Genomic DNA, 72089 nt, shown 5'->3' with positions numbered 1-72089 from the left:
TCAGAATCAAAGCCTGACTCTAGTGTTTGTGTGCTAAAGGCCTTAACCATTATGCCATCCCCACTTTCTAAGAGAGCACATACTAATGACTGAACATATTTAAGTCCATTCCTCCTTTAGAGTCCATTTACATTGTTGCTTAGTTGCCACACAAAAAATACTGTTTTGTAAATTGTTACTTAATTTACTGGAGCTGTGGAGTGATACCTTTAAACAGAAACATTTTAAATGAATTGCATATATACTCCAGGTAGCCATTGCAAAACTCATGATATAAAGTATCTGTTTATGGGATCCATAGACAGGTTGTACTGCTCAAGACACTCCACAGTAGTAGCAGTGGCCTAGCAGGGGATGTGGATAAACCAAAGAAATAGTTTGTGTGAAAATAAATTGTGTAAAATTCAGCCATATGTGCCATATGTAAATCAGAGAATAATGACATGTAAATAAGAAACCCTATGCAAATGAGCTACAAACTATACGCACATACAGGAAGCCAACATGGCAGTGCAATTCAAAGATGTACAAAATGGTGACTCTGCACATCAGTGCTCAGCTAGACTGAATGGTGTAATCTATGAAGTTGAATGCAGCAGCATAATTAGCCACAGCAAAGCACCAGTAACAACAGACCTCTGCCTCATAAATACTTAACGAATTCCACCACATCATACTAAAACATGTGGAGAAGTATATCTGGTCCCCCAAGATACTGCAGGACAAAACCAGTACAATGCAGACATTTAGTGAATTTGCCTGCTTCTCTGATGCCCTGGGCAGCATAGATTAAAGATGTTGTTATTAAGGCCCCACCTGGACAAAGAGACAGAGATACATAAACAGAAAAGGTTACTACTGTCTGAATTTCTAAGTTGTCTGCAATATCTGGGTTATTGTGCATAATATGCCAAGTTCCAGATGGCAGCTCATGATTTACACATACTGCATACATCTGACCTATGCCACCAGTGTGTGCAATGGGATTTCTCAAAGGGTCACCTTCTTGATAGGTCCACACACATAGTAGACAGCATGGCCTAAGCATATGACTAGCATGTATGCTGGGTACATACTACAGATAATACTCTCTCTGGTGTGGACAGATAATACTGGGTATACCCCTTAGTCATGGATGATGACCCCATTTGCAGTCCATGGACAATGGCAGAAAGGTTATATGATATGGCTGATACCAAAAAGGAATATTGTAAAATGAGTCTTTGCACTACTGAATGGTGGATTGCAGTAAACAGACACCTCAGCTGGGGCACCATAATATACGCTGGTCATATACAGCAAAATATTTATAGTGTGTGCCATGCTAAACAATATGGTCCTGTGCAAACAGGAAGATCAGACTGACATCATCATGTCAGACAGTCTGAGGCAACAATAGTATTGGGACAGAGAGGCGATATAGGGGAGGACAATGACAAAGTCGTGCCTGTTTCGCAGCTACGGTCCATGATACAGATAACAAAGAATAACATACAAATCATTGCATGTGCCTGTCCCGCAGCTATGGTCCATGATACAGATAACAAAGAATAACATGCAAATCATTGCATGTGCCTGTTCCGCAGCTACAGTCCCTGATCCCAAGTAATATAAACTTCTTTATTTTCTGTAATGCTTTGTGGTTCATATTTCCAGTGCTTCTAATCTACTTCAATATCATAATGTTTGCACGATCCCCAGTACAACAGTCTTGCCATATTATTATTACGCCTTTCAGTATACAGTCTTTCTGCCATTAGTACATCACAACCAGAAACAAGATGTGCGGCGGTTTCCAATTCTGTTTTACAAAACCTACATTTGTCTCTTTCTCCCACATGTTCAATAGACTGTAAATCTATGTGTATGTAGTCCACTATCTTGGGCCGCCAATATTAGCCTTTCATCTTTTGGTTTAAATTCACATTTCCTTAACCACTCCTGTGTTCAGTCTTGATTAACATGAGGTTGTCCCAAGAGTTTGGTATACTTGCAACTGTACTTCTGCATTTTCCACATTTCTTGCCTACTCATTTTATTCTTCTCCTTATATTCTTTCTTTTGTTGTTTTTTTTTTGCAATATTCAGTTGCTACCTGATTTTTATTTATTTCTGGTTTGATCTCCATTCCTGCTTACTGATATGTGCTAAACTAAGCAGGCAAGTCATCTAAGACTCATGTTTCAAAACTTTCACTACATTTGGGTCTTGTGAGGTCAGCAGAAATGTACGCAGTCCTACAATTGCAGATCTATACATGTAATCAATTTTAAGGAGGCCCATACCTTCTTCAGAATGGGGAATATAGAGTTTTGGTATATACTTATTCTTATAAATCACTTGATAAGCATGAAGCATCCTTCTTGTTTTCCTGTCCAACCGATCCAACACCTTTTGGGGACAGTCAATCACTCCAAAAGTGTAAGTTAGGACAGGAAGAGCAAATTGGTTTATAGCTTGAATTTTGTTCCTAGATGTCAACATTGTTTTCAGTATTAATTTTAGTCTTCTAAAATATTCCTTACTAGATTTTATTTGCATTTGTTCATATTTTATTGTTGCTCTTTCATCAGTTTTGAAATATTTATACACTCCCTCTTGCTCAAGTTTTTTTATATCACATTCCTGTCTCAGGCTGATGTTGTTTGGTCTTGCAGCTTTCCTGCTTTAAAAGTTGCTTTTTCACATTTATCAAAACACATGACATACTTATATCATCTGAAAAAGTTTTGACCACTTGCAGTTGTGCTTTGAGTTCCTCACCTGATGAACTATGCAGTTTTCAATTATCCACAAAAAGAAGGTGAGAGGGGGGTGAAGTTTACACTGAATCGATCTGCCAGGATATTGGCAATATCCTTGGGATCAGTATATTTAATGCCATTCTGTTGTAGCTCAGAGCAGATCTGAGCATCTGATGGTGATACAGGAGGAGCCAATGTGGGACCCTCACCTAATGCCAGCAGAACAGATTCTGCTGAGGCCATGAGCTCAATACTAATTTGCATCGGTACCTCTGTAACTATGTCTGTGGGTGTTCTCTCTCCCGGATTGCCACAGACAGTGCCACTGTATCATTATACTGTGTTTCCAGCATGGTGCCATAATCCACAGCTGCAATAGACCTACTGATGTTAGGCTTGGGTTACTCCACTGTGCTGGACCCTCCACCCATGAAACCTGCAAAAGCATGAAACGTGACGCCAGTGTCAGACCACATCCTTATAATTGTGGTATCCCTTTAGTGACATGCATATAGGGACACATGTAAAAGACAGCTGCTCTGTGACACATTTACACATATCTTGCTGGGATATTGTGCTTGCATCAATCACCTTTTCATGTGAATTCAATTGGAAATGCATTTGGGACCCTAACTGGACCAAACTAAGTGGATAGCCCCTACCCTGGTGATGATGTCAGCGGATTAGAATCCTGAGGCAGAAGCAAGCATGGCTGAGCAAACTGAAGCTGCACCAGTAACTGAAAATGCCAGAATCAACTGGAACTGCTTAGTTTGGTCCACTCAGGGTCCCATATTGTGCTTGCATACCAGAGGTTCTTACAGGATAGAGTTGCAGGTTACCAACAGTCATAGCCATTCCACTGTATACATATGTATGTGGGACACTATAGCAGTATGGCCAATACTAACCCTACTGCATCACCTACAGGGACATAGCTGATAGCTGCCAGGCCTGCACCAACATGTAATCCACCACCTGGCATGAGAGAAGATATGTTTGGCCTGTGAATGACTCCAAAAACTCCTCAACCTCCATGTTCTATCCCCTGTGGTGGTCCTGTCTTCCTCAATTCCCCCCAGCCTTCTGCTTTTCATGAAAGGGCATATCGGTACCCCTCCTTTATACCTGTTGCAGGCACTTATTCTGGTCTCCCACAATTTTCACATCTCTGGCAAGCCTTATCAGATCTGGTCCCTGACATGCTGGTCGCCACCACCTTTGGTAAGTAGGCACATGTTGTGCATGTGGAAAGTCTGCAGTGCAAGATCATTCTCCTGACTTGTCAACTTTTCCAGGTGTCGCATTCCTGGGTGGCCATGCTCATACCTGTATTCCTGAAGGTGAAACATGTCATTTAGTGTATATGTATGTGCTCAGCTACACCATGCATGTGTTGTTGTCTACACTCTTCTTCCACTGTATCCACCTAGGTATTGCTTACAGTTACAAGACTTAGTCTTACAATACTGTACTCTGCAAGTATGTAGGGCCATGACAGTCTTCTACACTACATGTGTCACAGTATCCAATGCAGTATTCTATGGCCACTGCATTTGCCACCATAGGCATACACAACTGTGCTGGGTGGCTATATGGTAGATGCGTATATGTGGATGTCTATGTACGTCAGCACCTCTATTCTTTCACATGACTGTGTGTTGTATTGGCACACCTGTGTGTGACATCTCTGTGGTAGAATGCTCATGTGTATCCCACCCTTGTATATGTCTCAGTTACATAACCTAAACACTGGATCTCCCTCCACATGGCAGGTATTGTAGAGGTGCAACTGGTACATTACCAACCCAGTTCTCCTTCATTTTCTCTGGAATGTTCCACTTGCATAGTACTTCCATGGCTATTCCAGTACATTCTGTTCCTTTGTATTACAGTGGGCTTGAACAAGATGGTAATGGTGCTTTATGTTCTGATAACACAGGATCCTTAACACAGCAACGCTATAACAGTGCTTTATATTGTGACAACACACTATCCTTAACACAGCAGTGATGTTAATAAGGCCAGCTAGCACCACTGCCTATACATTGCTTAATCTTCACACTGCATTTCCCATAGTTGGTAGAATAAGCCACACATGCACTGCCTAGCATGGTGCATGTGATGTCTATGTGCATCTACCTGCCCAGTGAGCACGTATAGTACCATACCATGGCTCAGTGTTATTCATTAATTTGCACTGTAGGCATGGATCTACCATATTGCTCCACTAGTAGAGCTACTGAGTGGCCATGACTGCTTCCACAACTGACAAATAGAGGGATACTGCATGGTGTATCTTAGAGAGCAGAATTTTCATGTTCTTGCTGTAAAGGGACTTTAAAAAGCACCTGCCGGGGTGGTATGATGGCCCCATTAAAAAAAGTTGATAACTGGTTCCATCAGGCATGGGTGTTGTTTCATGTCACTTTCATTATCAGTAATGCGGACTAATGCAATTATTGCTGTAATGGGTTGAGGCAGTGCCACTTTAACCTGCTTTACCAGTAGGAAGAACAGACTCAAGAAATTCAGCCAGTTCAGCCAGTTATGCTCTGTGTGTTTTAATAACTATGCAAACCATGAACCTAGTATTGTATTAACAACTTGGCAGGAGGCACCCCTTGTTATTCCAGTGGCAGTAGCAATAGTATAAAATGTAGGCGGGTCCCCCATTTAATCCACATACTGAAGTGAGAGTTTTCTTCTCTTTTATTAACAGTTATACTCTACTGTTATGTACTGACCATCCCTGATGTAGGTGATTCTTTTACTTTTCACCTGCTGAACAGTATCAGCTGAATATGGTTGGTTGACACAGAAGGCAGGAGCACCTTTCCAGGTGGGGTGTATGGATGTTGTAGAGCCTGTGTGCAATTGTAATGTTGTTCACATTCTTTGTGTGTCTTGTCCAGTTATTTCCATTTTATCTTCCATATGCAGGTCCAGTTGTTGCAGGGAAGGTGCTTGGGATGCCCTCACCTTGGCCTTTGACAGTGGCTGCTAGCCACAAATGTGAGCTGAGATACCAGATGACTAGAGGCTTCTGCGCTTCCAAATAATCATAAGTTGCCTGGTTTTTTTTTGCTTATTTATACTAGTTACTGCACTTTTTCATTGCCTGCCGCCTACTTTTATACTGTATTTATTTACTTACTGTGTACTAAACTACACTGTTACACTGCAACTGCCTGCTACACTGTGCCTGTAAATTTGAATTTTATTGCTGTTTTCACTGTTTAGCAAACGTTTTTGCTGTTTCTACTGTTAGCTAAGTATTTATTGTCATTTTTTCACTGTTTTAAAACTATCTGCTTTGTCTGCTCTGGTTTTCCTGCCAAGCAGTACTTAATTAACTGACCTGTTAAATGTTTAATCATTCTTTAGAGCCTCCTGGCTGATTTTCTGCTGTTTAAAACATTTTTTCTGTCTCTCACTGCTATTTTTCTACTGTGTTAAACTTTCTCTAGTGTTTTCCATTGAAACTAGGGTAGCTAGTAGCTGTAGCATAGTTCAGATCCAGGCCTACTGCTTCTGGAACTTTCTGTAGTGATTTGTTCTGAGCACATTTTCCAGGACATCTTGGATTGGAAGGGGCATAGCTGCACTTTTGTGAGAGAATTGTGTTAATTTGGAACTGACTAGTAAAGGGAGGCCAGTCTAGGGCTTGGAATAAACATCTTCATTGGTCAGTTAAATTCAACAAATTTTCCCTTAAAACCCAGGCAGAAATATACATTCGCTGAGCTCCTCTGTAATTGTTTCTTATAAAGCCACTCCTAGTGACAACAGTATTTAACCTAGCATTATAGACAATTGGACTACCCTTATTTCTCCTGCCAACCTTGCTGACTTGGGTCTCTTGAGGCAGTGTAGCAATTCCCTCATGTACACAGGCAACCATCTACTAATAACACAGTATTGTACACAGTGCAAGAGATGTATTTACACCAAGAATCTAGAATCCATGCTTTATCTCACTCAAAACAGTAACATGGAGAAGGTTTTCAACTCACCTTTACTACATATTCACATAGTACCACTATTCATTCACATACCACTGTTCAAACACATAGTACGCATCAAACATGTAAATCCACATACGTGGAGGATCTCTAGAAAAACTTACCAAGACACCAGACACCTTCAAAACACAAGTCTTCCACAGCTAACACAGTCTCCACATCACCCACGACACAGACCAACACCAGTGTCTCACCCACCAAGTCCGTAAGGCGTAACACTCAAAAAACAAGTTTTTTGTCATTGGAGACTCAGTAGTGAGGCACATGGATGTCCCACTCACCAGGTTGTACAAGGAGAAAGTCACAGTCAACTGCCTGTCCAGTGCCAGGATTTGCCAAATCATGCATGCACTCAGGTCTCTCAGCAACAAGTACCGTTATGACTGTCATAGTTCATGTTAGTGTGAATGACCTGAGATGTACCTTGCTGGACTATATGAATAGAAACATGGTTGAGCTCTCTGAGTATGTGTTCCAGGCAGGTATATCCCTAGCCTTGAGTAACATACTACCCTCACCTAGAATGATGCCACATTATAAACAAAAAATTATTTCAATAATTGGCTTAGTTTTTGGTGTCATTTCAAGGGGATCCAGTTCCTGTCTGCCTGGGAAGTTATAGTCAACAAACCTTGCTGCTTTGCACCTGCACCCCTAGGCTTTCAGCTGCTGGCAAAGGGTCTTGCTTCCCCCATAGTGCCTTTTTTAGGCAAGGTCTCAAAAACAACATTACCAATGTGAAATTAACAAATCATAACAAAATAAAGGTCATGCTGCTAAATGGTAGGAGCTTAAAACAAAAACTGCACTCCTGAAGCACTTCTATCACTAGAATATGTAGATATATATGTAGTCACAGAAACCTTGTTTAAGGCCTCAGAGAGTACCCTAGCCCTACATTGTTACAATGCCTTCCACACCTTTAGACCACAAAATGAATGTGTGAAAACCAAAGGTGATGGTGTTTCAATCTATATTAAAGATAAATTCACCTCCCATCTATTTAGACTAGAAAACTCCATGGAGTTAAACCAGGTCCAGGTTATGGTGGGTTAGACACCCATTCAAGTCCCAGCCAGTTATAGATCCTCCTCCATGGGTCATGACACCAACGAGTCTTACTTAACCAAACTGAAGACAATCCAAATTTTGCCAAAACACTGGTTATGGGGGATTTCACTTATCCCACCATCGACTGGGAAACAGACAATAGCACAAACTTGCTAGCACAAAAGTTCATTGACTTTGTGAATTCAAATGCCCTGGAGCAAATGCTCCTTACCCTGACAAACATTCTAGATCAGGTCCTCACCAACATGTCAAACTGCTGCAACTGTTGGACACTTATTAATAAAAACTGACCACAAATCAGTCACCTTCAAATTGACGCTAACACCAGAACTCACAAAGTATGAATTCAGACTAAAAAACTTCACCAAGGCAAACTACACCCTCCTAGGTGAAGGTATAAATGCATCCCAAGCCCCACCCTAAGTTGAAAGTGGTAACTATGCCGAAGCTTACACTAATGCCACATACAATCACTTGCATAAGTGTATAAACTCTGCTGTACCAGATAGAATCAAAGACAGAGTCCCAAATAAAATCAAACTGCCATGTGGACTTCCAGCATCAATAAGCTCTACAATAAATGCAAAAAGTTGCTGTCCAAGAAAACAAAGATAAGGACTCAAGAATGGAAAAGTACCCTCCTCAGCCTTAACAAGCACATAAGACAGCTTGTCAAATCCTCCAATAGCTCCTTTGAGAGAAACCTAGTAAGTACTGCCAAGGATAACCATAAGGCCTTTTGCAGCTACATACATAACCTAAAAGGTAGAACCCAAGCATGTGCAAAACTGATGGCCAACAGTATCACATACACACTGACCCTACAGAGATACTGAACCTGCTAGCAGATAGGTGTGGAGAAAATTTCACTCCCTTATCCCCTCCCAACTTACAACAAACTCTCCCCCAAACACCCCCCACCTTACATATCTGAAGAACAGGTCCTTAAAGCCCTGTCCAAGGCAAAGAACATGGCCTGTATGGGACCAGATGACACCCCAGGCTGTCTTCTAAACAAGCTAAAACATGAACTAACATCACCACTAAGTACCCTTTTCAATCACAGTCTAACCACAAATCAGTCACCTTCAAACTGACACTAACACCAGAACTCACAAAGGGCGAATTCAGACTAAAAACCTTCACCAAGTTGGTGAAGCCTGGAGAACAGCTACAGTTATTCCCCTCCACAAAGGTGGCCTAGCAACAGACCCAGGGAATTACAGAGCCATAAGTCTGACCAGCCTCATCTGTAAGGTCACAGAATGTATTATTATGGACCTCATAAATAAAGACATAGGTGATCTCCAAACCCTGGATCTCACCCAATTCGGTTTCATGAAGGGCAGATCCTGCTTGTTAAATCTGGTGAATTTCTTTGAAAGTGTGACCAGGGCCATTAATGAGGGCAACTCTGTGCACACAGCATACCTCAACTTGCAATGGCTCTCAACACAATCCCACATTCGGGCATTACCAATAAAGTTAACAAACTGAATGTAAACCACTTCATTGTAAGATGGGTTGCCTACTGGCTTACAAACTGGACATGCACTATCAAAGTGGGTGACTCGACATCAACCAGCAGACCTGTTACCAGCAGGGTTTCACAGGGGTCAGTGCTGGGCCTCCTACTGTTTGGTATATACTTCTCAGAAGTTCAGGTCAAAATTAAAGGGTTGTGGCTGACCAAGTTTGCAGACAACTGTAAACTAGGTGTAATCTTTGAATCCCCAAACAATGTCAGTATACTCCAGGAGGGTCTCACACAGACCAATGACTGGTGTATTAGTCAGAGTCTCAAACTTAATGCAAAGAAATGCATCATCATTCCCTTCAGCACAAACAATATCCCTTCACACTATCAAATAATCAACAGTACTCTAAGTACCTATGAAGTGGTAAGGGACCTGGGATCACAGGTTGCCTGTAACCTTAACTTTGACCACCACGTGTCTACAGTTGTATGGAAAGCTTTCCCATAGCTGACTTGATTAGTAAAGGTATTGTCTAGAGAGCAAAAGAAATTATAACCCCCCATATACTTGGCTCTTATCTGGCTCATAACTGAGTATAATGCTCAGTTTGGTATGTACCATACTAAGCACCTACAGCAATTAGAGAAACCTCAGAGGTTTTTAACAAAGGACATCAAGGGCCTCCAGGATGTGCCTTACATGGATCAACTAAAGTCCCTGTTGCTGTACTTCGTATCGTATAGACTTCTTAGGGGAGACTTATGCCTGCCCTACAGAGCAACCCAAGATCCAAACCTAATGAACTTACTGCATATCCATAAATCTAATGGGTATAGGGCTACATATTCTAAGGACTTAAACATGGTCTGCAACTTAAATAGGACATGCTGGAGGGACAGATTTATCTGACAGCGACTGCCATGTCTTTGGAACAGGCTAACAATTCATGTGAAACAGAGCACCTCTATGACACTGTTCAAGAGGAACCTGGACGAGTGGATGGGGCACCATAAATTCTTACCAGGGATAGGGTCTGCAACCCTCCTGGACATGGGCAGTCATCACTAAATGCAATCTTGGATATTGACTAGTACTTCTATGGTATTACATTGTGTTGAAACAACTAGGCTAAAAACCTCCGAGTTGATAGTCTAGTAATCTCCTATGATTCTATGATCCTATGTTGCTGCTTGGTCATCACGACCCTCTGTATTTGCCTATCATGAGAGGATAAAGGCTTTTTCTGGTGGACATAACACGAAGAATTCTGTGATGCCATCTGTTTTGGTTTCTCAGGAATGGAGTGAAGACTCCTCTGAAACCAGACAGATGATGGTTGTGTGGTGAATCACTGGCAGCTAAGGAAGTACCCATGCATGTAGCAAGTTCTGGAGCAGATTGATGAGTCACTTGGCCAGTGGACCCTGACCATCTGGCCATCAGAGGAACAACCAATCTAGGACATCAGTCACTAGGTGTATGATGCCTAGGGTCACTGCACTTTAAGCCAATCTGGCAGAAACCATATCAACAATTATACTAGCACTAGCCTGGTGTTAAAGCTCCCTTTTATGTTGTTGTTCATCGTCCAGTGCTCTGCATCACCAGTTGTCAAACCTCTGTCTCTCCGTGTCCATCCACTGCCTGTCCTACTTATTGTATATTCACCATCACTGCCAGTCTGTGCATACATTCTGTACAGGTCTTTCCCCTCTGTCCCAGCCTCATTACTTTTCAATTCTGCCCTTCTCTATTTATTATAAAAATGGGGTCTATCACAAAAACAGAGACAAATGACTGTCCCCCACATCTTTTCCTTACTCTTCACCATTGTGTGGTTTCCTTCTGCTTGCTGTACCTCTCTTTTCTATTTTCCTATATACCAATGTTCTCCAAATTTTTATTTTGAGCACTCTGGTCATGTTAATGAAAAAAATACCCACATTGTTATTCATCTACAGCACTGGGCTGTGTTCTGATGCCCCATATATGGTTCTGTCATGCTGTCTAGTTCTGGCAGCCATAGCATTGGGTGTTGCCCTCAGTACTAAAATGAGTACAGTGGGATAACTGATTTTTGAAAGCAGAGTCAGTCAAAGGATTAACAAAAAGCATAACAAACTCCAGAACCAAGATAGTTATGCTTATAATCTGAACTAAACAGACCAGCATAATGCCTTATCCAGAATTTATTAAAAATTGTAATAAATTCTGGACACATTATCCAGCTGGTTTGGTTATTTGAGATTGGAAGCATAACCTTGTTGGTTTTGGAGCTCAGCAGGTATCACACTTGCAGTTGGCGCTAGAAGATCAGAAGGCTTTGGGTTCTGTTCCCGCAGCAGGTACTTGGATTAGCATTTAAATACTGTCACTATAGTGCAGTATGAGAAGGTGCTGCACTTGTGAGTGTATCATCCTTTGGGTGAGACCTTAAACTGAAGTCCAATATGCCTGAGATGGAGGTAACTCAGGTGGATGTAAACAATCTCTTGGCACTTATCAAAAAAATATGAATAAGGGAAGTTCCTCTGTGCCTTGGACAAATTTCCCCAAGTCAGTATGAATACCATCTTGGGACTCTCCTGAAAAGAGTTCATCATCCTAATGGGACTAGCCTGGGCAACAAAGACTAAATAAATAAATAAATGATTAAATGGGGGTTACCAAGGCCCTAAACATAGGGACAGATTTGAATTATTGCTCTTATAAATTTAAAAAAAAGTTGCTAGAATAAAATGATTTGTATTGGCATGTATTTTCTGAAGTATATGAAGCCTGAACTACAAATGTATGTAATTATTTACCAACTGCAGTCCTCAGCAATTTGCCACAAGACCACAAATTTTATTGGAAACAGACCAAAAATATGAGGAAAAAACTGGACATTCTGTGAACATCTGGACAATTGAGAGGTATGGTCATGCATGTCGTGCCAGTGCTGGTCACCAAGTATTCTACTGTAGCACTGTAATGACTTATTATATGACCTTACACTTGACATGCTGGCTCTGTCCTTTCTTGCTATATCAGTAATTACTTTCTGGCCACTTGACCACTTCACACAGTGGGATTACATGGCTTTAGTGCAGTGGAGGCAGTCTGTGTCTCTGAATCCCAACCCATAGCAGTACAAAACCAAGTAAATGTTTTAAAACTGTGATTGCATATAATAAAAGGAGTAATTAAACAAAAATACTTGGCTACAGGTAATGCAAGGCATCCCATTCATAACCTAGTTTGCCTATGAGGATAAAAGTACAGGGAGGTAAATGTCATAGTTGTTGGGTCAATCATTTATTAATCAAATGCATTTGAACAACATCCAGTGGCTGACTTCACTTTATTGTAAGTGGGGTTAAAAATGGCTTTGCTCATAACTGTTCTCAGGGGCTTAGCATAAAGTGAATGTGTTCAGTCCTGTTACTAGCTGATTCTTGGGTTTGGTAAATCATGCATTACTTAGAGCTAAGGCATTATTTACTACAATGATGTCATGAATTGCTGGATGTGGAGAGGAACATGGCTTTCTAATAGGTTTTAAAACTTTTTTGCACTCTAGAAGGAATGCCATTTAAGGAGGTTTTGCATATTTTCATATGCAACATGAATGTGCTTAGTGTCATTTACAGGACTGTTTCTGTCAGTCTTGAAATGCAATCGAATAAACGGTGCCATCAGATTTACGATATGCAGGTGCGATGCAAACTGCAAGATGATGATAATGATGAGGCCTGTTTGGGATGCAGGAAAAGAGACAGTTTATAATAAATGTTTTAAATGTGTTTTATGCCATTGCACTGTGAAAAGGAGAAGGAAGTTTTCTTATGTTAGAGCTCGCTCTCTCTCTTTCTCTCTCTCTCTCAATAATTCCATTTCCACCCTTTTAAAATATTCAACTGAACTGGTCTTCATTTGGCAAGAAAAAAAAAACTTTTCTCAACTGCACCAGGGGACATTCAACAATTTCTGCTAGGGAATCTGCAAGCAAAAGTAATTTCTGACAAGGTATTAAAAAAGGATATATGACCACGTGACTTCCAAGGTTAGGGTTATAGTTGTGGACAGATCCAAAATGATTGCAATCCTTGCTAAATATGAAGTGGCCCCTGCGATTAAGGTTAATCCACAACTTTGTAGTCCTACATTAATGGACAATACAGCCATCTGACCGGAAACATAATGCTGAGCAGCACCTGAGGAGGATAAGGGTTAAGCAACTTTACTAGCCATTACAGACCCCGCAATTTTAACCAGCAATAGACCCAAACCTTTGGCTGACACCAGTGGTTAGGAAGAAATGGACAACATAAAGGAGAGAGATATGGTCCCCACAGATAATGCAACTACTGTATGTGGGAAGGAAGACTCAATATCAGTAATACAATGGAAAAATGTCCATGGGAGAGGGGACGGAATAATACTTTGGCCCAGTCAAGAATAAAAAGTGTCCAAAATATGCAAAAGAAGGGAAAATACATACCAATACAACATAAGGCTGTAAACCCTGGGCCAGCCTGAGGGTCTACAAATGTGAGAGTGCTGCTGGGGCAGGATACTTAGAAATGCTAGTGTGTTGTAGTTCTGACTTGTATTAACACTATTATTTCCGGGCTATAGCCACATAGGTAGCTGAGTGATACAGACATAATAATTGCACTGCTTGTTAAACAAGTTTTGTATTAAATGGTTAAGTGTATATCAGAGCCAGGAAAGTGCTATAACAGCAAACCAACTTGGTATTAATCAATTGCTTTCAGATTTTTAAAAGGATCTATAAAAAAGATTCTATACCTTTTGAGGACTTCTGGTCATCAAGACTAGACCAGTTATAAAAGAAGGTTTATCTTGTCCCATCCTCACTATGAAGCCCTGGCTATCCCAGTTTTAGAAAAGGAAGTGAAAACAGTTATTAAGGACTTACCAAGCCCTATATGGTTTGAATGTAGCACACTGCCCCAGACATTAGCTAACTGTTGATTTTACATCTGACCTTGTTTTCTAGAAACATCTCAAACATAGTGAATAAGGATCTCTTGTTAGGAGCAAACAATATACCCATTTTCCTTATTAATTTTTGGTGCTAAATTTTAAGTAGAATTTTAGAAAACAGGTTGAAGGGTGTTCTTCTTTAAGTTATATTACTAGTTAAAATTGTTTTTGTTATTGGGGGGGGGGTTCTGACCAGTTATAGATTCTATGTATCTGTCTCTGTGTGTATATATGCATATGTATTTATATATATATGTGTGTGTGTGTGTGAGTGTGTTTGTGTAGTTATATGTATATATAAATGCACAGGCTGAAAAGGGTGCCTGAGGAATTTGGAAAAGCCTTTGACTCCATCAGACATTGTCTTCTTTTACCAGTGTTGTTACCAGTGGCTGCTTGTTCCTGTCTTTTAAGTTGGCATGTTCTACCCAACAGGGATGTCCCCTGTACCTGGACTTTTTTTCAACTGGTCATAGAGCATCTTAGTAGGATTATTTAGTGAATCATATCTAGTTACATTGGGTTGTTGGGTACAGGTTTAACAATAGCAGATTTCCATATGGATGGCATGATATTATATGTGATACATGAAATAACCACCAAGACTGTATACTTTTGTGGATGACTGCCTTGTGTTGTCACAAAATCTCAAAAATGATGCTCCTGCTGGTGAATTTGGAACTGTCTCCAGTCCTCAAGTGAATATCTCTACAGCAAAGATGTTTCCAACAAACCAGGTGGCAAGGAAGCTATAAGTCAGCAAGATGATTTTCTCCTTTATTTGGAATGTGAAAATTCCCAAGTACCTAGGGATTCTGCTCCATCCTTACCTTTTAGTGATGACCTATAAAAATTTTCATTCATGGCATTTAAGTACTGCATTATAGGAAGGGTAGCAGCAGATCCCTCCCCTTCCACGAGTGTCTGTCAACGTCTCCACCATACATACTCCTGCCATATATCCTACTCTCATATTTCTGTACAGTAAAAGACAGCTAACCTCTGTATATTAATTCGTAACTAATGATGTTCTATTCTGTTCGTATCTACTTATACATCTCTGAAGACAGTTAAACATATTCCTACATTCAAGTGGTATGCTTCTAGAATACAATAATTGTATCTATACATATATCTGTGAAGAAATGTAAAATATGTTCTTGTATAATATTGTATGCATTTAGGAGAAAGTGTTGTAATTCATAAAATGTTATTTGTTAGATTGTTTTTTAAGTGGAGCTTTTCTCCCCGGGCCTCCACTGAAAATGGACCTGTGTCCAGTCGGACTTTCCCGGTCAACAAATGTAAAATAAATAAAATAAAATAAAATAAATAAATAAATAAATAAATAAATAGAATCTCTCCTTGACTAAATCCCACCAGACAACCCATTTGGTTTAGACAATCTTTTCTCCTTAGTTTACACATCACTGCAAGGAATTCCTTACTATCTTATTCCAATGAATTTAGGACCTCTGTATCATGTGATATCATGTCAGCCATTTGGAAATCTGCCATTGTTAAACTTATACCCAAGCAACCCAATCTAACTAAACCATTCCACTTCCCAACCTATCTCTGTGTTGGCCACCCTTGGAAAAACTAAAAAGAAAAGAACCTCCAAATGTCTCACTGTATGTCCAATACAATCCAATACAATCTCCTGTCCTCCAAATGATTTGCCATATGGGAAAGATGTAGCAGCAGGAGCTGCTTTAGGTCAACTGGTGCCCTAGGCAAAAGGATTCCATGGTGCCCCCCAACACTTTCCGGTGCCCCAATCCTGGTCTACCTACACCAAATAAATACTGGAAAAACACCCCTGCTAGAGCGGTGCCCTAGGCGGCCGCCTAGTTGGCCTATGCCTAAGGCTGGCTATGTGTAGCAGTACGACTACCCCTCTAACATTTACCATCATTCCCAACAACCTTTCTCCCTCCCATACTGCTTTGCACTATATCATTTCTACTCAGGTATCAAACTCATATCACACTGCACGAAAGATCTGGTGAGGGTGAATGATAAATGAATACACAGAATAGTAGAATGTAAGATGGGAGATTATCAGTTCGGATTCAGATCAGGATGCAGCACAATTGACCCGATGTTTGCAGTGAAACAGATACATGAGAAAAAGCTAGAAATGAGGAAGGAATCCAACTGGGCATTCCTTGATGTGGAGAAAGCATATGACAAGGTCCCAAGAAAGCTGATTTAGGCAGTCCTGCAGGGGTTTGAAGTCCCAGAAACATTAGTAGAACTAGTGCAAGCTCTGTACAAGGACCCGATGGCTCAAGTCTGAACAGTGTTTGGTCTTGCAGAGGGTATTCCAGTGGGAGTGGATGTGCATCAGAGTTCACCTCTGAGCCCACTTCTGTTCATACTAGTGATGGTCTACCTTAGCAAACAGGTCAGAGGGGACACATCAACAAAGCTGCTGTATGCAGACAATGTGGCATTACAGGCAGACTCTGAGCAAGAACTTCAGCAAATGGTAGAGGAATGGAATGCAAGACCAAAGGCACTTGGAATGCAACTAAGTGCAGATAAGACAGTTATAATGGCAGAAAATGAGGGAAATCAGAAGAAGCTGAGAATTGAGATAGAAGGGAAAGTAGTGGAATAAGTTAATAGCTTCAAGTATCTGAGAGGGGAGGTTGAGGAGAAGGGAAGTCTGAATGAGGAGGTTAAAGTTAGAATCAGAGGGACTTAGGCAGTTGGCACAGAGTGTCAGGATAAGTGTGTGACAGAAGAATGCCAAAGAATCTTAAAAGTAAGGTGTACATAACAGTGGTGCAAGCAGTACTACTGTATGGGAGAGAAATCTGGGCAGTAAAGGCAGATCAGTTGAGGAAGCTAGAGGTGATGGAGGTGAATTGTCTGAAATGGGTGGTAGGATGCACACTGTGGAACAGATGGAGACATGACGACATAAGAGCAGAAGCCAATGTAGCTCCAATTGCAGAAAAGGTCAAAGGGAACAGATTATGGTGGTTCACACACATGTGCAGGAAAGCAGAAGGTAATCTGGTGAAGAGGCTTTGGGACAGACAGGAAGAAGGCAAGAGGAACCTAGAGCATCCAGCAAAGAGATGTGTGACAGAAGACCTGAGACAGTCAGCCATGGCTTAAGAAGGTAGGAGAGTGGCACTGAATCAAGAAAGACAGTGACAGTTGACATGATACCCCGACCCTGTGTAGAAAATGGGACAAAGGGGGCTGATGATGACGATAATGCCTACTCAGTCCCCTCCTCAACAGCACTTCTAAGTCATTCATGAACAAAACTCCCTCTTCAGTTTATTCCTGCAGTCTTGTCTCTTGTACTACAATCCCAATAGCATTTATCTCATATCTCTTCCTCTACAATATCTCTGGCATCCTTTTCTCTCTCTGTAGTACTTACACCCCTCTCCCCACAATCCGTCTACATCCATACACAATTAAATCAGTACTTTTTACTTTAATACCCCTCCTCACCATAGGTTCATAGGTTGGTAATAGGCTATTGGCCCTAGGGCCTATACAAGCCTAGCCATAACAATTCCCTGGATATTTCTTCCCACAATATTTACTTCTCTGGTCCCCTGTCTAGCAGGGTGACTGATGTGATCACCAGGGTGAATTTCCTATCTCCCATCCAGTCATCAAGGTTCCTTTTGAAGAGGGCCAATGAGGTGCTCTGCTTGACATGTATGGGCAGTTTGTTCCAGAGAATGGGGAGTCTCTGGGTCAGGAACCTATCCCTCCAGCATGTTTTGTTTATTGTGATGACAAGGTTTAGATCCCTGGAGTGTGTGGCTCTGAGGGATTGGGATTTCTTTAAGTGGAGCATGTCCAACAGCTCAGGGTTTGACATGGCCTTGTATGTTAAGCAGAGATCGCCTCTGAGTAGACGATATGCCACAGAGTATAGCTGGAGTTTTTTTAGACGGTCAGCATAGGGCATCTGCTTTAGGCCTGTGATTCTTTTAGTGAGGTATTTCTGTGGCCTTTTCAGCTGTTGCAGATGTCTTGTGAGGTACATACCAAACGGGGTCTTATACTCTATAATGGGTCTAATGACGGATGAGTACAGTGGGACAATTACCTTGTTTTTTCTGGATGAAAATCCCTTATTGATGAGGTGTGCCACATAGAAGGATTTCCTGACTGTTGTGGCAATGTGGTTATCGAAAGTGAGACCACTGTCCACCTGTGTCCCTAAGTCTCTCATCACATTTTCAATGTTTAGTGTCCTGCCACCTATGTGGTAATTCATGGGTACATGTTTTTTTCCAAAGGGGATAACTGTATATTTCTTGGCATTAAGCTTGAGCCCATGGCTCTGGCACCAGGCATCTGTTTCTCTAAGGCCCTTTTGTAGAATATCCACATCATTTGGGGATCAATAATGGCTCCCATTTTGCAGTCATCTGCAAACTTTGTTAGCCAGAGTCTCTTAGTGTTGGCCTGTACTTCAGAAAAGTAGATGCCAAACAAGAGTGGTCCCAGGACTGAACCCTGAGGTACTCCACTTGTCACTTGTCTGGAGCTGGATTTGGAGTCAGCTACTTTTACAGTCTGGGTTCTGTCAGTAAGCCAGTTGGCAACCCATCGAGTGATAGGGATTTATGCCCAGCTTAGTAAGTTTATCTATGATTCCAGAGTGGGGGATGGTGTCAAAGGCCTTGGCAAGGTCCAGATAGGCTGTGTGGACCGCCTTACCCTCGTCCACAGCTCTGGAGACTGATTCGAAGAAGTCAATTAGATTCAGGAGAGAAGATCAGCCCTTCACAAACCCAAACTGGGTGGGATTCAGTGTTTGAAGGTTGTCAGTGTCTTTGTTTATTAGTTCCATGATAATGCGTTTCATGCCCTTGCAGATCAGGCTTGTCAGACTGATGGGACGGTAGTTCCCTGGATCCAAGGTGGATCCTCCCTTGTGGAGCAGGATAACTGTAGCTGTGTGCCACTCAGTTGGCATGAAGCCTGAGGTGAGGCTATGATTAAACATGACACTTAGGTGAGGTGCCAGTTCATTTTGTAGTTCTTGTAGTACACAGCCTGGGATGTCATCTGGTCCCATGGATGCTGTATTCTTAGCTTTGGAGAGTGTGGTTTCTACCTGTGTGGCCGTGATTATCGGAATTTGGCAATCTTTTGGTATTGAGATGGGCCCTTCAGGCGGTGAGAGGGAGTGAATCGATCTACCAGGATATTGGCAATATCCTTGGGATCAGTATATTTAATGCCATTCTGTTGTAGCTCAGAGCAGATCTGAGTATTGCCATTTAGATTCTTGACATAACTATAGAATGCCTTGTGGTTGTCTTTGGAATCTTTGGCAATTTTATTTTCGTAACTAGCTTTTGAGGATTTTATGAGGGATCTCAGCTTCTTACTGAGGCTGGTGAGGGAGTTTTTTGCATCTTGGGATTTTCCTCTTTTCTGCAACAGTTTCTTCCTTCTGTTGTATAGTTTGTTTATAGCAGGGGACCACCAGATTGGCTTCCTTTTTTGGAGAAGAGCATCTTGGTTCTATTTGGGATGGCACGATTCATGCATGAGTGGATGTGCTCGTACAGTGCCTTAGTGTAGGATTCTGCAGTCGAACTTCCAGATCCCATCTGCGTGGGTGTTGTGAAGTTTGTCACTTCTGACTTCAGTAGCATGAAGTTGGCTTTGGAGAAGTTTTTTAAGGAGGTTTTCTTACTGGGGGGTGGGGGTGGGGGTGGGGGTGGGGATGTGGATGTCAAGGGTGATTTGCTTATGGTCAGACCTGACCAATGAGGGGGTGACCACTGGTGTGGAGCATCTATCTCCCATGTTGGTAATGACCAGGTCTAGGATATTGGAGTCCCTGGTGGGACAATGGATTAGTTGATCCAGGACGTTGGAATTTATGAATTCCAAGAACCATTGGGAAAACGAGTTGGTACCCGAGTAGTTTTCCCAATTAATGGCAGGGTAGTTGAAATCACCCAGTATTAGGGTGTTTGGTTGTATCTTAATATTTTCCAGTATGTTTAGAAAGGTGTAGTGAGACTCTTGGGGCATGGTGGGGCATCTGTAGCAAGCTACAATTTGGATTGCAGTCTTACCTAGTGTTAGTTGCACCTGGAGAATTTCAGATGCATTGTGTTGGGCAACTAGCCTGGAGGTGTGAATATCATTGGTGAATATGGACACTCCTCCACCTTTAGTGTTTGGGTGTTAGTTTTGTGGCCAAAAAGTGTGGTAAGAATTGTAGCCTGGTATTGCAGGGGTGCTCTCTGGAGCCTTGAACCAGGTCTCAGTTACTGCACAGATATCGATGTTCTCCATTTTTAGGAGTGCCTCGAGAGAGTGCATTTTGAGGTTTAGACTTCTAGCATTGAGTAGCATTACCTTCAGATTTTGCATGCTTGTATCTGTTACAGTGGTGGTTTTATCCTTTGAACCTTGCCTAAAAAAGGCACTATAGGGGTGGCAAGAGCTTTAGCCAGTAACCTGAATCTCAGGGGTGATAGGTGCAGACCACCTCGGGCAAAGCATCGTGGTTTGTCGATCATGTCTTCCCAGGTAGACAAATACTGGATCCCCTTTGAATGACACCAAAAGCTTAGCCAATTGTTGAAGTCAATCATTTTGTCCTTATACTGTGGTATCATTCTGGGTGAAGGCAGGATGCTACTCAGGGCTAGGGTCATACCTGCCTGGGTCACGTGATCCAAGAGCTCTTCCATGTCTCTTTTCATGTAGTCCAGGGAGGTACGTCTCAAGTCATTCACTCCAGCATGGACAATGACAGAGTCGTATTTGTACTTGTTGTGGAGTGACTTGAGTGCATGTGTTATGTGGCGGATCCTGGCAACCGACAGGCAGCTGACTGTAATTTTCTCCTTGTTCAGCCTGGTGAGTGGGACATCAGTGTGCCTGACTATAGAGTCACCTATGACTAAAGTGTTGGGTACATTGTCTTGCCTTAGGGGCTGTTGTTGGGTGGCACACTGGTGTTGTGAGCTATGTGTCACTTTGGTTGTGACTGGTGTTTGTTTGTGTTTCGCCTTTGGAGGTCCTTGTTGCTTGGGCAAGTTAATGTTAAGGGCCTCCGCATATGTGGGTTTAGTTGCTATGTGTGGGTGTTGATGGTGTGGGTTTTGAAAGGCTATGAGTTGCTTGAGGTGTAATGCAGGTGTTAACCTTCTCCTCTTGACTGTCTAACACAATCTTGGCTGGAGAGAGCTTTGCTTCCAGTTTGGCTATGTAAGTGCATCTCTTGCAGGTTGTAGTGTTGGGTGGTAGGAGGAGAGGATTGTCTATGTACATGAGGCAGTTGCCGCATTGCCCCAGTATGCCCAGATTCACCAGGTGGGCAGGAGAAATCACCGGAAGATGACCCTTGGACGTGCCTGTTTAGGTGCTTTTTTGTAAAGTTTAAGAGCTGTTTTCCCTTACCTTTGCAAGGTACTTTGCAATTATATGCTGTTTAGTGCCTATGATTAATTTCTCCTTATTGACAAGGAGAGCTGAATGCTTGTATCAGTTTCAGGATTCCTAGTGCTTCCAAGCAGGTTCTAGAGCAAGTGCTAGTCAAAGGGATTCAGATTTTAGTGCTACTACTGAGAAACCAGCTAGTTCTAAGGGAAAATTTGAAGAGCAGACTATCTGGCACCTGGAATAGTTTAACTCTAGCCTCGCAGTGCTGCACGATGTGAAAAATGTGCAAACACACGCATTTTTAAGCCAGAAAGTGGAAAGGGATAGAAATCAGCCCAAAAAGGCCAACAAAATTATAACCTCAGAGCCGGAAACCACTCCTCCAGCGCCAGACAGGCAGTACAATGCTCACCAGTCCCACTGGTAAGCAGCAGGACTTCCCTCTACCACAGCAAGGTCTGGATAGCTCTGAGCACAGAAAATAAAGTCCTGAGACAAGCAAAGCCTGGGATATGGACTGGCTAGAAAAGGTGGGAAACGAGCAAACAAGATAGTATTTTTTGTTTGTTGAAACAGGCTAAACAATGCAATAATACAGTAAATAAACACAGAAAAGGCTAACACACTGTGTAGTCCTAAACAGTAAATGCAATTAAAACTCTGCAAAATTAGCAATTTAAAACTTACCTGTTCTACACAGCTAACAGACCCTTCACTACATAAATTCATCCTTATTCACATTCCTCACACCTATGCACTTAAATACATCTCCAAATCACTCACAAACATACAGACTATCACTGTACATTTCATCTTCTCCTTTTTCCAAATATTCCCTCCCTACTTCCTACCTTAAGTACATCTTCAAACCCCTCTATTTCTTGCATTTCAGAAACATGTTTCTCCTACAGTTCCTCATACTGTTACTGCCTCTCTTACTTGTGCACTTAACATCATGACTTCATCCATTATCCTCACATTTCCAACAAAACTCTTATACAGTGTCCTCCAAACAATATTCTTCTGAACTTCATCTCCCATCCTAGCTATAGCAGCACTCATATATCCTGTTGTTCAAGTAGTTACCCAAAACAGCAGCCATTTACCCTCATACTGGGTATTAGACCTAAACTCAAGCAGAAATGCCTCTACCTGCACCATCATACCTCCGTAACCTTATAATCTAGAAGCGGCATCCGTCTGAACTCAGGACCAACTCACCAGATTCAGGCACCTAACAGCATATCACCATCAGATCCTTCATTGTTAATACATCACCCATAGTCCCACTATGGACTTCATATTCCATTCCAGCTTACAAAATATTTATAACAAACTGTCTGAAATGCATGCATTGATAGCACTGTATGCCAGACATCTTAATTGTCACAGAAACCTGGGTCTGCCAGGAAACAAAAAAATGAAGCAATTTGTCCACCAGGCTATAACATTATCTGATTAGATACAGCCGACAAAAAAGCTGGCAGTGTAGCTGTTTTCTAGAAAACACACTAGATATCTCCTTATTCCTCTCACATCCTGACAACTTTCTTTAACTCAAAAATCATATTAACATGTTAAAACTAAACACTCACAATGCAGCCACAACCAGGTAACAATGCTAAAACATTGGAAGATATTCTCTGCTGGGCCTCATCAAAAATCCCTCATGAAACCATAATATTGGGTGATGTAAATATTGATTGTCAATTTAGTCTGAAAATCTAACCAATAATACACATCTGTACTAGTTTAACCAACATATAACCACATCAACTAGGGAAACATTTTATAATCTCAAAATACTGAAAGACTATAAACTCGAAGTTTGAAAATAGCGAAAGTGCATAACCGCAAATTTGAATCTCTCAAATTTGCGGTTATGGCTTTATGCTATGTATTGTCCGGGATTGTATGTGCATGGTGTGCGGTGCCATGTGTGGATTTAGGTGTTATGTCAGGTAAGTGAGTGTTTTGTAAGGATTTTGGGTGGGAGTTTGAGTGTATGTGAGTGTGCTGATATGTGTGATGTGTGTGAGAGGGACTGTAGAATGTGTGTGTGTGTGTGTGTGTGTGTGTGTGTGTGTGTGTGTGTGTGTGTGTGTGTGTATGTATGTGTGTTTGCTTTTGTTTTCTGTTTGTGCAATCTTGGAGTTAGTATATATAAGTAGGGGGTGCAAGGGGGCTTTCCCCCCCTGCTTATTTGTGTTGTTGGTTTGTGGATGTGTGTTGTTTTGTTTGTTTATGTTGTGATGTGGGTGTTGTGGTATATGTGTGGTCTGCTGTGTGCTGTGTTTTAAGTGTTTTGAATTTCGCTGTTTTGGGCTTCACGGTTTTGGTGTTTCGGTGTTGTGTGGACTCGATTTCATGGTCTCAAAAAACTGAAATTCGAGATTTCAGTATTTTGAGATTATGAAGTGAATCCCATCAACTAGATATAACAAAGCCACAGCCTGTCAATCAACCTTCAACTGGATCCTAACATCCTCTCCAAATGATCACTTACCAATCAACACCATGAGGTACCAAAGCAACAGCCCCAAAACATATCATTATAGCCTGCTAAGAATACTTACTTCTTTTCATGAGGAGACTTTTATTAATACACTACATTTCCTTAACTGAGAGTCAGTAACGACTCTTCCTCATAGACAATGCTGTCTCTAAGTTCAATAAAATCTAAACACATACTAGCCCCCCAGAGAGTAAAGTAGACTAAGTCAACCCTACCTAATGGCTATTCTTAGCAACTAAACAAGACATGAAACAAAGAGACAAAGCACAGATGGTCTGGCCAAAATAACTAAATAAATAAATAAATAAACAGCTCCTACTTTACTGGCATATAGACATCTAAGGAAAGCTAACAAAACAACTTATCAGCAAAGATAAGAAAAACAGTTACTCAACCAATCAAAACATGCACACTAATAGTCTAAAATTGTACTGGGCCTCTGTCAATATTCTGTTAAATCTCTGAAAAGCTGCACAGTCAAAAGCAAACACACAGAAACAAAATGATACCATTGCCATCCAATTCAATATCCACTTCATACAGACAGTACACTCATTAAGCAATCAGGTGACTAACCAAGCTCTTGACGTCCCTACTCAGTCAAATGATCTCCATCATTCCTCCTTCCAACCAGTTCCCAGAGATACTGTACCATCAAAAAACGTACTAATTAAAGCTTACTGAAACTGCCCTTGGCAATCTACCTGGAGAACATTTTAAATTAGCAGCTGCAGCTACTGCATATTCAGTCTTAATTCTGATACACTGATTCATATCTGAAAATAAAGTCCTCTTTATATGGAAAGTAATATTCATTAATCAACTGCACAAGGGTAGAATCAATACAAATCTTTTAACTTATAGGCTAATTGACATTTTATCTCCCTTATCACAAATATTAGAAAAATGTATTCATATACAACTTTTCAACTATCTAACAGATAAACAGCTTCTCTCTTCAACCCAACATGGCCTCCATCCTCATCACTGCACAACTCCTGCTTTGTTCAACATATTAGTGACTTGACTCTAATCTGCTGTTCCATATCTCTCTCTCTAAATTCCAAGACCTTACACAGCAATACTTATTACTATTGACTGAAACTTGGCTAAATAATTAACGACTACTACTAAACCCTAAACAAAACTTAATTACTGCTCATCACCCCAAAACAGATCTCTGCCGGAACCCTATTCACTATCATCTCTGCCAGCAACACCATTTTAGAACAAGTAAACCATACAGAATTATTGGGTGTCATCACAGATGATCAGTTGAAATTTGACCACCATGTATCATATGTAGTTAATAAACTCATAAAAAATTAGGCAAATTATACAGAATAAAAACGTATCTCACTGATATAACCTGAAGATGTATAGCTTCTTCTTTCTTACTACCATCTCTCCTCTATGCAGCCCTAATCTTCATTAATCTTCAAGTCTCACACTTGTGCAAACTTGAGCAATGTTGTAATAAAATAGCCAAATAGTCAAATTTACAATATAAATTCCACTGTTAACTTCAGCTTGGCATATCAAACCATTTCTCTTCATTCTAGACCCCACAACAGTCCTCACTAGTATCTGAACAGATTTATTAACATCTCCTGGCCATATGCATTAGTTTTATAGTTTTACTTAGCATCTCTCAGCTATACACATAGTTTTATAGCTTTAGTTAGCATCTCTCAGCTATAATCATAGTTTTGTAGCACTACTCACTTCCCCCTGTATATTTGTAATATAAACCTTATGGTAGACAGAATATATAATTATCTATGAAACTGCTTTTTATCCCACCTCTTATCAACAATATAAAATTTTTCTTCATTCCCCTCACATCCATTTCTTTGAATTTCTAAGCACTAATCACATAATATTTTTTTTTGTCTGAAAAACTCACTAACGCAACTCTTCAAATGTTCAGTGTTCAAGATCTACTAATGCATAAGTATCTTTTATACTGTAACAGTTGCATTTATTTCATATGAATGTAATCTTATTAGCAAATGTATGTGCAATTGTTAATGTATGCAGCTTAATGCCTGTTCATGCATATTACTGAATGTCTATTTAAAAATGTTTGTAATATGTTGGAGCTTTTCTCCCCAGGCCACTTCTGAAAAGAGGGTTTCAACTAAACCCAGTCAGACAATCCTGGTAAACAAAAACAAAATAAAAGCAAAATGAATAAATAAATAAATAAATACATACATAATAAAATCTAGCGGATGAAATACTGCAAAATATGGACAAGGGGTAACTATTTTATTGACCGCACAAAAGCATTTGTCCTTGTAGATCACCTCTCTCTCTGATCAACCATTTGTTCAAGATTGGCATTAGCTGTGAAGTAACACTATGGTTTGAGACTTGTCTAGCTAATCATTACTTCTGCTTGAAAATAGTTTGGATGACCACCACAAATTCATCCTTATCCAAGGTAGTATCCCAATGTTTAACAGTAGCCCCTTTGCAAGTTGATGTTTTCATTAACAAACTTCCTCATGACCTGTCACATTTGTCTATGCTACTCTATCCTGAAGACACAGTCGTTTACCACACCAGTCCCACACTGCAGTACAGTCTCCATATGGACTCCTATTATTAATGGGCTGGCAAGATAAAAAAATTCTGCTTCTCGATATATCAAAAGCAAAACCATTATCTTTGTGACAAAGCAAAAACTTTCTGCAATCTGTATACCACTTCAAATCAAAGATATTAACAATCAGCCTATCGACATTGGACTCTGGTTTGACTCATACCTCAACTTTTGCTTTTCCATAGAAGAAAACAAGGACTAAAATTAGCTACCTTTTATTCTGGGCCAGGGAAATATTGCATTGAATCCCCTATGCAAGAAGAGCAAAGGAATCTTACGTGACTGGAATATGGCTAACCCATTATTGCTGATTTTCCATAACAAATACCAAATCTGTTCAGACCCTAGTCAACAAAATGTGGAGGTATCACTCTCTCCTCAAGGTGTGAATACCACTTTTTAACTGTTGAAAATGGTACATTTTAAGCCATCAAATAAAGAGCCGATCTCCTTCTAGATTCACATAGCTGTAAACTGTTTTAGTCCAGCACCTTCTGTCCCTTAGCAGCAAAACTACTTAAAAAAACTGGTTGCAACATCAGAAGTCAATCCTACTTTCATACATTGTTGAGAACCAAGTGGCAAAATTATACTGCACTAACTATAGCTTCTCTGTCTCTGCTCCCAAAATTTGGGAATCACCCCTTCCCATCTTACAAGCATCTCTTAGTATTCACTGTTTTGCTCCCATTTAAAAGCTCATCTTATCATGAAGGCAAGCTGTAACTGTTTTCAGGCTGGAGACATAACCTGCATCAACCTATGGGTTTTGTGTTCTGCCTCAACTACTCTATTGTGCCCCTGATTGTGACTTATCTCTACAAAACTGCTGCTGCCTCTGTCTTCACAGAGATAGCATACAGCACACTGATTGCCACCATTTCATCTCCTTCTTTCTGCTGCCTCTTGTAAATCCATACATAACTAGACACATTTGTTATTCACTATAGATATTATGTATGAGAACATCTATTCATTGTGCCACATAAATAAGGTTTATCTGTATGCTTCCATGCTAAGAATGAAATAGAGCAGCACTAAGCAATGCCCAAGTGTGCTTAACAAATTCAATAAATAAACAAATAAATAAACAAGAATCAAATAAATAGTAATGCAGTTCATAGCCCCTAGACTGTTGTATATGTTTCAGTGTGGAATGGTTCCGCCTTTCAATATTTTTTCTTTTTATTTATTTATTTATTTATTCAGTTACATTGCAGCCTGTATGGAAAAGTGGTAAAAAGAGGCTAGCTAAGGCCATGACAACATCACTTGTATCTGAATTGGGGCCAGTTAGTTCTGTGTGTGTACTGGACATTTTTTTAAATGGTCATTACTACCCCATCCTATCAAAATCTAAGAATCATTTCATATTTGCATGGGCTCCCTATTGAAATGTCAGCACTTGAAATGCTGAATTCTAACAAGTCCAGAAAAAGATCAGAAACACAGGAGAAGAGTGAATTCTGAAAAGTGCACTTCTTCTTAACCACCCCACCCCAGAGTTATATATACCAATTCCGAGATCACCATACCTTGGAGAAAAGGGAATATTCTGATAAATAGCATCTTGGACTTAGTGTATGCAACTCAGATCTTTTGGCCTTTCAGTCTCCATATTTTGGGACTCACTCTAGTGGGTCTCGACATTTCTGGCTACCTTTGCAGGGTGTTGAAGCCACTATACTAGAGTGAAGATTGGTCAAAGCCTCAAGCAACCCAGAAGGGGACATCAAAAGTATAAGAGACAATGGAAATGTTAACAAGAATGTTTCAAACCTCAGAGGTGGACGTTGTGTATATAAAATGTACCACTACACACCATGATGCACAACTAAATCATCGGCAGTCATTCCTGATCGTCTCCATGTCCTAGATATTAGTCAAAATAAAGATAGTATACATCGACTTCAGGTAAGAGCTGTATGGCTACTACATGTTTGAATGCAGACAACAAGATGCATGATGCAGAAAATAGAGCCAGGAGAAATAATATGCATATACTGGGCTTACCTGAGAATTTGGAAGGTAGTGATTCCAGAAGTTTAATCACACCAGAGCTATAGAAACTGTAGGAGAGGAATACAGCCCAATCATTGGAAGGGCTCACAGAATTACTCCCAGAAAAAGACACAATAAATATCAGAGAAAACTTTGTTTGCAAATGCTTCAATAACTTAGACTGGAAGAGCATCCTTAACAGAGCTAGGTTGTTTAGTGCTGAGCTAAAAAAAGTGAGAGTACAGATGCGTATGTTTCTTGATGATAGTACCACAATCATTTTAAAATCAAAGCATTGGTGCCATATTTATCTTTCTTAAAAGATAAAGGGTATACAGTCCAACTAAAATTCCCACCACAACTATATATTTTCAAAGGAGGCAGATTAATAGCTTCAGGTCTATAGATGTGGAAAAGTTAATCCAATCCATAAGTATAACTAAAAAAGGAGCAAAATCTAATATTCCATCCCAAATTAAAGAACAGATGGGCCACAAGAAGAAAAATCAGAAAAGCAGCATTCTCTTAGAGAGTGAAGGAATTCAAACCCTATTCCTCTAGTCCAGTTACTACTACCAATGAGTATTCCCCCTTAGCAGCATCAGTGTGGTTAGGAGGTCACTTGCCTGTGGTTATGGACATTTTTTATCCTGAAATTGAAATATCCAAAGTAGAAATGATTCAGGCTTCCTGGGGATGATGCAACAAATTCAAATCCTTCAACTTTGTATGATATGGAAGGCATCTCTCTCCTGCCTTCTGAGGGAGACTGAGGTGAAATAAGGGGTTCTGCATAATTCTTATCTATGCTCAATCATGGAAGCTGCAGATGAATGTTAAGGAAGAAAGGACTTTTGTTTACTTCCCCTATAATATATTCTGTTATGAATATAGACTTTACTTTTTCCATTGTGTTTTTTTAAACAATCTGCTTGGTGATGCAAACAATTTATCACTCTTATACCAGTTGAAAACGTATGCACACACTCTGATATATGCATTGTGTTATAATAAGATTTTTTTTGTGAGTTTGATTTATAAACCATAAAAGAGTTTGTGAGAATTTATAACAGTGAAAATTGAGTCACTAAATGTTATGGTGTTCATGTACTATGGACATCTGTCTGAGTGTAGATAAATCTGTTCACTCCCTTGCATGATTTGGTGACTTACCAGTATTTTCTTGAATATGATGACGGGACCTCTGTCACTGTTTGTGACTTATTATAATAGCATGCTGAAACAAAGTTGTACACTTGTGAGAAAAGATAAAAAGGTGTTTTCTTTTCTCCATACTCTCCCGCACTCCAGAGGGCAACAACATAAGAAGAAGACCCAAGTTGATATAGTTTAATCAGATGAATTGGTTATAATTAAAAATTATTGATCTGTTTAATCAAATGTATTGGTTATAATAAACAATGATTAATTAATTTCTGCATATAAAGCTAAGATGTCATCCAGCTGATATTAAATGACTATATTTCTTCTTTGGATACATTTTTTTTATGGTTAACATGAATGTAGTGACCAGTATGACAGGCCAGAGACAGAATAGTCAAAGACAAGAGGTCTTTTTTTGTATTTTGTATCTTCTTTTTATCAATATCCAGCGAATTGTATGGTAGTATACTTGTTAATGTACAGTGTAAGTATTAATTACACAAAGAACAATTATTGGTGAACCTATGGAGGAAAGGTTCTCTATTAAATGTAATTATCGTACAGTGTTTATGTCATTAAGTCTATACCATGCAAAATGAAAGCTATATTCAAATATATAAAACATATTGATGCAAAGGTGCTGTGCTTACAACAAATGAAAATTAAAGGAAAAGAAAAGTCATGTCTTCTTACACCATGCAATGGATGGAGCACTGCATGTATATGTAAGTCTGCTAAAAAGAGAGGTTATTTTAGTGCACAGTTCATTTGGATGGCTTAAAATAATGAAGATTACAGATACCTAAGACAGGTGGACTATAATCATATTCAAAACTCATACAGTTAAATTACTCTTCAGGAATTTTCAGGTTTCCACCATATAATTGATGTTCATAGGTTCATAGGTGTGTACTAGGCTAATGGCCATGGGGCCTTTACAAGCCTAGCCCATAGGATTACCCTGGCATCATGCCACCCAACCATAGTTCTCAGTGCCTATGTTGAGTAGAGCCACTGGAGTGACCCTGGGGGTGAATTTTCGATTTCCCATCCACTCATCAAGATTTCTCTTGAAGAGGACCAGTGAGGTGCTCTGCTTGACATGTATGGGAAGTCTATTCCATAGCATGGGCAGTATCTGGGTTATGAATGTATCCCTCCAGCATGTTCTGTTGATTGTGGTAATGAGGTTGAGGTCTCTGGAAGGTGTGGTGTGGAGGGATTGGGATTTCTTTAGATGTTGCATTTCTAACAGAGCTGGGTCAGACACTGGCTTTGTAAGTCTAGCAGAGATCGCCTCTAAGTAGGTGATATGAGACAGAGAATAGTTGGAGTTTTTTGAGTCTGTCCATATAGGACAAGTGTTTAAGACTGACTCAAAGAAGTCGACCAAGTTGAGCAGGCATGATCTACCCTTCACAAAACCAAACTGTGTGGGATCCAGGGTTTGGAGATTCCCTACATCCTTGTTTATTAGGTCCATGATGATGCATTCCATAGCTTTGTATATCAGATTCATCAGGCTAATGGGGCGATAGTTCCCAGGGTCTGTAGTCCCTCCTCCTTTGTGGAGAGTGATGACTGTAGCAGTGCGCCATTTGGTAGGGACAAACCCTGAGGTGAGGGTGTGATTGAACAGGACACACAGGTGAGATGGCTGTTCACTCTGTAGTTCATGTTGAACACATCCAGGGATATTGTCAGGTCCCATAGAAGCTGTATTCTTGGCCTTGGACAGTGCTGTTTTAACTTATGCAGCAGTAATACTAGGTGCCAGGCAATCTACTGGTATTGTGGCTGGTCCCTTTGGGGTGGAGAGAGGGGTAAAGCTGGCACTGAATCTGTCGGCCAGTATATTGGCAATATCTGTTGGCTCGGTATAGGAGGTACCATTATGCGGTAGCTCAGAGCAAATCTGGGTATTGCGGTGGAGATTCTTTACATAACTACAGAAGGTCTTGTGGTTGTCTTTACTATCTGCTGCAATTCTGCTTTCATAGCTAGCTTTAGAGGATTTGATGAGGGAACTCAACTTTTTAAGGCTGATTAGGGAGTTTTTCCACTCTTGGGACTTCACCTTATTCCACATCAGTTTCCTCCTTATATTGTAGAGTTTGTTTATGGCAGGGGCCACCAGATTGGCTTCCTTTTTTTTTGGAGGAGAGCATGTTGGTTCTGTTGGGTATGGCAAGATCCATGCATTTGTGTACATGTTCGTACAGTGCATTGGTGTATGATTTGGCTGTCATGCAACTGATCTCCAGGGTCTATATTATATCCTCGAATGCTTAAAAAAGCGAACACTGATTGATCAAACTTATTTTCGTGAAACTGCAAAATATCGAAGCAGCAGAAACTCAAATTTTTTCCTAGGGAAAGAATTTGGTTGTCCGTTTCTGTTGCTTCGGTATTTTCAGTGTTATGGTGGAAAGTTACCGGTCGGATTCAGGTAAATGTGCGATTGTGTGGATGTGAGTGTTAGGGTGATTTAGGTGAGTTAGGGTTAGGGCTCAGGTTAGGTGTGTGTGTGATTGAGTGGACATGAGGGTTAGGGTGGATTTAAGTGAGTTAGGGTTAGGGAGCGGGTGAGGTGAGTGTGCGATAGTGATGGACCTTAGGGTTAGGGTTTGGGTTAAGGTAAGTGGGTAGTTAGTGGTGTGTGCATAGTTTAGTGTAGGGTTAGGTATCACATTTTAGGTGTATGTGTGTGGATTTCTGTTTGTTTGGTGTGCTTGTGTTGTGTGTATGTGTTTTGGACCAGCGATTTTTTTTCCCTGGGAAAAAAATCGCTGATCTGACAGTTTGAGATTGTAAGCTTTCGCTTAAGTTAGGTCGATCAATCAGCGTTTGCTTTTTTAAGCATTCGATGATATAATATAGACCCGAACTCCATTTGCATGGGTGCCGTGAAGATAGCCATCTCTGTTTTTAGAAGCCCAAAGTTAGCATTGGAGAAGTTTTTCATGGTGGTTACCTTTGAGGGGGGTGCTGGTGGTGGGAGGGATGTGTATTTCCAAGGTAATTAGATTGTGGTCAGCTCTAACCAGGGAGAAGTTGACTATTGGTGTAGAGCAACAGTCGCCCATGTTAATAATGACCAGGTCAAGGATGTTGCTACCTCTAGTGGGTGTAAGAATGAGCTGGTCCAGAGCATTGGAATTAATGAATTGCAGGAAATGTTGGGCAAGTGTATTGGTACATGAGTAGTTTTCCCAGTTAATGGAGGGGTAGTTGAAGTCACCCAGTATGAGAGTGTTAGGTTGGACGATAATATTCTCCAGGGTGCTTAGGAACGTGGACTGTGAGTCTTGGGACATGATTGTGGACCTATAGTAGGCTACAACCTAAATCGCTGTCTTAGCCAATGTTAGCTGCACCTGAAGTATCTCAGATACATTATGTTGGGATACTACTCTGGAGTTGTGCGCATCCTTTATGAATATGGAAACACCACTGCATTTGGAGCTTCAGCCCAAGTTCTGGGGCCAAAAGGTGTGGAATGAGTTATAGCCTGGTAGTGCAGGGATGCTTTTTTGCCTTGAACCAGGTCTCTGTTACAGCACAAATGTCGATGTTCTCCATTTTAAGGAGTGCTCCATGTGAGTGCATTTTGAGATTTAGACTTCTAGTGTTGAACAGCATGACCCTCAGATTGCATTTGTTTGTAGCTGTTATGGTGGTAATTTGGTCTTTGGAACAAAGTCCAAAAAAGGCACTATAGGGGTGGCAAGAGCCTTGGCCAGTATCTGGAAGCCCAGGGATGGCAGATGCAGGCCATTTCTGTTAAAGTATTGAGGTCTGTCAATCATGTCATCCCAGGCAGACAGATATTGGATCCCCTTAGAATGATACCAGAAACATAGCCAATTGTTGAAATCAATCATTTTCTGCTTGTACTGTGGTATCATTCTGGGTGATGGTAGGATGCTGCTCAGGGCTAGGGTCATACCCACCTGGGCTACAAAATCCAAGAGCTCCTCCATGTCTCCTTTCATGTAGTCCAGGGAGGTATGTCTCAGGTCATTCACACCCACATGTACAATGACAGAGTCATATATGTACCTGTTGTTGAGGGATCTGAGTGCATGCTTTATGTGGTGGATCCTTGCGGCTGACAGGCAGCTGACTGTTACTTTCTCCTTATTCAACCTAGTGAGTGGGACATCAGTGTGCCTCACTATCGAGTCACCTATGACTAGTTTGTTGGGTATGCTGTTTTGCCTAGGGGCTTTGGTTGAGTAGAATGCTGTTTAGGAGAGTTATGTGTCTTGTGATTAGTGTTGTGTTGTGGTGGTTGAGTGCGTTTCTGCCTTGGAGGTCTCTGCTGTTTGGGTAGATTTTTATTGAGAGTCTTCATGAAGGTGGGTGTGCAATTTATGTTTTTATGTGAAGGCAGTGCTGGTGCGTGTTCTGGAGGGCTATGTATTCCATGTGGTGTGGTGCAAGTGTTGACCTTCTCCTCTTGACCAGCTATTCCAGTCATGGTTGGAGAGTGCGTGGCTTCCAATTTGGATATATAAGTGCATCTCTTGCAAGTCTGAGTGTTGAGATGTAAGAAGAGAGGGTTGTCAGTGTACATGAGACAGTTGCTACATTGCCTTAGGATGCCCAAGTTCACCAGGTTAATAGGAGAATGCACAGGAAACTGAACTTTAGACATGCTTGCAGGGGTGGGCATTAATAATAAGTACTGGAACTGTTTCCTTGTAGAATGTTTAGTGCTGGTAGCACTTTTGTGTGCTACAATAATTGCTACAAGAAGTCTGGTAAAGTGCTAGACTAATACGTTAGTAAATGTGCAGGAGAGGAGTGAGCTAATAAATCTAAGGGAAAATTTGAAGAGCAGGCTTTGGTACTGCTCAGAAGCTTACAAACAGTCCTGGATACAGCAAATCTGTATCGGGACTAGACTAGTTACAGAAACGGTGGGAAACAAGCACAAACATGGGCTTTTAAACCAGAAAGTTGAAAGAGATGGAAAAACTGCCCAAACAGCCAATAAACTATAATTTCTGGGCCAGAGACCACTCCTCTTGTGGTAGATAGGCTACCTAGTGCTTACCACTCCCACTGATAAGCTAGAAGGCTTCCCTCCAACACAGAAAGTCTTGGCCGGCCCAGAAGCTTACATACAGTCCTGCATATTGCAAATCTGTATCTGGACTAGACTAGTTACAAGAAAGGTAGGAAAAGTGTAAACATGGCCTTTTAGACCAGAAAATTGAAAGAGATGGAAAAACTGCCCAAACGGCCAATATACTACAAATTCTGGGCCAGAAACCAATCCTGTTGTAGTAGATAGACTACCTAGTGCTTACCACTCTGACTGATAAACTAGAAGGCTTCCTCCAACACAGAAAGGCTTGGGGGGCTCAGAAGCTTACAAATAGTCCTGGATACAGCAACTCTGTATCTGCACTAAACTAGTTACAGGAAAGGTAGGAAACAAAGTTAGAATTTTTTTTTTTTTTTTTTTTTTTTTTTTTTTTAGTAAAGTGGAAAGGGAAAAAGGAGGAGCAGAGGATAATTCAAGGTTAAGAAACTAAGTGGGTTGGTCTTCTCAAATGTTCTCTTTGTATTAGGTAGAATGCGCTAATGATACTAGACTGGGAGGAGTGTCCCAGATCAAATTTACAGTCGGGGAGGGCAACTGCAAAGACACCAAGTGTAAGAACAGGATACCAATAGGGAGGGATAGTGGGAAACTAAATATGTTATATAATACACTCCTTGGCAGGAAATCAGAAGAAACAAACACAAATAGAAGTTTGACAAATGGAGAAAATTTCCAGTTAATACCTCACACACAATGAAACCAGCTAGAAAAGATTTACAAACAGTGTGACAGTAAAAGCCTTATTTATCAAGCCTTGTGAGGCAGACAATTTTAATGCAACCATGCAGATTAGTTTATAGCTATAAAATACAGTAAACAGTATGCAGCAGACAATAAAAGTGCTATAAATAACTAGTACAAATAAGCAAAAAACAGGATACTTAATGTTATACACCACAGATCAGAGTTTTGCTCAGTGTCCTTCCTCCAATTAGCTCTGTGTGAAATAGCAGAAACACTCACAAGGTAACTACTTAAGTAACAGAAAGTTGAAACCTGAAACAACATTAAAAAAAGAGATCAAAAGAACCAATGAGGTACTTATTCCAAGCTGTAGTCCAGGTTACCCCAGTCAGCCAATGACATAAATACTTCAGTCTCACTGAAATGCAAAAATGACTTTTGCTAAATAACTAAGATGGCCTGGAACATGTGCTCAGATACACAACCTCTGTAAACAAACAACTAGGCCCAGAACACAAGCCTGAATATGGACAATGCTATAGCCACTACATACACTACTTAGGTAGAAAAAAACTGCAGAAATGTTTATCACAGCAGAAAAGCAGCAGTGAGCCTTTAAATGAAAGTTTTAAACAGATAAAGGAGCAAGGAGACTCTAGAGATTGCTTTTAACTGTAAACAAATCAGTTATATGATACACTCCTTGGCAGGAAATCAGAACAAACACAAACAGATGTTTAACAAATGGAGAAAATTTCCAGTTAATACCTCTCACACAGTGAAACTCGCTAGAATAGATTTACAAACAATGTGACAGTAAAAAACTTATATATCAGGCCCTGTGAGGCAGACAATTTTAATACAACCGAGCATATTAGTTTATAGCTATAAAATACAGTAAAAGTATGCAGCAGACAATAAAAGTGCTATAAATAAGTAGCAAAATAAACAAAAAACAGGATACATTCTGTGCCCTTCCTCCAATTAGCTCTGTGTGACCCCTTTGTCCAGCTTTATGAGTCTGTAGTGGAACATAAACATAATATAGTCAATCATGTTGTTCTTGGGAAGTAATTTAGACCCAAATCAGGACAAACTACCAGCTGTTCATTCCAGACAAACTAAAACCTCCTCATTTTTAGACACTGTGATAGAAGATTTAGACTTTACAGATGGCTGGAGGACACTGGAGGACACCTACATCTCCAAAAGCAAGACTTTATATTCTTAAATCCTAGAAGAGATAAAGTTAGTAGGACTGATCTCTTGTTCATATCCAGGATTTTAATAGAAGACTTGACTTTATCAGATATCCTAACCTTAATCTGGCCAGACCATTCCTTGCATAAAATGGCATACATGTGTGTAGAAAGTAGATCCACTTTGACTTATATTACAAAAGCATAGAGAAAAACCTGAACATAGGATAAAACAGTACTGGGCACATGGAGAATTCCACAAGGTGAAGGTTTGGGTAAATGGTTTATTTTTAAACCCACAGTGAATACATTTGCCATGCAGCTTAATAAAGAAAGACATAAGGAAAGAGAAAGAGGTATAAAATATGTAGATGCCAAGGTAAGACAGCAATAGAATATAAACACAGAGGATGTCTTGACTCTGTATGATGTACAATAATCAATAATGAAAAAAGCTTATAAACTCTACTGTACACAAAAATCAAAGAAAATGGGACATATACAAAACATTATTTTAAACAAAGGTCACACTTCACAGAAATGTATATTTAAAAGAATGGTAAAGGAAAGAGAGAGAGAGAGATCTATTACTACCCTATTAGACAATAAAAAAATCTATCCAGAATAGATTAACAAAATTTTAACTTATGAATGCCTAAATCCAAGAGTTGAAAGAGCCCAAGATATTAAAAAATAGAGATCTTCTAACAAAATTGAATCTAATGATTTTATTACAAGAAGAATGTTAAAAGCTAAGTGATCAAATCTCAGCAGGAGAAATTCCATTTGAAATAGAAAATTGTAACATCAGGAAAGGCTCCATGTCTGGATGGCTTTACTTATGACTTTCATAAAGAATTTAGACACTATTAGCTGCACCACTGAAATACATTTTTGATGAATGTCAGAAAAGGGGAATTTTTCCCAAGATTCTTTGGGTTCTAGTTTTAATATTTTATTTATTTGGAATTGATTATCAGTACACTCAAACTGAGCCATGAAGGGTCGGTTAACAGTGGAGGCCTGTGGAGAAAAGCTCCACGAATTCACATGATTGTTATAAGAAGAAAAAAGTATGAAAATGTCAAAGCATAACAAGCAAGATGCACACACACATAGTATTACAGATAATATAGGCAATCACTTTTTCACAGAATAATATACAAATGGATAATCCTGGGATAACAATGAAAACATGTTTGCTAAATTTCATAGGGACAAAACCCTTATTGGAAATTATAGACCCATTTCATTACTACAGTTAGAAATTAAACTTTTTTTCTAAACTTTTAGTAAATGATAACATTCTTCACAATGTAATTTACATGTACCAACAGTGATTCATTAGATTTGGGTCAAGTATTCCACGTCTATTAGAATTTGGCTGAACATGCAAATCTGGTGTTAAGCGTCAAGATGTCAATGTAGCAGCAATATTAACTGTCTCCAAAAAAATGTTTGATTCAGTGGAATGGGAATTTGTCTAGACACTGCCACAACAATTTCTTAATTCTTATATTTCTAAATTACTATATACCAACCCCATAACCCACATATTCTCAAATGGAATTCTGTCTTAGGATGGTGGAGTATAAAACGGAAAGTGACAAGGCTGCCTATTATCCTCTTTACTGTTCATGTTATCCACTGGTATACACATATTTATTTATTTAATATCTATTTCACATTTGTTTACCGGGAAAGTCTGCGACAGAGCCCATTTTCAGTGGAGGCCTGGGGAGAAATGCTCCAGATGCATGTCTTTGGAATGTGAGAGGAAAGAGGAGCACCCGGAGAAACCCACGCGAATGCAGGAAGGACATGCAGACTCCACACAAAAGGCATCACAGCCAAGAATCAAACTGGTGAACCTCTTGGTGTGAGGCAACAATGCTAACCGCTGCATCTCTGTGTCACCCCAAATAATAATGTATATACTTGAATAAGGAGCTGGCACAATACAAGATAAACATCAATTAAGTAACTAACCCTGTTTGTACTTGGATCACTGATAATTGCATATACTGTATCTCACAGTCCTGAAATACCTATAACGCAATCATTTTTTGTTTCAAATTTTTCAATTTTTAAAGAGTTTACAAGCCTGAACATTAATATGTGAAAGACTGTACGATTCACTTTGTTCAGCAAAGTTGGTGTTATTCTGACTTCAATAAAGAATGACAAACATTGGAATTTGGTTTCTGAATATGACTATTTTGCTATCAAAATTATATTTAAATCCTCATATACTCTAGAGGCAAACTACTAGCCCTTATTTCTACAGATGTGAATTAAAATTATTTACTCAAAAAAATCTTTTTTACCTTTCCTCATTAAAATACAGATGTTAAAGATAGTTCTGTTACACAAAATGTTGTTTACAATGAGACATCTACCTCACCTTTATAATTCTAAGTATAAAAAATGCACATCCTATTTTCTGACTTTCTTTGGGATAAATCCCACCCCAGAATAAGCTAGTTGGAACTATTTTTGATAAAACAATGGGGAGGAATGAGCTTACCCCACTTATGAAAATATAATGAATCATTAGGGAAATATCAATTATGTGTTCTACACTCCACCCCTACCCTATTTGGCTATTTCTAGAATTTGGTAGAACAACACAATATTATAGACTTCTCTACTCTACATAGCAGATTTAAGTAAGATAGGCTATTATTGTGCCAGTATTTACTATTGAAAGATTTTCTTTATAAAGGCAAACTTTTGGTGTCTATCAATGAAGATGAAAATCTAAAGATTATATAAAAAAGTGGAAAGTTAATAAACACTCTTATGGGAGGAAGTTACGACTCAGTTATTTTATTAATGACAGTAATGTGATACCCCCACTGTCACTGATACAATTACCAGATAATGTGTACAATTTTTTGACAGGTTTCCCACTACATGTTCAGAGTTTGAGTTTCAGTTTCTTTTTTTTTTTAAAACAAGTTTATTGTTTTTAACACACAAGAGAAATATCATAACAATTTTATACAAGTAATTAAAATAGATATGATTATAACATTCAACAAAACAACCAAAGTATTTACAAAGACATCCACTACAATCAGATCAATTAATTAAACTAAAATACCATGCTATTGAAGTTAAGATTTTTTAACAAGTTTTGTAAATTATCCCATACAATTTAATAAGATGTTTTCCTAGTAGTTCTTGACTTTATTGTACTCAATTCCATATGGCACACTATATTCATAACATTTTTAAATTCATTGAACGAAGGAGGTGTATCTGAAATCCAATTTCTGGTTATTATTTTTCTAGCCACTGCTAGAATAGACCATAACAAGGGAAGCTTAACCTTTTTAACACTTTGAGGTACAGGTGTGTTGAATAATATAAGAGATTTAGAAATAATGAAATTATCTGTAAAAAGAGCCTGCAAAAATTCATTAATTGACTTCCAATATTCTTTCAATTTTATACAGTCATAAAACATATGAGCCCAGTCAGCATTAATTTCTACATTACATCTTTTACATAGATTATCTTTATTATTTATTTTATTCATCATCAAAGGTGTATAGAAGGATCTATGTAAAAATTTCCATGTAAAAAGTCTCCAGACAATGGAAGACGTAGTTTTATAGGCAGATTCCAATATATATTGTTTATCTTGTTGATTTGGTGGGTCACCATTAATGGAAGTGAAATAATTCCAGTAGGTATCTACACTGTAAAAAGTTTCTTGTCTGATAATTTTATGTATGTATGAAAGCTTACCTTTATTAGAAACTTTATGTTGTAAATTTAATATCAAGTAATCAATCAGTGTTGGGATAGATTCTTTAACTGTTATAGACATTAGATCTATTTTATCAATGAGATGTTGTCTAAATGTCTGAACCTCTAACCAGCAAGTTTCTCTTAGATCAAATTCTTGTTTTAAGAAGTCTAGGTTTTTAACTTTATTATCAGATATCAACTGATACCAGTACTTTAGATCATTATCTATAGCTAAATGAGTTCCTTCAGAAGTGGATGACAAAAGCATACCCCGAGTATACATTATAGGGAATATAATAAAATTCCATTCCCTATATTTAGGATGCATGAATATAAAGTTACAATAGCTAATAATAATGTTTAATGGGTAACTAACTATATGTTTAGCTGTAATAGGTGAAGTACAAAATTCCTTTAGTAACCATAACATGGAGTTATTTACAATCATATTTTTATGTGTTAAGGAGAATTTCATGAAGTAAATACTAATTAGCTCCCAGTAATCTTTCCATTTTGCAATATATGACTGATCTATTAATAAAGTAATAACTTTTACAATAGAAGAGATAGTATATAAATTAAAGTCTGGAAAAGAAATACCCCCTTGAGACCAGCTATTAATATGTTTCTTTAATGCAATCCTAGGTCTATTAGGTGCCCATAGGAAATTTAACATTAGTGTATTCAATTTCTTGATAATTATTTTTGTAGGTGGGAGAATTATTGATTGTATTAAGTATAATATCTTGGGGAATATTATCATTTTAATAATTGTAAGTCTCTCTTCCATAGTAAAAAACATATTATTCCAGGTATTGAAAAGATTTTGTATATTAAGAAGACAGGTATTATAATTATTATGTATAATAGATTTAATATCTTTAGATAATATTATACCTAGATAAGTTATCTGACCTGAATTGGGTACATATTTAGTAAAATCACTAATGAGAACATTTTTTCGTGTATATATAGGTAGTATTTTAGTTTTTTCTTCATTGAATATTAAACCAGAAATACTTTTAAAACTCATCATTTTATCAAATAGAGACTGTATAGAAGAATTAGATCCTGCTGATGTAATTAGAACATCATCTGCAAAAAGTTGAATTTTAGATGTTGTATTTTCATCTATTTCAAATCCCTCTATGTCAGTACTGTTTCTGATCAAATTAGCCCAAGGCTCCATTATTAAAGTGAATAATAGTGGAGAGAGTGGACACCCTTGTTTTGTACCTTTAAAATGGGTATTTTTTGTGAGACATATGTTCCTACCTTAATATAAGCCAATGTTCCTTTGTATAGATGTTCAATTAGATTTACAAATGCATCTGAGAAGTTTGTGCACTTCAGTAAGGTAAACAGGTAGTCCCAACTTACTGAATCAAATGCTGAACTTATATCAAGACTAATAAGTGTTAAATCTTTCTTTTCCCTATTTGCAAAATCAATTAATGTTAGAGTTCTCCTTATATTATCAAACGTATTTCTATTTACAATGAAGCCTGTCTGATCTATATCTATAATGCCAGGGATGATTGTCTTCAATCTATCAGCAAAAATACTCATAAACATTTTATAATCAACATTAAGTAATGAGATGGGCCGATATGAAGTACATCTAGTTGGATCTTTATTAGGTTTTAAAATTGGCGAAATAAATGTATATTGCCAAGATGGGGGGTTATTAGCTCATTTTGGGCCAAAATAAAAACCTTATGTATTAATGAGTATGTACTTTTAGAAAGGATTTTATATATCTCTGGTATAATACCATCATTACCTGGTGCTTTGTTTGATTTAAGTTTGTTTATTTGCGTAACAACCTCTGTATATGAAATACTTTTATCCAATTGTTTAATCTGTTGTTTATTAAGCTTTTTATTCATGTTTGTGGTTATAAATTCCTTTATTTTATCTTTAGGTTCCATGTTAATGTTATTATGATTAATTTTGTGAAAGTGATTTCTAAATTCATCTAGTATTTCTGGTAGACTAGAAACATTCTTCTTTTTCCTTAGAGAAAAGATTTCTTTAATATGATTTTGTTTATTCAACCTTTTTGTTTTATTTTTTAGTCTATGTAAGTATTTGGGGCTTATTGAGTAAGACAAAAACTTGTATTTCTCTAAAGTTATTTTAACTTTATGAGTTAAAATTTCTTTGTATTTCTCATTTAGTTTGTTTATTTCTTCAATGACTTTCTTATCCATAATATTTTCTTTATTATTATGTTTATAAGAGTCTAGTTTACTTTGAATATCTAACAATTCCTTATCCCAAGATTTCCTTTTATTATTATACCATCTGATACTTTGTCCATATAGATATGATTTTAAAGCATCCCAAACATAAACAACGGAGACTTCAGGAGTATTATTTATGTCTAGAAAATGTTGTACTTCTGAAAGTATATATTCTTTATAGTCTTTTAGTTGAGTTAAGTATGCTGGTATCCTTTTGATCTGAACATTGTGAGTATTTTTTATCATTAACTCAAAAACAATTGAATTATGATCAGATATAGGACATGAAATGATTTTAGAGTTAATTAATTCTGTTACCATCTGGTTAGAAATAAAGCTATCTATTTTTGAATAAGTTTTGTATCTGTTAGAAAAAAAGGTGTATGGTAATGATTTTGAGTCTATCTGATTATTAATATCATTTAAATGATAAGAATTAGCAAAATCTTTTAAATGTTTTGCATTAGATGTAATTTTCTTTTTTCCTATAGTGGTAGTGTCACTTTCATGTAGTATACAATTAAAATCACCAGCTAAAATAATATCTCCTATAGAGAATGATATGATCTTATCAAGATGGTATTTCACTGTATTAATACCAATTCCAGGTATCCAATATACATTGATTAATGTATAAGTCTTCCCATTAATTTGTATTGTAACCATACAAAACATTCCTTTATCATCCTGATAAGACTTAATAGTTTTAGGAATGGGCATACTTTTATTCCACAAAATAGCCACTCCTCTTTTTTTTTGGGTGTGCTCTGAACTAACCAATACTGTATATTTGTTTGTGGCTAGTTTATCAATATCTTTTCTCAAGAGATGTGTTTCTTGAAGGAAGACTAAGTTGGCCTTATGTAAATTAATGTATCTTATTAGGCTTGCCCTTTTACACGGATTATTCAGTCCATTAATGTTTAAAGAAATTCCTTTTAGAGAAGTCATTTGGCATTTTTAAAACATAAAAAACTTATGATCAAAATAAGAATTAACAAAATAAGTAATGTTATACCTCCTCCTTTAGGTGTACCTTTAAATATAGCTGTGTTTATTGAATCTCTTATGGGATTTTGTATAAGATTCAATTTTGTTTGTAGTGACAATGAGCTTACAAAATGTATTGTGGGTGTCAGAACTATATACATACAACAGTGAGCAAAAGAAAATGATGTAAGGATTAAACCTTGCACCCAGCCTGGAGTTAAAAACTCCAACTTAGAGTAGTACATACTACTCAAGTTAACCCCCAACCCTAAGCAGCAGTACCTCAGCTACCACCTTATCAATTTAATACTAGTTATATTTAACTTAAATTAACAACTTTCAATTAGATTATCTGGTAAGACAAAACTACACATTTGATAAAACAGCATCATATAAACTAAGAGAAACTTTTTTAAAAACTATTCATACTACTATATACATCTATTTAATATAATACATTTATATTCAAATAGCATTCAAATAAACTTGATATTAGGAACCAAGAAGAGAGAGAGAAATAAAAGACGTGAGAGAGGGAGAGAGAGTGAAAGAAAAAAAAAAAAAAAAAAAAAGGGAGGGCAAATTTACATATTAATTTATTCAAAGTTTGTAAAAATAAGTTCTAATGTTCATTTAAATCAATAGCTTTGGCTAATATGGTTCGGACATTACATATATTAAGATGTATCTATTTTCTGTCATGTAAATGCAGTTAACAGCTTCCAAAAGACTTTAAATTACTTGTATCAGAGCTTTTTCTCATACTTATTATTGTCAGTAGAATAAAATATTATATTTATAGAAATTGTTATAAATCATACTGCATAGTTATGTAAATTCTCAGAAACACTTGCATTATTGTGAAGAAAGCCATCTGTAATTTGTATATCTAAACTGCTGCTTTAAAATATATCACATGACAACTTCTTCCAGAATAGTCATAAAGTTATTTATGCTTGTCAATCAGATAAATCAGATGAATTATAGCAATGTATATATTTAAATCATACGTTTTTAACATACTTTAATATGCTGCAGTCAAGTAAACTTTCAAAAACACTTGTATAAATGTTTCACTTTCTATGCCTTCTAAAATATCACATTTACTTACTATGAGAAACTGCATCATTTAAAATCACTATAACTTACATATTTTATAAATTATAACATAAATAATTAAGTAATTATATATAATAACTCACATTTAAATGTTAAAGAGTTCATTTTCCATCGCAGAGTCGCATTTGCAGCAGTTCTACTTCCTGGTAGAGTGTTCTTCATGAATCTGCGATGTGTCAGTGTGAATTCTGGGGTCAAAGTTCAAATTGACTGCTTTCAGCTTCTCTGCTTGAATTCTGAGTGTTGAAGCTTTTAAAACAACTCGAGGACACTGTTCACGAGGTAACCCACATCCCAAATTGTCTCCCTTAACATTTTGGCGGGAATTTTGTTAAAAACAAGTGACTGACATTCATTTAGCATTATAAATAAAGCTAAACATAACAAAACCTTCGCGAAGTATTTTGCAAGTTATTACAGCCTCTATGAAAGTGAAACTAAGCCCAAAGTTATTAATATGTAATAGAACTCAATATTTTGCCCCAATTCAATTTTTATACAAATCTTATTATTTACTGTACCTGTATGATCAAAAACATGTCTATATATTAATATGAAAGAGAATAAAGAGAAAGAACAGAGAAAAGAAAAAAAAAGAGAGTAGAAAATAAAAGAGAGCAAAAGCAGAGATAAAAAAATGTAAAAGGAAGCTACAAAAAGTATTTACAATGGTATATTACTTGCTGCTTATATTAATAAGGATGGAAATGAAACATACTATTTACTATTACTTAGTTCTAATTATTATTAATTAAAGCATGACAGATTATTTGTAAGCAAGCATAAGCAATATAATCAAGGAAGTATAATTAGCAATAGCATTTAAACAACATATAACCTTTTTTACAAGGAATAAATAAGTTATTATTCCATTTATCATATTTTCATTACACTTCTCTCCCTGCCCTCCCCCACCCCTTACCCAGTGCATAATCTAAATAGAATGTCATTGTTTAAAATAAAGAAAAGAAGAAAAGAAAAAAAAAAAAAAAAAAAAAGAAAAAAAATGTCTCTTTGACAGAAAGAGAAACATATTGAATGATAGCTTGTTATTAGTTCCTCAGATATTTTGACTGATTATGAAACAAAACAGTTCTTTGCACACAGAAAATAACTTTGATTAAATCTTTTTCAGAATATTTGTGGCTTTCTGAAAATGCAGTAACTATATTTAAAAAGATTAATAATGAAAAAAAAATAAAGAGAGAAAAAAAAAGAAAAATACATAGAACAAGTCATTTGTTTTTTAGTCTCTTCTTCTTCTCTGAAGTCTTCCACGAAGTTTCACTTGCCAACCTCTTTAATGAAGGACTAGCCCATTCCATTTCCTCTATTTTATCCAAAATCTTATTTTTTTTTTGATAAACAGCAATGCAGAGTCTAAGTCATCAAAAATTTTAGGACCATCAGGAAGGAAGATTTTTAGCTTGGCAGGAAACAGAAGGTAGGTTTTAAACTGTGCTTTTTTAAGCTCCCTTATTAATGGCAGAAAAACTTTTCTTTTAGTTATTACTAAGGAAGAATAGTCATTGTCAAAACGCACAGTTGTCTCATTAATTTTAACAGGAGCTTTAGCCCAAGCAGATTTAAGAACCATCTCTTTATCAAAAGATGATAGAAATCTAACTATAACTGATCTAGGATACTTTTGTTAGAGTTAGTATTAGCTATAGATCTATGGGCTCTTTCGATACCAAAAGAGAATGCTTCTGGTAAGTCTAAAGTTTTAGGAGCCAAGTTGTTAAAAAGAAGTAATATTGTTACCTTCAATATTTTCTGGCAGTCCAAAAATCCTAATGTTATTGCGCCTAGATCTATTTTCCAGGTCATCAAGCTTTGTTTGTAGATGTGTATTTTGCTTCAGCAAAAACTCAATGTTGATTTCCTCTTCTTGGATTCTATTTTCCATGTCATTTACAGTCTCTTCTATGCCTGTAATCTGGATCTTCTGTTGTTGCAAGTCTATATGTAACAAGTCTATTTGTTTTGTAGTTTTTTCTATGAAGGTATCAATTTTAGTATCCAGTTTATCCATCTTAGCAGTAAGTTGCTGGATTGTAGATATCAGAGACTGAAGTTCTTTCTTGATGCTGGAGTCTTGAGAATTTGTCTTACTGGAACTCATTTCAAACAGAGAAACTGACAGGAAAATTTCCAAGGTGATTTCTGACAGGAATATTATTAAAATTTCCTTTCTTTTTTAGATATAGTTCAAGAAATAGATAAAACAAACATATTTAGAAAGAAAATTACTTCATAAATTAATTTTTTAAGTAATTATTTCCTGTCAGTGCAGTGAAATTGGTGGAGCTGAAGAAATCTGCTGCTATCCTGTGTTCATCCTTGGCCACGCCCCCCCCCCAGAGTTTCAGTTTCTGAAGTTCAGCACTTAACCAATATTCCTAGCATTCTTCAATGCACAATGTTTAAATTATTGCACCAATAGAAACACCACCTTTGAGATTATGCAAATTGGAGTTAAATACACCAAATATTTGTTGGCACTCCAATGCTTCAGTGACGATCCTATACATATGATCAGTTCATGTGCTATTATAATGAGTATCATAGTATGAGGTAGTTGGTTAGAGAAGTCAGTGGGCCACAAATCTAAATCTTTCATATCATAATTATTCCAGCTTTTAGTTTTTTGGAATTAATGCTAATAATGTCTCCCCTTCCTAGCCACATGTAAGATCAACTAGACTAGTATTTTCTTCACTTACTGCATTTCTCTTTAAGAACTGGAAACCTATTCCACCTGTATGGCGCACCCAGTTTCACAGATTTATTAATCAAGACACCACATAAAAAAAAGAGTGTAACTCTTCATGGGTAGTATTTATGCATTCTTTATCAACAAATAATAAAATGGAACAATCTAAAATATGTTGATTTCATAACGGTATTAATTATACAGACCAGCTGTTGAGTTAGAAGAGTTGTATTAACGTGTTAATAGTTGTGGGTGTTTATAAAAGTCAGTTTCCTTCAGATATATAATAGGCAACATAAGCAGACATTGGCAATGTTATATTTTATACTACTGGATTTTTGTGCAATCTGATTAGTTAAATACAACAACATTATACATCCAGAAATGACTGGAAACAACATCTAAGAATGATTGGTTTTATGAATACTATATAGTGTTTATTGTTACCTTCTATTTTTATGTTTTTAATATAATAATATGCTATATGTTCTAGTAAAAAACAATGTGGTTAATTTGTAAGATTTTGTTAAGTAAATTCAGTATTTTTTTAAGTTTAAAAAAACAAAGGGCTTTGTTAATAGAATACTAAGCTCAAATGTTTTCCTTAAATTTATGAAAAACTTTATATCTTTTTGCAGGATACTGGACTCTGAAGCTGAACTAATGATATAGATGTTCAATTATCTTATTGATGTCACAGTTTGGCAACAATGGAGTGCATAGAAATCATAACTTTTGGGAATGTTTATATATATCAAGGCTGTCTTGCAAAGTTTATCAGTACTGTCACAATGGCTTCAGATTACAGTCCCCTGTGATGTAATCAGTGTTCTTTTTGGCAGAGCATTGCATAATTAGTCAGCTGGATACTAAAAAGGATCTTTGGCATCATACAGCTATCCACAGTGATGAGGTCATTTCTTGATTCCCTGTGGAAGAAGTCACATGATGTGTCATTTAAAGGGTTTGTTGCAGTGTATATGACAGAAAGCTAATAAATGACAAATCCTTAATTTTGACCTGTGGAATTTTATCAAAGAAAGACTGCCTCAAAGTTGGAATCCTCTCTGAGGAAAATCTGAGACAGTTTTGTAGATTTTCTTCTCACTTAATATTTCTTAATATACGGGTTTAAGTAAGCATTATGCAACTATGGCAACGGCATTGTTTTGCTTTTGCGTATAATTCGTTGCTTATCTATCTCTTTGATTCTGTGCTTAGACTGCAAGTGCAATTGATGCCTTTGGTTATAATTTAACTGGAATGCAACTTTTGTGTTGTTGTTTTACAGATAAAAGTTTAAATAATAAGATTGCATTGGCTGATGCACTTTTACTGTACTTACAGGTTTAGACAATAAAATAAGCCGTATGCATGGGGGTATTTTTTCACTGAATAAGATGTACTTCATTTCTTTGGTAATGTGTGAAAGTATTTATGTGTGCGTGTGTGTGTGTGTGTGTGTGTGTGTGTGTGTGTGTGTGTGTGTGTGTGTGTGTATATATATATATATATATATATATATATATATATATATATATAAATAGATAGATAGAGAGAGAGAGAGAGAGAAGGCGAGAGTTTCACTTCAGAATCCTGAAATATCATAATCCTGAACTTCAAAATCCTGAAAACTCAAAATCCTAAATCCCAATATACTGAAAACACACAGGATACATATGTACTGACTATAGACAACACAAACCATATAACATTCCGCCAAATATAAGCAGGGAGACAAGCTCTGCTGCACCCCCGAAACCCCCTGCTACTTAAATATATCAACTCCAAGATTGCACTTCACTACACTATCATGAGTTATGTTGTAGTATAGCAAGTTAAAAGGGAACACTACTAAGGTTACAAGAGGCAGTCATGAAACATATGACGGTATGTTTGCCATTTGTTTCTGTGGAGTGCAATCTTGGAGTTCATATATTTAATTAGCAGGGGGTGTGGGGGGTGCAGGGAGGGGCTTGCCCCCATGTTCATACTTGCTGAAAAGTGCGATTCTTTGTCTTGTATGTGTTTCTGTGTGTCCTTGTACTAGAATATTGTTATTCTTTGTGTCCTGTATATTTTAAGTATTTTGGGATTCAGAATTTTGAGTTTTCAGGATTTTGGGCTTCCAGATTATGAAGTTCAGGATTATGATATTTTAGGATTCTGAAGTGAAACTATATATATATTATATATATATATATATATATATATATATATATATATATATATATATGTGTGTGTGTGTGTGTGTGTGTGTGTGTATGCATATAACCAATAATGTATTACAGGATGGCCATTATGGATAAAGCAAACAGCCTCTGTGTTATTTGGTTTTATAATATTAAAAAGGTTTGTGTTGGTTTCTTCATGTTATTTTAGAAAAAAAAAGGAGTCCATTTACTTGTTTATTTGTGCTAAACTTTTTAAAATGGCACAATATCAGTTTTTGAATGTGTCTATTTAACTTTATATTTATAGTCCACTACACACACACATATGCACAAACATTTTTTTACATTTGCCATTTTTGCAATTCCTTTTCAATGCAGGTGAGTAGATTAGATAGGGATTAGTTGAGCAAAACAAATTCCAGTGAACAGATAAAGGTAAGCAACGTCCAGTGTCTTTATAAACATGGAGGAGTTCAGTGTAAGATACAATACTAAAGAGTTTCAGTATATGTTGTCCAAGAAATAATATCTCTAGTTATCCTGTTGTATTTCAGATAAGACCTGTGGGCGCAGGAATACATAATCACTCTGCACTGATCTAATACTGCTTCCTTGTTCAGAAAATCAGCATGTTGCATATGTTTAATTATAGTTGTGTGGATAAAATAAACGAGACAGCCATAATCTTGCTGTGCAATGTGACCTTTTAATGCTGCACACTGAAACCAATCTATATTGATAATCAAACTGTTATCATGTAAGCAAAATGTGTTCTGCCTAAGCATCTTACCTTCTGATGTATAACCCTTCAGTATCTGTACTTAGCTGAGACTACATTCTGCTGTGAGTACTACTTTCATAGAAGTTCTTATTAAATATAATGGCAACAGGGATATTTGCCATGATGCATGGTGATTTCTACCATCACAGATCTCTAGGCACCCCAGTCCAACCACCAGTTTAGCAATTATTCTGCCATTCTGTGGGTTCGACAGTGCCATTAGTTTTGGAATAATGTCATACTCTGGCATTTAACAAAGATAAGACTTTACTGTTGTCACATGCTAAGTGTTTTATGCTTGGGCTCTTGAGGAAAGCTGGCTGTGATTTAAAATACCCTAGAGGGCATAATTATAGGTCAGTAATGCCATGTCTCAGTCATGTTATAAGCAGGAGATGCTGATGCTCTAATGAAAGAAAAAAATGTTCCCAAACACAACCACTTTATTTCTGAAATGTCTTGTTTAATTTATTACATGGATCAAAGCAATTTATTTATAAGAAGATTGTGTTTCCTTACTGGAATATCAGCGGAAGAGCAAAAAATAATTACCATAGAGCTATTTATATTCCAGGTATATTCTGATAGTTCAGCTGAGTGTGGTTTGGGGGTCAAACATAGTACAGTGCAACTAGACACTGATGCCGAAGGTTAACTGTCTGTTCTTTGCTGAAGATGTCCCTTACCATGAACTAGAATTAACAATTTTTATTTTATTTATTTAACATTTGTTGACCGGGCTAGTCTAGCTGGATATATGTCCATTTTCAGTAGAGGCCCGGGGAGAAAAGCTCCAAAAGAACAAATAATTTAAACAAATTACAGTTACAAGGCATTTAGGTTCGTTAACAGATACATTATAGAGTAGATAAGCTAACAACACAGATAAAATACCACTTCCCTTATTTACAGGATTGAAAAGAAAATAATTTTTTTTTTTTTTTTTAAGAGTAGCAAGTAGGAAGAGGGAAAAATTATAGAATAGGTCTAGGTAAGGAGTGGAAGGAGACTAGTAAAGGAGGAGAATATAAAGAGGAAAGGAGAGAGAAATAAAGTGCGGAAAGCTTTCAAAAGAGAAGGAAGCAGGTGGAAATCTATTAAGTGTAGCTGGGTGAAGTAGGCCCACTTTCATGTAGAATGAGGTTTAAAAAATGAAAAAATAAAGGGTGGAATAACTAAGGAAGAGTCAGAAGGTGATGTAATGGGAGGATAGAGTATTTAGTCAGGGTTGCTGCAGGGACAGAGCCAGTGGTTGGTAAGATGAAGTTTGTTTCTTTTTGAAAAGTGAAGTAGAGGAGATCTTAATGAGTTCATCAGGAAGTAGGTTCCAGGTTTTCCCCACTATATAGGAGAAAAGGGAGTCACCTGCTTTATTGTTGGATTTATGTATGGATACTAAAGGTTTTTGAGCTGAGTGAAGGTTAGAAAGATTTTTATAAGGACTGATAAGATTTGTAAGAACTGGTGTTTTACTGGGGAAATAAATGATTTTTTGGGTGATAATTAGTTGCTGAATTAAGAACTGATTGTGCAGCTCAAGCCAACCAAGTTGTTTTAAATTTAGGCAGTGGTGTGTTCTAAATGGGGAGCTGGTAGCAAATCTGGCTATACTATTATAGGAGGTAGTCAATTTGTTCAGGTTAGTTTTTGAAAGATTAGTGAATATAGGTGAAGCATAGAAGAGAGTAGAGATAAGGTGGGTGCGGGCTATGGTAGTTCTGGCTGTGGGAGTGAGGAAGGGCTTGATTTTGTAGAGGGAGCCAAGCTTTTTGTTTATGGATTTAATAGTGGTGTTAATATGAGTGTCATAGTTAAGGCTATGGTCAATAGTAACCCCTAAGAGTTTGGTTGTTGTGTCGGGAGATATAACTGTGCCGTTTTTAGATACGATAGAGAATTGGATAGGAGTAGATTTTTGTGTTGGAGTAAATAGCAGTAGTTTAGTCTTTTTGGGATTGAGGAGGAGACATCGCTGTAAAAACCAGTCTTCTACAAGCTCAAAGACATTTTGGGTGAGAGTTTGAAGTTCAGCTAGGTTTGTGGCTGAGGAGACTAAAGTGGAATCATCAGCATATTGTATGGTTACAGCTTGGGGGATACTAGAAGCCAGATCATTGTTAAATATGGAGAATAAAAGAGGGCCTAAAATAGATCCTTGGGGTACACCAAGGGAGATAGAAAGAGGGGAGGATAGAGTGTTATCCCAGAGCACTGCCTGTTTCCGATTATCTAAGTAAGACTTGAACCACTGCAGTGCAAGAGTGTCAAGTGAGAGTGATTTCAGAAGATTCAAGAGAATATGATGATTTACCATGTCGAATGCTTTTGAGAGATCAATAAAGACAGCAGATGAGAGTATGTTATTATTACGGTTTTTGTTGATGTGATCAGTAAATGAAAGAAGGGCAGTAGTAGTGCTATGGGAGGGACGAAAGCCATGCTGGGTGCAAGCTAGTAGTCCATTTTGAAGGAGGTGGTTAAGTAGTTGTTGGTGAATGCATTTTTCCATGATTTTGGCTAAAGGAGAAAGTAGGGCAATTGGACAGAAGTTAGAAAGTTCTGTTGAGTTTCCACCCTTATGAAGGGGGATAATATGTGAGATTTTCCAGATAGAAGGGATAGTACCTTCTTTTATAGTTCTGTTAATTAGGATTGAGATAGGGTAGGCAATGACTTTGGCTGCAATTTGGAGATACTGAGCAGGTAATAGGTCTGCAGAGGGGGTAGAGGGTTTGAGTTTTTGTTAGAGGGTACTGATGAGTGATGTAGAGACAGGTTGGAATTGGAAAGTGGGTGGAGATGTAAAGGAGGAGAGGGGAGAATAAGTAGCAACTGGAGGTAGTGAGTTAGCAAGTGACTGGATAGCTTCAGTAAAGAAGTTGTTGAAGGAGTCAGCAATCTCTAGGGGAGTGTTTTTGGTAATGCCGGTAGGGGTGGGTGTTTTAGAGGTGCCTGGATGTAGTAGAGTATTAATCCATGACCAGAATTTCTCAGGGTTTTGGTGGTTGTTTTGCTGGAGCTGAAAGAAACATTGTTTTTGTCTAGTTGTACAGATGCTTTAGTAGAGTTTCTAAGCTGTTTGAATTTGGTATGATCAGATGGGTCTTTAGAAGCACGCCATTTAGACCATAGTTTATTCCTTAGCAACATTTTGTGCTTAGTTTCTTTTGTAAGCCAAGGTGCAATTTTGGTCATAGTTCTAAGGGTACGGGAAGGGGCATGGAGGTTAAGGATTTCAAGGAACTTAGAATTGAAATAGGCTACTGCTTCGTCAAGTTGAAGGTACTTTAAGGGTGACCAGTTACAAAGGCTAAGTTCATTTTGGAATCGTTCAGGGTTAAAGTTTTTATTGAAACGAGTGGTAATGAAGGTTGGAGGAATCTTGATTTCTATTGTGCAGGAACCTGGACTGCTGTCCATTTAGGACACTGTATTGCAACACTGTGGGGTTCAGGGTGGTGCCCAGTGTTGAATTTTTAAGTGCTTTCACTTGAACAGGATCTAAACAGCCCAGAGATACTACTTGGATGGAATGAAGAAGGTGGCATCCTGGGGCACAATGCATTAAAAGCACAATCCGCAGCTGCTGATGATGCTAGAGAGCTGTACCAGCATTAATTTATGAAGCAATGAAGCATTACGGTTTGTCCCAGCTGAAGGAATGAAGTACTCAATGTATTGTGATTTAAATGTAGTCAACCTGCTTATATCTGTAGTAGTTTCAGAGTTGTAGAGAGTTTTTTTTTTGTTCCTCAACTTTGAGCTGAGTGAAACACTGACTAGAAGGAACTGCACACAAATAAATGTAATCATGTTGTGTGTTTAGTCACTGTGGTGTGTAACAAACAGTCTAATCAGATCCAGCCCTTCTGTATTTGGTATCGCCATGAACAATGCGTTCATATCAAGCATCACCAGCAACCACCCAGAAACATCTAGTTCATTCAGTGAATGAAATAAGGAGCACAAACCGTGTGAAGTGTCTCTTAGAACAGCAGGTGCTGCAGATAGTAGTGGGTTCAACTTACTTTCCACAAACAATGATAGAGGTTCATTGAGCCAACCTCTTCCCAAGACTTTCGGGCACATCAGCGGATCAGCTAGGCTCCTGTGGAACTCCATAGAAAAACTATCATAAGTATCATAGTCAAACAAGCCACACATAAGTAAATCATACAAATCATTACGCACTTAGGCTATTCTTCTAGTAACGTTACAGTAGGTAGCCATATCAGAAAGAAGATTCCACATACTGGCAATGTAATATTTGGTATCTAATATCACAATGCCACCACCTTTGTCAGCAAGACTGATGCTTATCAAGTTATTTGATTTAAGTTCCACCTAAGCCCTTCTCTCTTTATCAGTCATACTATGAAAATAACTATGGTCAATATTGTAAAATATCTCATAAAAATCAGTTTCGCATAATTTGACAAAAGCTTCCAAAGAAGAAAGCAATGAAAGGTTATATGTGCTACGTTTTTTCAAACACTTACATCTGGTATTAACAGATGCATACTCAGTCCTAGGAAACATATGTCCCAGCATAGTCGTTCTTGCAAAAAGTCTCGTGATGACGTTCAGGAGACCAGATTTGTTGTCTGGTACAAAGCTCAGACCTTTATTCAAAACATTGTGCTGAGCCACTGTGAGGGAATATGATGCTAGATTAAACACTACATCACTACTTTCTTTGTAGCTACCTGTTTATTCTTCGGTACTGGAAAGTCTTCCTTCTATCCCTTCTATTTCTGTCCTCCTGTGCTCATTTAGTGCCCCCTTCTGGTTGCTGAAGTGCTTCGTAACGGTAAACACAGAGACAAGAACGGATTCAGGGAAAAATGTTGATTATCCGGTAAGTTAACATTCTTTACTTTACTATATACTCTTAATTCAATCGCTCAGTTTAAGGAGCCACTAGAGGCAGAAGCAGTCGGTTCAGGCAATTTAACAAGTGACTGAGCATCCGAAATAATATTAGAAGTAGTAGGTATGCATAGGTGAACATTATAAATAACAAATTTATTTGTATTAAATATTATTTAAAAAAACGTATTTAACCTGGCATAAACAATGCATGAAATGTGGGAGGGTGGCCTAATGATTAAGGTGTTTGCCTTACAAGCACAAGGTGCAGGGTTTGAGTCTCACAAGGGATAAAGGAGAAAGCTACTACAAGATAGAGCAAAATCCTTAAAAGGTAAGACACCGCTGATCACTATAAGTAAAAAGCTAAGAGGTCTCATAAAATCATCCAAAGCTAATTTTGAGAAAAAAATAGCTAAGGACTCTAAAGACAACCATAAGGCATTCTTTAGCTATGTCAGAAACCTAGGAGGAAACTCCCAGATATGCTCAGAATTAGTTCAAAATGATGTGAAGATTACTGATCCTACAGACATTGCCAACATACTGGCTGACAGGTTCAGTGCAAACTTCTCCCCCCCCCTAAAGGAGAGATATCTATACCAAATGATTGTAGCCCCCCAAACATCTCTAATGCCCAGGTGAGAACTGCTCTCTCCAAGGCAAAGAACACAGCATCCATGGGACCTGATGGTGTCTCCGGCTGTGTGCTCCATGAACTCAACGAGGAATTAAACCCACAGTTAGGACAGCTGTTTAATCTTAGTCTCATCTCCGGATACGTACCCAGGGAGTGGCGCACAGCGACTGTGGTCCCACTCCACAAAGGCAGTGCCTCCACCGACCCTGGAAATTACCGTCCCATTAGCTTGACAAGCCTTATCTGCAAAGCCATGGAGAGGATCATAATGGATCTCATAAATAAAGACATAGGGAACTTGCAGACTTTGGATCCAACCCAGTTTGGCTTTGTCAAAGGCAGATCATGCCTTTTAAACTTGGTTGACTTTTTCGAAACAGTCACCAAGGCCATTGACGAGGGAAAGGCAGTCCATACAGCCTACCTAGATCTGGCGAAGGCTTTTGATACAATACCTCACTCGGGTATCATTGAAAAACTCATCAACTTAAATGTAAACCCATACATTACAAGATGGGTTGCAAACTGGCTGAGTGACAGAACCCACAGGGTCAGAGTTGCTGGCACCATGTCAGACTCAAAGCCTGTCACAAGTGGTGTCCCACAGGGCTCAGTCCTGGGCCCACTCTTGTTTGGCATCTACTTTTCTGAAGTACAAGCAAACACAGGAGGGTTATGGCTGACAAAGTTTGCAGATGACTGCAAACTGGGCGCCGTAGTTGAAAACACATCCGACACAGATATCCTTCAGAAGGGTCTCACAGAAACGGATAACTGGTGCCAGAGCCATGGCCTAAAGTTAAATGCCAAGAAATGCATTGTCATACCCTTCGGGAAAAATAAGGTTACCCCTAGCTATCATATAGGTGGCAATCCCCTGAACACAGAAGAAGTTATTAGGGACCTGGGAACCCAGGTTGACAGTAGCCTTTCATTCGACACTCATATTGCAAAAGTAGTTAGGAATACCTTCTACATTGCCCACCTTATCATGAAGGGATTCACATCTAGATCAAGGGAAGTCATAGTCTCCCTATACTCATCACTCATCAGACCAATGATCGAGTACAATGCCCCATTCGGAATGTATCTGACCCGACACTTGCAGCAGCTGGAGAGGCCACAAAAGTTCCTCACCAAAAGGATAAAGGGTCTCAAAAATCTGTCTTATGCTGCCCGACTGAAAGAACTCCAGTTATATTCAGTTGCTTACCGCTTGCTCAGAGGTGACCTATGCCTGACATACAAGGCCATGTCAAACCCAGATTTGATGAACATGCTTCATCTCAAAAATCTAGATCCCTCAGAGCCACAAGGGCGGAGACTTAAACCTCGACACGGTTATTAATAGGACATGCTGGAGGGATAGATTCATCACCCAAAGACTCCCTATGCTGTGGAACAAAATCCCGGTTTATGTGAGGCAGAGCACCTTGCTGGCCTTGTTCAAGAGGAATCTTGACCAATGGATGGGAGATCGCAGATACACCCCAGGGGTTACCTCAGTGTCACTGCTCGACAGAGGCACAGCAAAATAATGGGCATAGTTTCTCCCAACTAAAGGGGTGGCGTAAGCCACAAAACTATGGGCTAGGCTTATAAATGCCCTCGAGCAGATAGCCTAGTATGAACCTATGAACCTATAAGTGGCTAGGCTTACAATGGCTTGCAAGGGCAGTTAGCCTAGTACTAACCTATGAAACGTAATGATCCAGAATCTTTTCCATTTAGAAAGAAAATCAAGCCAGCCCATTTTATTCAGAGTATTAATGGAAATGTTATCAATGCCTGCAAAAGTAAAAGTAAAAGTGATCTTTTAAGTATCTCATTAATAAATCTGCATAAATGGGTGTAAAAGAAACACCCATAGCTGTACCTTTCAGCTGCAGAAAACATTCTTGGTTAAAATAAGATACATTTTTAGTTAGTACATATTCAGTCAGTCAGAATAAAATTGTATTAAACCAGGACGATATAGATTTGTTTTGTGTAACCAATATTCTAGGGCCATTAAGCCCAGTGTGGGATACTTGTATATAAAGACTTAGCATCTAATGTACATAACAACCAATGTCATTTTAATTGGGCATCCAAGTGAACCATGACCAGAAACTTTAGGTCAACCTGGTGGATGGAAGGAATCTTTATATATTTTAAGCAACATATAAAAAATATTAAATTTTTATACCTTTACCAGTTAGTTCCAAAGCAACTCTCTTCTTTAGATTATCTTTCTCCACAGCTAAATTCAAGAAGAAATGAATGTCAGCTTTAAATTTTAAAGTAGGACGCAAAAAACAGTTTTTAATAAAATTTGCAATCAAAAAGCTGTTATTTGGCCTCTTTCTTATACGTCAACATCCCAAACTACCACAGCTTCCCTCTTATCAGCTTTATTAATAAAAAATGTTAGTATTGGTACTTACATTTTTAAGTGTCAGTATTTCACTAATAGATAAATTATTGTGCCCTTTATTTGTACATACAAAATTAAAATGTAAAGCTTTTAGCACAAGTTTTTCAAAAAAAAAAAAAAAAACAGATGCTTTCTTAATATAAGGAAGATTAAAACCTGATGGTCTAAATGTAAAAGCCACTTTGTGGTACCCAATTTTATACTTAAAAACAGCATTAAATTAATCTTGTGACAAAAAGCTTTAACATCATTAACAGTTTGTTCTTCAGGCACCAGGGAGGTGTGAACAAAGTTGAGACCCATATGAGAGAAAACACTATACCGGGTACCACACAATAACGTCTTTATTTAAACAAAGTAAAAAGGAGAGGTGAGCGCTTTCGCAACCTACGTTGCTTCATCAGACAAATAATTAACTGTTCAACTGCTTGTTTTATATCACTCTCAGTCAAAAAAATTTTTTCCAATTAGTGACATCATACAACTTTTGAAAATTTAAAGGCATATATGACAAGAATATTGTAAAATACACATATGAATATAAAATATATATAGAAAAATGTAAAGTATGTTCATATTTATGCATATCTAATTTAAAACAGTTAAATAATCTCATTAAAAATGCATATATATAAAAAATGCATATAAATAAAAATGCATAGTATATTCATATTTATGCATATCTAATTTAAAACAATTAAATAATCTCATAAAAATGCATATATATAATATATTTATAAAAAAAGAATGCATAATACAAAATATATAATAAAAGAAATATATGTATATATATATTTTTATTTTATGCATAAAATTAATTGTGTTGAAGGCGTCTAGCTTTAAGAAATGGAACCAGTGATGTACAACCATTTAAGCCTGGATATCTATCAGCATTGAGCTTGATAATCCATCTTTGTTCTCGGCTCTCTGTGAAATTTTCTATATCTCCTCCCCTCACATTTCTATGTATATGTTGGAAAACAAAGAACTTGAAAGAGTGTGAAGGGTCAGTGTTTAAAACATGTTGAGCAAGCACTAGTAGTTTTGTTATTTCTGATGTCTCTTATGTGTTCCAATATTCTATCCTTTAAGTTTCTATTTGTTTTTCCTATATAGAAGGCATGACATATTTGGCAGAAACAAAAATAAATAACATCTGTGGTTTTACAGTCTGCATATGAATGAGAGTATAGTGTAAAATTCCTAACAGGATGAATATATGGTGTAGTACTATGAATATGTGTACAAGCAGTACAAGACCTACAAGGAAAAGTACCTTTGCATCTGGAATTATAGGTAGTTTTTTTGACGTCTTTATTACACAATTGTTGTTTTAATGTTAGATTATTTCTGAAACTGAAACTAGGTGCATTACCAATTTAAGAATGTAAACAAGGAATCTCATGTAAAATGTGCCAATGTTGTTTAATAATATTAGTATACTGATTAACATTACTAGCATACTGAAAAACCGCTCTAATGCTATTATTTTGTGTATTATTTCTCAAATTACTGCTATCTGACAGAATAGAATTAGAAGATTGAAAATACACTTTATATTTAGAGTCCCTGAGTGTCCAAGCATCAGAAATAGTTCTATCTATTTCATCCATATGATATCCTCTTCTTAAAAAATCAGTTTTCAATTTATTCAGAGCTAGTACTGCATCATTATCATTGTTGTGTAATCTTAATGTTCTGTATACCTGCCCCTTGAGCACATTTCTTGGAATGTGTCTAGGATGCATACTGGTTTTGTGAAGGTATGTATTTTTCTTCGTGGGTTTGTGAAAAATTTTGCTGGTAAAACCTGTCAACTCTGATTTGATTATATGTACATCTAAGAAACCAATCTCAGATGTAGAAAATTTGTATGTGAGTCTCAGAAAATCAGTAGTTGTATGCAAATAGTTAATAAATAATATAAGCTCAGATATCTTGCCTTTCCATAATAAAAAAACATCATCCACAAAACGTGTATACCATAAAAGCTGACTAATAAATGGATTCTTATCAGAAAAGACATGTGTTTGTTCCCAGAATGTAAGAGATAGATTAGCATAACTATTTGCACATGGTGTGCCCATGGCAACGCCGATCTGTTGCAGAAAGAATTGTTCTTCAAAATATACAACATTATTTTCCAGAATAATCTCTAACAAACTGCATATAAGTTGTACTTTTTCATTGGTGAAGCAATTATTTCTTGCAAGAAAATTTCTAATCATATTAATGCCCCATGTATTCGGGATACTTGTAAACAATGACTCTATATCCATAGTAACAAGAGCAAAGTCATTAATATCTGATAAACTTTCAATTCTAGTATGTAATTTCTCTAGAAACATTTTGGTGTCTCTTAAAATATTTTCACATTTGTCTAAGAGCACATGCAGTGTACTTTCAACATAAATAGACAGTGGTTCTGTACACCAACCAGTGCCTGAGACTATGGGACGCATTGGTGGCAGACTTCTGTCTTTATGAACCTTTGGTAAGCCATAAATCTTAGGAATAGTTGGATTCAAGACATTAAAGTATTTAAACAGTGGTTCATCTATTAAATCAGTAATTAATATGTCAAAAATCAAAAAAGGCACTTTATCAGTGATGGCATTCACTGTAACTTTTGAGATTCCTCTGTATGTATCATTATTAAGCAGTAACTTATACATTTGTTGTACATACAATTGCTTATCTAAAATAACAATACCTCCACCTTTATCTGCCTGTTTAATAACGACAGAATTCAAGTTCTTTAGTTCATTCAGTGCTCTATATTCACTTGTATTTAGATTTCCATAGTAATAGTCACTCAAATTATCATCATATATCTGCCTAAAAGATGTTTCACATATATCAAGGAATCTTTGTATACACGGGGGAGTATAAGGAATGAAAGTGCTAGGCTGTTTATACACATTCATATTATTTGTAACATTGTTTGGGAACAAAACTTTTAGAGACAAATTCCTGCCTAATAATTTAAGGTCTTTAATCATTTCTGTAAGATTAGCCTTTCTAGCAGGTATAAATGAAAGGCCCTTATTTAAAACATTCAACTGTTCCGGTGTTAAAATAATAGAGGAAAGGTTCAAAATCAAACCTGTAGTTAAGTCCGTCTCCTCTTCGAAGAATGTACTGCTCCTTCCAGTGAACCCAGTTGCAGTGACTGTCCTTTGTGTACATATTGTTTCATTCGATTCTTGTAAGGTAGTGGTACTCTCAAAGTGAAGTCTCCTTGTTTGCTGGCATCTAAAAAAATACTATGCATTTTTATTTATATGCATTTTTTATATATATGCATTTTTAATGAGATTATTTAACTGTTTTAAATTAGATATGCATAAATATGAACATACTTTACATTTTTGTATATATATTTTATATTCATATGCGTATTTTACAATACTCTTGTCATATATGCCTTTAAATTTTCAAAAGTTGTATGATGTCACTAATTGGAAAAATTTTTTTGACTGAGAGTGATATAAAACAAGCAGTTGATGATATGATGATAATGTGAGTGACTATTACTATATAAAGACAGAAGTCTGCCACCAATGCGTCCCATAGTCTCAGGCACTGGTCGGTGTACAGAACCACTGTCTATTTATGTTGAAAGTACACTGCATGTGCTCTTAGACAAATGTGAAAATATTTTAAGAGACACCAAAATGTTTCTAGAGAAATTACATACTAGAATTGAAAGTTTATCAGATATTAATGACTTTGCTCTTGTTACTATGGATATAGAGTCATTGTTTACAAATATCCCGAATACATGGGGCAGTAATATGATTAGAAATTTTCTTACAAGAAATAATTGCTTCACCAATGAAAAAGTACAACTTATATGCAGTTTGTTAGAGATTATTCTGGAAAATAATGTATATTTTGAAGAACAATTCTTTCTGCAACAGATCGGCGTTGCCATGGGCACACCATGTGCAAATAGTTATGCTAATCTATCTCTTACATTCTGGGAACAAACACATGTCTTTTCTGATAAGAATCCATTTATTCGTCAGCTTTTATGGTATACACGTTTTGTGGATGATGTTTTTTTTATTATGGAAAGGCAATATATCTGAGCTTATATTATTTATTAACTATTTGCATACAACTACTGATTTTCTGAGATTCACATACAAATTTTCTACATCTGAGATTGATTTCTTAGATGTACATATAATCAAATCAGAGTTGACAGGTTTTACCAGCAGAATTTTTCACAAACCCACGAAGAAAAATACATACCTTCACAAAACCAGTATGCATTCTAGACACATTCCAAGAAATGTGCTCAAGGGGCAGGTATACAGAACATTAAGATTACACAACAATGATAATGATGCAGTACTAGCTTTGAATAAATTGAAAACTGATTTTTTAAGAAGAGGATATCATATGGATGAAATAGATAGAACTATTTCTGATGCTTGGACACTCAGGGACTCTAAATGTAAAGCGTATTTTCAATCTTCTAATTCTATTACGTCAGATAGCAGTAATTTGAGAAATAATACACAAAATAATAGCATTAGAGCGGTTTTTCAGTATGCTAGTAATGTTAATCAGTATACTAATATTATTAAACAACATTGGCACATTTTACATGAGATTCCTTGTTTACATTCTTTCATTGGTAATGCACCTAGTTTCAGTTTCAGAAATAATCTAACATTAAAACAACAATTGTGTAATAAAGACGTCAAAAACTACCTATAATTCCAGACGCAAAGGTACTTTTCCTTGTAGGTCTTGTACTGCTTGTACACATATTCATAGTACTACACCATATATTCATCCTGTTAGGAATTTTACACTATACTCTCATTCATATGCAGACTGTAAAACCACAGATGTTATTTATTTTTGTTTCTGCCAAATATGTCATGCCTTCTATATAGGAAAAATAAATAGAAACTTAAAGGATAGAATATTGGAACACATAAGAGACATCAGAAATAACAAAACTACTAGTGCGCTTGCTCAACATGTTTTAAACACTGACCCTTCACACTCTTTCAAGTTCTTTGTTTTCCAACATATACATAGAAATGTGAGGGGAGGAGATATAGAAAATTTCACAGAGAGCCGAGAACAAAGATGGATTATCAAGCTCAATGCTGATAGATATCCAGACTTAAATGGTTGTACATCACTGGTTCCATTTCTTAAAGCTAGACGCCTTCAACACAATTAATTTTTTGCATAAAATAAAAATATATATATACATATATTTCTTTTATTATATATTTTGTATTATGCATTCTTTTTTTATAAATATATTATATATATGCATTTTTATGAGATTAGTTAATTGTTTTAAATTAGATATGCATAAATATGAATATACTATGCATTTTTATTTATATGCATTTTTTATATATATGCATTTTTAATGAGATTATTTAACTGTTTTAAATTAGATATGCATAAATATGAACATACTTTATATTTTTGTATATATATTTTATATTCACATGCGTATTTTACAATATTCTTGTCATATATGCCTTTAAATTTTCAAAAGTTGTATGATGTCACTAATTGGAAAAATTTTTTTTGACTGAGTGATATAAAACAAGCAGTTGAACAGTTAATTCTTTGTCTGATGAAGCAACGAAGGTTGCGAAAGCGCTCACCTCTCCTTTTTACTTTGTTTAAATAAAGATGTTATTGTGTGGTACCCGGTATAGTGTTTTCTCTCATATACTTCTCTTTTTATATACTGGGTTTTACCTGTATAGCCGTTTTGCTTTTCATTTAAAGTTGAGACCCATTTGATTAGCAATCAGTATTTGTGCTATAAAAATTGAAAACATTGTTTTAAATCTAGTAATCTGTAATCATTGTAAAGTAAAGAAAAGACCGGTGTGCTGCTAATAGATTTAAACAGTGTTTATGGTAATCGAGGAATGCCAGCCAATTAATGGGACACTGGAATGGCTGTTGGGGAGGGGCTGGTCTAGTACCCTGCGTAGGGCTTCATTTAACCATGCTCTGGCTCTGTAGGTCTGTAGAATGCAGCTTCTTCACATCATGTTGCTTTAAATATTAAATTATACTGTTTGTTTTTTTTGGAGAATGCCATCTTCTGATGTTCTTCTTTCGGCTTTTCCCAGTTAGGGGCCACCACAGCGGAACTCCGGTCCACTAATAATTGGCAGTAGATTTTTATGGTGCTGAGGTGCCAGCCTGACGCCAAACCTTTAACAAAGGCAAGCCCATTCACGCATGTCTTTCGAATGCCACTCGACCATGGGGAAGACGTGCAGACTCCACACAGAAGGCACTCCAGCCAAGAATCGAACAGGAGAACCTCTTGCTGTGTGGTGACAATGCTACTGCTGCACCACTGAGGCTACCATCTTTTGATATGAAGCACAAAAAAACAGTAGTTGTATTAAGTGTAAAAAACCTGGGAGCTAGGCTAAATCTACCAATGAAGAGATTGCTTGAGTTACATCTGCAACTGTGCATTGACTTTTTTACACTTTTCTCCACAATAGTGTGACCTGAACCTGGTATATATAAGTTAGTTGAGTGTGGAGGGCTAAGCTCCTCACATGGAGGGAAGGAGTACAATGCTATTTCCCATTTATGCTTTAGGGCACGTGCCCATGACATATGGTTTATTTCTTGTTATACCAACCAATTAGAAGATTAAAAGTCATTACTGCATATACAAGTTAGGTTATCGCTCACTTGTGATTCTTCCTCGAATACTTTGGTGGTTATCTATTTTATAAATAACCAGCTGACATTTGTACCTTTTCAGCTATGTACCTCCCAGGTCATTTGACAATTCCCTTTTATTTCCTTCTTATATAACTCACATATCCTTTTTGCCCAACGTACCTTCTTCATCCTCTGTGCCAGAACATGTCCCTTATTTCTCTTTCCTTTGGGTTTTCCTTTTCATTATTCAAGCTTTTATTAACTATCTACATATTTACAGCTCCACCTTTTTCCTTTTTTCTCTTTGGTTTCCTCACTTGAGTGTGTTTCTTTTCTTTTTGTATATTTCTTTGGCTAAGGTCACTCTTCTTCTATCCACCCTTCCCATCTTCTTCTGAATCTGACCATTTATTTTCCTTTCATTTCCTCCTGTAGCAGTTGTTTTATCATCTTGTTTGCCTCCTCCTCCTTAGAGGCTTCTTCTTTTTTTCCATGTCTTCATTATCAGCCCTATTTCTTCTTTTTTGTTGACATCCCTTCTTCTTAACCTAAAAATAATAAAATTTTAGTTGGTGTGCCTATGCCTAGTCACTTGTTTCTTAACAATTGTCTCTGTTCTTCCTGAAATTCCTCTAGCAACCTGCATTCCAAGAATGACCATAGTCTTCCTGAAGTATCAAACTCCTGTCACACTGCATGAAAGTGCTGGAGAGGGTGATTAGGTTCATAGGTTCATAGGTTCATACTAGGCTATCTGCCCGAGGGCATTTATAAGCCTAGCCCATTGTTTTGTGGCTTACGCCACCCCTTTAGTATGGGGAACTATACCCATTATTTTGCTGTGCCTCTGTCGAGCAGTGACACTGAGGTAATTCCTGGGGTATATCTGCGATCTCCCATCCATTGGTCAAGATTTCTCTTGAACAAGGCCAGCGAGGTGCTCTGCCTCACATGTACCGGGATTTTGTTCCACAGCATAGGGAATCTTTGGGTGATGAATCTATCTCTCCAGCACGTCCTATTATAGGTTCATTGATAGCCGAATATAGGGAATAGTAGAAAGTAAGATAGGAGATGAGCAGATAGGAATCAGATTAGGATACAGCACAACCATCCCAATGTTTACAGTGAGAAAGATAGCTGAGTGGAAGCTAGAGCTGAGGAAGGAGGACAAATGGGCATTCCTAGACTTCGAGAAAGCATGTGGCAAAGTCCCAGCAGTGGTTTGAAGTCCTGGAAATATTGGTAGAATTAGTGCAGGTTATGTATAAGGACCCAATGACTCAAGTACAAACGTTGTTCAGTCTCACAGAGGGGTTCTCAGTGGGAGTGGGTGTGCATTAGCGTTCAGCTCTAAACCCACTGCTGTTCATACTGGTGATGGACAACATTATCAAACAGGTTGGAGGAGACAGAGCAGCAAAATTGCTGTATGCAATGTGACATTACAAGCAGACTCTGAACTTCAGCCAAGGTGAGAGGAACAGAGATGAACATGAGATGAAACTAAGTACAGATAAGGCACTTGAAGAGAAAGCTAGAATCAGAGGGGCTGAAACCAACTGGCACAGAGTGTTAGGGGCAGAGTATAAGAGAAGAATGCCAAAGAAGCTTAAAACTAAGGTGTACAATACAGCGGTGCAGCTGTTACTGCTGTATGTTATTGAAACCTGAGCAGTAAAGGCAGAGCAGGTGAGGAAGCTAGAGGTGCTGGAGATGAAGTGCCTGAGACAGGTGGGTAGGATGCACACTGTGGGACAGACAGAGAAATGAGGACATCAGAGCAAAAGCCAAATTAGCTCCAATTGCAGAAAAGGTCAAAGAGAACAAATTTTGGTGGTTCAGACACACATACAAAACAGGAGAAAAGAATGTTGTAAAGAATATTTGGGAACAGTGGGAAGACAGCAAGAGGAAACATGGGCATTCAGCAAAGAGGTGGATGCATTGCATATGAAAAGACCTGCGACAGTCAGGCATGAGTGTCAAACAAGGTAGGACAGTGGCATTAAATTGAGGGAGATGGAGACAGTTGATAAAACATCCAAACCCTATGTAGCAATAGCAAAAAAGGGGTTGTTGATGATGATGATCAATTTTTCTGAGCCATTTCCTTTGAAATCATTTGGATGTCGATTCTGCAGGCAACTGATGAATGTCTGTCTGTTCAGTGGTTGCAGACAGTCCATGGCCACAAAGTGGAGCTGTCTGCTGTCATTGTCCTTGGCTACAAAATGTGTGGTGGTCTTGTTTCACTGGAGTGAAGGCTGGGCATTGTATGTGGTTGTGCACAGCTGCTGTCACTTTTCTGCTCTCTGTTTGGTGCAAAAGACTTACAAACAACCATGAGAGGACTTGAATAACGGTGAATGGCATTTTGTCATTTTGGCAAGTGGTCTATTGTGCTGACTGATGCCATGTGTGGCAATCTTGTGGCCAACAATTATGGATTTTGGATTTTGACTGTATGGTCTTCAAAAATTTACTACAGGTGACTTTTAAAACTGTGTTGTTTGCATGACTGGCTTCTTTAAACCATTAGCTGCTTGCTTCATGGACAAGGGAGCTTGTTTCGACCATGTTTATGTTGGCTTCTAGCAGGTTTTTCATTTTATCCAACTAATTTTCTTCAGAAGCCTTTTGAGTTTCAGTTTTTCATCATTGCAAGACTTATTAAATCATTCTGAACATAGTTAAATTAAAGGCTGCCTCATTTTTGATGCTGTGTGTTTGCTGCCTTTTTTGATTGCAGTAGTATTCTAACAACAGAATTGTTTTGGCTAATTGCTACTATTTAACTACTGTATGCAACATCTTAACATTTTTGATATTTCATAGAAAATGACAAATTTAATTCTGTTTTTTCTCCTTTTGCTTGTTTTTTTAATTTACTTTATATATAATTGTTGAGTATAGCTGCGGTGGTGCAGCAGTAGCGTTGTCACCTCACAGCAAGAGGTTCTCCCATTCGATTCTTGGCTAGAGCGCCTTCTGTGTGGAGTTTGCATGTCCTCCCCATGGTCGAGTGGTGTTTGAAAGACGTGTGAATGGCGTGCCTTTGTTGAAGGTTGGGTGTCAGGCTGGCATCTTGGCACCCATAAAAAAATCATTAGTGGACCAGAGTTCCACTGTGGCAACCCTTAACCAGGAAAAGCCGAAAGAAAAACAACAACATATATAATTGTTGAGTGTGTGGTTTTGTAAAGCACCATAATAAAGTTGAGGTTGCACTGCTGCAACAAAGCTTTTTTGAACCTGGTTGTCCCATAATCCAGTCATCTGATCATCCAGTCCTCACAGAATTATTTAGAAACTGTGTATCTTTGGTGTTAGTAGCCTGCCTCATCCAAAGTGTCCTATTACTGCAAGAAATATTTAAAACAGGGAATAAGTGGGTGATAACAGCAACAAAAAAGCAAAAAAGTATCCTGCTACCCAAAGGTCCAAGCCAAGAAATTGTAAGAAGTCCAAAGTGAAGACACAAGACAGGATTACCAGGCTCTAAAAATCAAACAAATTTACTGTCTGCTTAACTTGGATTTTATTCTGTCTTTAGTCAGTATTTGTCTTACTGCTGAAGGGGTTAATTAGTTAGTTAATTAACTTGATTTCCCTGCTGTGAACTGGATTGGTTGGCAGTATTTTATATCTGTTTAAATTAAGCTGTTTGACTGTTTTCTGAGATCTGATGAAGCATGTTTTTACATGTGAAAGCGCTTATCCATTGAATATACAATAAATGTGTTTGATTTTTAGAGCCTTGTGGTCCTGCCTTGTGTCTTCACTTTGGACTTCTTACAATTTCTTGGCTTGGACCTTTGGGTAGCAGGATACTTTTTTGCTTTTTTGTTACTGTTTGCTTTTTGGTATACCTGCAACCACATGGCTGAAAAGCTATCTCCTGAAATGGATTTCATTCTGGGTAGAACTGATTTGGATATCCGTTGGGATAATCTTACTAAACAGCTGACTAATCCTCTTTTGAATCTTGCTCTGGATGGTCCGTCTACATCCTTTCCATCGAGTTCTTCAGGGAATGTGAATGAGTTTACAGAGCTTCTTAAGACTCTAGAGAATGATTTGTACAAATTACAATGTTTAATTTGGCAGTGTCGGCATTTTGAAGCGTGCATTCATTATCGCATAGTTCTTTGCGGCATGCTAGTGTTGTGCATGCCTACATATGGGGACACTTATCCCGACCTACTTAAAAAGTGGCAAAGTTTAAACATCGATGTTGGCTTTCAATATATGTCCCTGCTGATTGAACACTTTACCCCTATCGAGAGAGAGTTGACCGATAAGGAGGAGGCTCTGAATAGAGATCTATCTACTCGCTTTCAAGGTGAGGTGTTTTGCAACATGTTGTCAACTCTATATGTTAATGTCATTTCATATGGCAATAGACTGCAACATACTAAAGAGCAGAAGATTCTGGGTGATTTTCGGGATTTTTCAGCGGGCAATGTTTTTGTATGGCCCAGGTTTGCCACTAATCATAGTGGCAATGATACTAGACATACACACTCTACCCATACAGCTAGTGCCGTTCCAGCTGCCACAGCAGTTCCTCCTAGCAGCTCTATAGTGTCAGGAATCCCTGGTGATGGAGATGGCTCAACTGATGGTACTACGGCTGCTATAATTACACCTTCTATTCCTGCTGCATCTTTTGAATCTACGGGAATGCCACCCCTCTTAATTTCTGGGCAAACACCAACACCTAACCAACTTGGTTTCCATGCTGCTTTGAATATAGATATGGGAGCAAAATCTAAACATATGGCTCCACTTAATCTGGACAATTTTTTACCTCTACCCACAAGAAATCGGACAAGGTCACCGACGAGAAGACCCAGCTGGGGACGACAAAAGAGAAAGTTTTCTGGAGATGACAACGGTGTGGATCGACGGACCAGAAAGTAAATGGACTTGTTTTTAATTTGTCTAACTTTGCTCTCACCACAGCAGAGTATACTTTGTCAAACAAGGGTCTTTCTTATATTCCCTCAGCAGGTACAAATCTAACAGATTTACTTTTAGACCTTAGACTCTTTGGCAGGAATATAGCTTTGAGATTAATGTACTCTAATGAATATTCCCTTAATAACATTGAGAATGGTTCTAGATTAAGAAGGAAGAGTGCTTTTTGTCCTGTCATTCCAACACATGTTGACTGTTTCGTTAGATTATGTGAATATGATTTTTGTGAATTGTTTTCTGGTGAAAATCGCTGTAAAAATACCTACTTTAATATGTCCAAGGATGAACATCGAGCACTTCTTTCCTTGCGTGGAAACGATGCCCTAACCATTAGACCTGCTGACAAGGGCGGTGGCATTGTTCTTTTAAACTCTTCTAGTTATATTGAGGCCATGCTAACTATGTTGCAGGACCCTCAGACATATCAAATGCTTGATACCCTGCTTCTGGACAAGGCTATTAGAGGAATTTGGGATAATTTATATGATCTCCTAATGTGCAGGCAAATTGACTATCAACTCTATTCTTATTTATGTGTTGAACATCCATTAGTTCCTTTAATGAAAGGTCTGCCCAAGGTACATAAGTCTTTGACATCTCCCCCAATGAGACCAATTGTATCTGGCGGTGGCTGAGTGACAAAGACCATGTTGATATATATTGAACACCAGCTGGGTCCATTAGTTAAAAAGATTCCTACTATACTTAAGGATACTCTCCAACTGTTGGATGATATTGAGATCTATAATTGTGATCCCACATGTTCAAAATGTGCTTTGGTTACATTAGATGTTAAGAATATATTTACATCTATTTCTTATGATTTTGGACTTGAAGCTGTCAGGGAGGTTCTCACCAGCTGTGAAAGTATGTCTAATGAAGACACTGTGCTTATTACCACACTTCTAGACATGGTGCTGACCAATAACATCTTTATTTTTAATGGCCAGTTATATTTACAGCGCTGGGGTGTTGCAATGGGTACCCCCTGTGTGAACTCCTACGCTAATCTTGTCATGTACCATTGGGAGAAGGCTTTTTTGTTTGACCATTTGGGGTTTTCTAATATTCTCCTCTATCGACGTTTTGTCGATGACATTCTATTTTTATGGAAAGGTGATGAAGGAAGTTTGAATGATTTTGTTTCTTACTTGAACTCTACAACCCATGTTTTACAGTTCAGTATGACCTCTTCTTATGTTTCTGTAGATTTTCTTGATATTACCATTCATCAAGACTTTGCTGGACTACTGAGTACCAAATTATATCTGAAACCCTGCTGGACGAATGCTCTATTGCATTTTAATAGTATGCATCCCAGGATGACCTTTTCTAACATTGTTAAGAGTCAGTACCATAGACTGAAGAGAATTTGTAAAGATTCAGATGATCTGTTATTACAGTTGGATGAGTTAGATAAGTTATTTTTGGACAGGGGCTATAAGAAATCTATTTTAGTGAATGTAAGAGAGGAAGTAATGGGCTCGAATGTCTCCTCAACAAGAAACATGACTGGTTATGATAGTAGCAATAGGCTTCACTTTGTCACCACATATACAGGAGATATCAGTTATACTATAGAGGTGATGAAGTGCAATTGGCATGCCCTTTTATTGGATCCAGCTACTGCCAGGATAGTTGGGAGGTCTCCATGTTTCACTTATAGAAATAGTAGCAACTTGAAACGCATCTTATGTAAAGATGTGGTGGG

This window comes from Protopterus annectens, chromosome 4.part0, assembly GCF_019279795.1.
Source record: "Protopterus annectens isolate FY-2018-M chromosome 4.part0, PAN1.0, whole genome shotgun sequence".
NCBI classification, from domain to species: domain Eukaryota; kingdom Metazoa; phylum Chordata; order Ceratodontiformes; family Protopteridae; genus Protopterus; species Protopterus annectens.
This window is presented reverse-complemented; position numbering follows the sequence as displayed.